This window comes from Pseudonaja textilis, chromosome Z (genome assembly GCF_049901715.1).
Source record: "Pseudonaja textilis isolate UNSWEBS1 chromosome Z, rPseTex1.2, whole genome shotgun sequence".
NCBI classification, from domain to species: Eukaryota; Metazoa; Chordata; class Lepidosauria; order Squamata; family Elapidae; genus Pseudonaja; species Pseudonaja textilis.
Genome location: NC_142008.1, coordinates 131,472,125 through 131,544,213, shown reverse-complemented (window position 1 = coordinate 131,544,213; position 72,089 = coordinate 131,472,125). Strand labels below are relative to the sequence as shown.

At 39.9% G+C, this 72,089-nt stretch overlaps 3 protein-coding genes across 3 annotated transcripts; 1 reads left to right on the top strand and 2 right to left on the bottom strand.

The window, feature by feature from the left end:
* The first annotated feature begins 5,266 nt into the window (after positions 1 to 5,266).
* LOC148124410 (uncharacterized) lies at positions 5,267 to 12,714 on the top strand. Its single transcript, XM_087915513.1, has 4 exons — positions 5,267 to 5,461; positions 6,628 to 6,775; positions 8,893 to 9,249; positions 11,107 to 12,714. The coding sequence occupies exons 2-4, from the start codon at positions 6,664 to 6,666 to the stop codon at positions 11,973 to 11,975; spliced, it is 1,338 nt and encodes a 445-aa protein (XP_087771639.1). The 5' UTR covers positions 5,267 to 5,461; positions 6,628 to 6,663; the 3' UTR covers positions 11,976 to 12,714.
* A 21,274-nt stretch (positions 12,715 to 33,988) lies between these two features.
* Positions 33,989 to 60,512, bottom strand: SACK1E (scaffolding CK1 anchoring protein E). Its single transcript, XM_026712040.2, has 5 exons — positions 58,628 to 60,512; positions 57,411 to 57,578; positions 56,179 to 56,303; positions 41,243 to 41,855; positions 33,989 to 34,662 (listed from the first exon to the last, which is right to left on the bottom strand). Exons 1-5 carry the CDS (start codon positions 59,099 to 59,101, stop codon positions 34,423 to 34,425), a joined length of 1,620 nt encoding a protein of 539 aa, XP_026567825.1. The 5' UTR covers positions 59,102 to 60,512; the 3' UTR covers positions 33,989 to 34,422.
* LOC113443607 (sperm acrosome membrane-associated protein 4) lies at positions 51,113 to 51,484 on the bottom strand. Its single transcript, XM_026711952.1, has one exon. The coding sequence runs from the start codon at positions 51,482 to 51,484 to the stop codon at positions 51,113 to 51,115; it is 372 nt and encodes a 123-aa protein (XP_026567737.1).
* Positions 60,513 to 72,089: the final 11,577 nt, after the last annotated feature.

Here is a 72,089-nt window from a genome sequence, read left to right as displayed (position 1 = left end):
TACCCGAAGAAAAACTTCTTTTACCCAATTTGGGATAATTTGCCCAGATTTAGGAAGCCGTAGAAGCTGGTCTTCATATCTGCAATAAAGGCTGCTTTTATTTTATTTATGTACTTGTCTGTCTTATGGAAGATTGGAGGTAGATAGGAGTTTTATAGAGAATTATTGCAGTAACCAGAATACTGTCAGAGCAGTCCTCAACTTACTCTCTTACTTCTGGGAAGCTAGATTGAGGTGAACAAAATTCCCTGAAACAGGAATTTTTTCAACTTTGTGTTATGGATGCTTGTTAACAAAATATGGAAGATAGTGTTATCTGTTGAAGAAAATTACAGTACCGCTGATATTTCTCCCAGTGTAGGCAGTTCAGCCAATCAGAGCACAGAATCTCACTGAATGGCTGAACCGATTGGGAGTAAAAGAGTGGTGTCGAACCTTAGAAACAAATAGCATCTCCACCGGCCCTTGCAGCTTGGAATTATGGGATTTGCAGTCCAACCCTCTATAAAGATTCCCATTTCTTGAGGGACTGTCACAGAGAGAAGTGGGTCAACCTATTTTCCAAAATATCTGAAGGCCAGACAAGGAATAATGGATGGAAACTGATCAAGGAGAGATTCCACCTAGAAATAAGGATAAATTTTCTGACAATGAGAACAATTAACCATTGGAACAGCTTGCCTTCAGAAGTGGTGAGTGCTTCATCATTGGAAGCTTTCAAAAGGAGACTGGACAACCCTCTGTCAGAAATGGTGTAGGGCAGTGGTGGCTAACCTTTTGGGGCTTCTGTGCCAAAACTTGTGCATATGCTTGTGCGCGCACGCTCACTCACATGCCAGCACCCAGAAGGCAATGCACGCTGAGCCTCCTGCCGCCCGCACATGTGCACGAGACCCCCCATGCACACTGCACTTCTCTGCACATGCACATGTGTCTCTTGCGCCCCTGCACATGCACACCAGATACCTGACAATTAGCTATCAGGTGGGCCGTGCGCACAACACATGTTTAGTGGGACTCTTACGGGTGACCTCTTGCGTGACAGCTCTGTGTGCCACTTCCAGCGCACATGCCATAGGTTTCCCATCACGGGTGTAGGGTCTCTTTCTTGAGCAGGGGATAGACTAGATTACCTACAAGATGCCATAAGGCATGTAAAAAAAAGAGAGGCAGGGCTCCAATTGTGTGGTTGCTGCCACCATCTTGACTTTTTTGACCTCTTTTTGGATACCCATGGGTTGTACATCATTTGCACAATAATATTGCAGTGCCCTTGACACCACTTGCCTAATTGTTTCTTGAATGGACATTCATGGATGAATGTTTCATCCATAAAAATCTTCTGTACTTTTGTCTTGATTATTCTTTTGCTTTTAGCTTAGCAAATCACAAAATTGAGACTATGGTGGCACAGAGGTTAGAATACAGTACTGCAGGCTACTGCTACTGACTGCCAGCTGCTAGAAGTTCAACAGTTCAAGTCTCACTGGATCAAGGTTGTCTCAGCCTTCTATCCCTCTGAGGTCAGTAAAATGAGGACCCAGATTGTTGGGGGCAATAGGCTGACTCTGTAAATCGCTTAGAAAGTGCTGTAAAGCACTGTGAAGCTGTGTAGAATCTAAGTGCTATTGCTATTTATAAACCATAATATACAATTGCCAGATAATTATTTAACACTAAGCAAGTCACAGCTTAGCATAAGCCAATATAAGAAGAAAAAAAAGAACATAAGGCCCATATTTTGAATATACAAGAAATTAAATTAAATACTAGCTATCCATCCTTTGTGTTAACTCAGAAATAGGTCCAGTGAATGTCACTGTTATACATATTTTGGGGGTTTAGAGAATAGGCCAAATGATTGTCAGTACATTTACTTGTAACTAAGGAAAACATGCTTAGAAATTAGCTAAATATGCTAAAAGAAAGGCTGAGAGAAGTGTGTGAGAAGTCACAAGGTCTAAAACTAAAGCTGTTTACTAAGATCTATGAATGTTTTCATCATTAAAGCAGAATGCTTAAAATATGGTGTGCAGAATGCTTAAAATATGGTGTGCTACCTTACTATAGCACACATCAATCATTTATTTAACGTATCAATAAAAAAAGCATGGATAGCCAAGAATTTTTTTTTTTTAAGCATCAGTTTCACTTGAGGCACAAACAACTAGGCTCAAGTGACCATGTTCAGGATACATTATTCAAAGACTTAATTCCAGAGGTGGTATTCAGCAAGTTCTGACCCGTTCTGGAGAACTGGTGGCGGAAATTTTGAGTAGTTTGGAGAACCAGCAAATACCGCCTCTGACTGGAGATTTTAAGTATCCTTCCCCTGACATGCCCACCAAGCCACGCCCACAGAACCGGTAGTAAGAAAATTTGAATCCCACCACTGCTTAACTCCCTGGAAGAATCCATAAGGCTGGGAAAAATGGAAGGAAAGAGAAGAAAAGGATCTCTACAACAAGGTGCAGCTACTCAGGGCTCAGAATGGGACAACTCGCCACAGCAGGACAATTTAACAATTCAATTGAATTATTTAAAATATTTAGTTTTAATTTTTGTCATCCACCCATTTCATTTTATCCCTCCTTTCTTTAATGATTCTATTCCGCTATTTCTTTGATATTAGTGAAACTCTTGTTGTGCAACGAGTTGTCCCACCACAAGTTGGCTGTGGTGAGTTGGCCATTGGAAGACCTGAAAGACCAGCTTGGAAGCAGACCAGTTTGGAGAAGGCCCTGGGGGCACATAATCAATAAGCATTAGAAATGTGAGTTTATTGGGGTAGTCTCTGCTCTCTGCCACCAGCACGAAGCTATGTTGGGCTGCCGCTTAGAAGACAAAGATCATGTCCACCCTCAGCAGTAAAAATTCACTGGGAGATACTGGACCATCCGCAATCCTTATCTCCACTCAAGCACTCTTACAAGGCAGTTTGAGCACCCCTGGAGAGAAGGTGGCGATGGGACTTTCTTCCCATTCTTCCTGATTTAGGATTGAAGGGAGATACCTCTCCTCACACACACCCCAAACATATAATGCAGGTAGGTACAACCGTTCATTTAGTGGTAGTTTGAAGATGAATTGAAAAACAGAGACTTACAACCAGTCCTCACACTTACAACCACCACAGCATTCCCACAATTACACTGTCAGGTTCCAAGTAATGCAATCATCATAAAAAGAATTCAGAGGCATTGCATTGCAATTCCTCAAAGAATCATTTTATTTAATTGCACATCTTGGCACAAACTGGTGAAAGCCACTACTGAAAGTTTCCCAGGCTTCCACGTCACCATAGCTAGAACCTTCACATTTTCCCAAAACAATATGTCACATTGTTCAACCAGGAGATGAAATAGTTTCTTGGCAACTTCACTCCTTCTGCTGAGGAGCAGTTGGAATGCAGCTGACTCATTGCCCAGCTATGTTTTATTTTATTTTATTTATTTTATTTGTCAAGCAAGTATTAGATAACAGGCATAAATATGAGCATGGTTATGAATACATGAAATGGATACGAATAAAAAAGAAACAATGGGGCAGAGAAGGTAGGCACGTTGGTGCGCTTATGCAGACCCCTACAGACCTCTTAGGAAAGGGGTGAGGTCAATAGTAGACAGTCTAAGGTTAAAGTTTTTGGGGTTTGGGGAAGAAACCATAGAGTCAGGTAGAGTATTCCAGACATTGACCACTTTGTTGCTTTGTTGTTTTGGCTGGAGCTTCATCCACTTCAGTTCTCCTCCCCAGCCCCACCCAATTTCTCAAGTGTGTCAGGATTCTGGCAGTTACCCCAATTAAATCATTAGTCTTGAGCAAACTTCCCAAACTTCAAAGGATTTATTAGAAGTTAACATGTTGGCATGACCTGGATGTAGCTGATTCTGAGTTTCTATGCCTGTTTTAGAGTTACCAAAGTGTGTCATACTGAATTCATATGATTCCACCACTAATCTAAATTCAGGCTTGACATACATGATCAAAATTCAGGCACTTGGCAACCAACCCATACTTATGATGGTTACGGTGTCATTGATTGGTATTCTCAACCTTCCCAGCTGACTTCCGACAAGCAAAGTCAATGGGGGAAGCTGCATTCGTTTAACAACTGAAGTGATCCAGTTGTTAAGTTGTGAATTGAGTTGCTTAACCTTGGCAAAAGATGTCATAACATTGGGTATGACTCACTTAATAGCTGTCTTGCTTAGCAATATAAATTCTCTGCTCAACTGTGGTTGTAAGTCAATGATCACAGCCCTGGGGGTGGTGACCCTTTGAGAGTTGTATGCAATGAAATTTCATTTTAATGTATGCCAATTAGTGTAAATTCGAAGTGACAATAGTTCAGCCTTTCATGTTGCCTCTCTGAAAAGGACCATTTTCTCATCTGTCTTTGAAATAGCATCATGAAAATGTTACACTCTTTTTGATATAATGAATAATTAAAAAGTAATAAAGAATACAATTGACATTTTTATTAGTTGAATTATATTGCAAAAGTCAAAAAATGTACAGCGGAATCTTCTTATTATTTCACTAGAAACAGGAAATTACTTTCTCTTTAACAAACAGGAGGAAAGGAAAGAAAAAAGCAAGTCCACTTTTCTCTACATTTACAAAGAAAAGGTTTCCTTCAAGAAAAAAAACATAGTTAAATAGTGCTTCTTGTTTATTTATTTCAGAATTGCTTATTTGTTTTTGAAATGTTATATATTTACACTGCATCCTGAGGCTGCATCCAAATTTCGGCAGCTTTAATCAAAATAAATATAATTTTATTCTATCAGCTATTCACTGTTAATAAGTTTGTTTTTATCAGTAGTAAGCATTTTGTAAGTGGCGGCTAATAATATATTTCTTCTCATCTAGCTGTTCTGCCGCTTGTTTTCTTTGCCTGCTCCAATTTTAATTCATGTTTGTAACTGGATAACCTTTGATACCTCAGATGGACTGAAGTCCAAAAGCATGTCTGATAACAAAACTCTTATTTTTAAGATTTCACCTTTTTGTTGCTTTAGAACTGGGATCTTCAAACTTGACAGCTTTAAGACTTGTGACTTCAGTTAGCTCAGGAATTCTGGGGGTTGAAGTCCACAAATCTTAAACTTGCCAAGTTTGAAGACCCTTGCTTTAGAAATAAACAAGCCACCACATTATAACCCTAATTTCTTTGATTGTGCAATTTTATTACTGAACAAAAAGCACTGATGATTTTAAAACATTCAAATAAATTATTGCAAAACCAGAAAAATGCACAGCCTTTAGAGGGGAGTGTGGGAGTGGCAAAGAGAACAAGCAACTGCAACGCATTAATTGTATTCCCAGGTGGAACCTATTACAGCTTAATGGGAAGTGAAAGATATATAAATTGCTAGTTAAAGAACCGTGGAAGATAGAAATATTTTCATGGTGTTTGGGCTTAAGACATACCAGTGAAAGAGAAAAAAACAGCATTTTGGTGAGCTCAGATGACATTTTTGCTCTGAAATCCAGTTTTCTTCTTTCCAAAAGCTCTGTTCTTTTAAAAAAAATGAAGCTGTGATTTTGTTTATCTGAGTATTAATAAACTTGTTGTGTTTAATTCCAGGATTCTCAGATTATGCTAACTCTAACATGGTCTGTTTAAATTTTTGTTTTATAAATCATTCTGTAGGGCTCAGCAGACTATCCAAAGATTATAAACCTTGATAACCAGTAAACCATGGCTAAACAAGCTATGACTTAGTGTCTCTTGTTGGCTTAATTATATAGATTTCTCAATTGTGATTTAAGAAAGCTTTAAGACTGTGTGTTATTCTTACTCATGATTAATTTAAGTTTGGTATATTTGATTAACCGCTTTAATACATGGGACCATAAATTAACCACATCACCAAGTTTGACCAGTATACTACTGTAGGCTAAAAGCATGGTTGACTTTTTTATGATTTAACATGGTATGCTAAGAAGCTTAAGTGTTGATTTGTGAGGATGCTGTTCATCTAATATCTTGAACACTTCTTCCTGTAAAATGGATAAAGCTAGTGAACACCCTCCACTTCCCATCTGGTGTCCTTTAATTGGATTAAGTAAGCGCCCCCATCAATTCATGATTGGAAAAGTTAGTTTTGACTCAATGCAGGGATACTGAATTGGGACTGTTGGAACCTGAATTACCACAAGATGGCAGCAGAGTGTTTCTCAATCTTGTCAACTTTAAGATGTGTGGACTTCAATTCCCAGAACTCTCCAATTGACATGGCTGGATGGGGAATTCTGGGAATTGAAGTCTGCACATCTTAAAGTTGACAAGGTTTGGTAACACTAGCATACTCCAACTCTGTTTTATTCTAGTGGGGAGGGGTGTCTGGATTTGGTATGCCCTGTAAAGCACACGGTATCCGTAGAAAGCTTGATCCCATATTTGCATTTTCACACCCTCTGCAGAATTCACAGTCCTACCAGTCCCAGCAGAGTTGAATTCCCCATCTAGGCAGCTGGGATCACAGATTTAATTTTGGACCCCTGATTAAATAAACCGCCTTGAATTTCCTCAGGGATCCAAGAGAGCATGTGTCCTCTTTAAAAAGTTGTCATGGTGTATCGCTGATAGAACAAGAAGTGATTACAACTCTTCTAACGCAGCTCTGTACAGTTGTCAGCAAGTTGAAGGATCAAGGGATGGCTGATGAGATGGGAAGACAACCACAGATCTCAGTTCGTGGCAAGGAAAAACCTCAGATGGGCCAGGATGCTCCAACCAAATCTGACTCTTTAAAAAAACCCAAATCAGGTAAGCAGAATAAAGAGGTGGGTTTTGACTCAAAATCTCCCCATGAGTGGATGATAAAAGTTACCTGTGGGCTTACATACCAGGTGACAATGAAGAGAAACTCCCATCCTTGTGTAACCCATCCTTCTATTTCATCCTTGTTAATCTTCATTGTTTCATATTCCCTTTTTATAGTTGGCAGAGTTTAGCCTGCAATACGACCTTCTAACCACTGTATCTCCACAGCTCGTAAAATCTCCTGCTTGGCATTCTGCACAGATTCAGCCACTGAGGTTCCTGGCTTAGCCTCTTGTGTAAACCAAGTCAATGGTGGTATTCAAAGCAATGATAATTAAAAGAAACCGTGAGATAATAGAAAGTGTAAAGTTATGGCAGTCTTATTGGCTTAAAACCTTAAAATGTTTTGGGTTATCTTTATACTATTCAAAAGGCAGCTTGAATTTTCCAGAGAATGCATTGCTCTTCTGTGCTTGCCATTGACTGTCTGTTCCTCATTATGATGTCAACAATGAATTGTGAATTTGCAATGTAAAATGTGCCTTTTCATCCTTGTGCCATGAGATCACTTGCTGGTATAAAGGATGCTGAGTTTACACTGCAAAATTGCAATGCAGATTTTGCCACTTTGCCTCTTGCACTGTGCTGTTGCTTATTTCTCTTGCATTCTTCAATCTTCAGACATTACCTGAAGCCAGAATTGCTCTTCAGTGCATTTAGCAGTGGAGTGAAACTCAATATGACTTTAAACACCTTTCTCCTTCACTCCCACTTTATCTTTCTAACTAGCTGCAGTATGAGAAGGGTGGATTAGAGAGACAGGGTGATGTTTCATCTGGCACTGAATTGGCCATTTTTTTCCTTAAATGAGCTCCTGTCTTCTTAAATTAGATTTTCTGCTGAAGTTTCATTTTTTTAAAAATGCGTGCTATTTTTAATTTGTTGCAAGCTGCCTTGTAATGTGTCAGGACATAAATATGATAAATACCTGTAATATTGCTGCTTGGTGGTAAGGCAAAAAGGTGGTATTATTTTTCAAGGGTGTGTGTGTCGAATTAATGCCTTAATGTACAGGCTGAGAGCTCCCCCTGCTGGAAAATTAGAGATAGTCAGCAAGAACTGAGATAATTTAACTTGAAGGAACTTTTATCTCCATAACTGCTGGGAAATAGGATAGGGTGAAAGGAGATAGAGATCACAGATGCATAAGGAACAGGTAAATTCCTTGTTTCTTCTCCACTCTTGATCTAAAGTGCACCCTGCCTACTTAGATTACCTGGTTTTGCCTTTACTTTGTCAACAAATAAACTTAATTTCAAATTTTGTCAATGTTTTTTTGTCAACCTGACTCTGTGGTTTCTTCCCCAAACACTTTAACCTGTCTACGATTGACCTCACCCCCTTCCTAAGAGGCCTGTGCACCAATCGTGCCTACCGTCCCTGTCCTATTGTTTCTTTTTATTTTTCTTAAAAGTATCCATCTCATGTATTCGAAACTATGTTAATTCACATACCTATATCTTGTAAGCGATTGACAAATCAAATAAATACATAAATAAATAATGTATTCCCAAATTCATCCCCTGCGATGAAGTTTCCATCTACAAACTGCCCTAAAGAGAAGATACTAGCTGTATTAACCCATGTAAGGCTAAAGCTTAATTAACATATTGTACCTCCCATTGCATTCAGCCCTTGACCCAGTGTCTTCCAAATCCGAGTAGCTAGGTATAGAAACCACATCTCGTAACCAACATGTATCATTGCTGACAATGCTGTTTTGTGCAAAACCAAAAGTCCAGATCAGTGTTTCTCGATCTTGGCAACTGGAAGATGGATGGATTTCAACTCCCAGAATCCCCCAGACATGCTGGCTGGGGAATTCTGAGAGTTGAAGTCCACCTACCTTCTAGCTTCTAAGGGTGAGAAATACTGGTCTACAATCTAGATGTAAACCACAAAGTTAGTTTAAAATGCTATGCTGTGCAGCATAAGATAAGGCACTGACAAATGCATGTTGATCAGTATAACTTTTTGGCTAAATATGTTGCACATCTGGTCTTTTTGACACTATTCTTTGCCTGCATGAAATATAATGAATGGACTTCAATTCTCTCTAGGTCTCCCACAATCCTGGAATACACCACTCAGTTCCAACAATGCTTGTTCTATGCAGAAGAGGCTTAAAAAGTCACCTCAGGTAGTAGCAACATCTCACACCCCAGTCTTCTCATCAACCTATGTTGTCAAGGAAGGACCCAGGCTGACTCTTCCTTCCAGGGCCTGTCTCCCTGCTAGTCGAATTCCTTGTCATATCAGCAGGCTTCCTAACCCAGGTCGTTCTTCAGGAAGTCATATAAGACTGATGGGTGGCCAAGGAGAAAAGTCGGAGAAGGTCCAGAAGCATCAGAATCCACCCCTAGGAACTCCAGACTTATATATGAAACAAGCCGCCCTTATCAAGCATGGAAATGAGGGTAGGTTGCATCCTGTGTTTCAAGGGTGGACAACTGCTGAAGCCACTCTTTTCACGTTTACCACTCCAATTCTTGCTTCCTTAAACCATGAATTCTTCTGTCAACTCTTCATGGTTAGTCACCAAATTTTGATCTTTGAGGGCTTCAGAGAATAAAACCAGAGGGCTATTCAGCCTTGTTTATTTATTTTTAATCATTTAAACTTATTATTACAAATAACTCAGGGCAGTGAACATATCCAACACACCTAGCTTCCTCCTCATGTTTTCCCCACAACATCAATCCTGTGAGGTAAGTTTGGCTAATAGAGGAGGACTGGTCCAAAATCGCCCAATTGACTCTACGATGGAACTAGAACTCATGGTATCAGGCTTTCTAGCCTCGTGCCTTAACCACTAGCTCAAATTGGTCCTTTGAATATTGAGGTGAGCTTTACTTCAGGCAATTTAGAAAGCATCAACAGAAAGAAATACCTTTTGGGCATTCACTGCTTGTAAAACCCCATGTGTTATTCTACAGTTCTCATCATTCCTACTAAACCTGTCTATGTAGCAATGATGGAAGCTGTAATCCAACACTCATGTGTATGTTTACAAATGGTAAAGTAGCATGTTACCTAAGGGAGGAAAATGTTACCTGTAGTGCTGCCTTAATCAGCACAAGACCAAACGAAGAAATGCTATTGAAAGGCTAATGATCTTGAGCAGGGATTCTGAACCTTGGCAAGTTGAAGATGCGTGGATTTCAATTCCCAGGATAGCCCAGCCAGCATAACTGGGAATTGAAACCCGCACATCTTCAACTTGCCAAGGTTGAGAAACACTAATCTTGGCCAATTCCTAAAACCTCGATTTCTTGGCCAAGGTTGGTACATATGAAAAGGGAGGGGAAAGATAATTTCAAATCAATAAATATTTACACTACTCTTATATCAAGGGTGCTTCAGTTTTGGATCAAACCATAGATAGGGATGGGCAAAAATACTGCAATAATTCTACAGTTAGTTTAATTGCATGGATCAATTTTTTAAGTGCCCTTTCCATATGCAGGATGCAAAGCAATTGCTGCCTTATTCCCCCAAAAGGGCCCGGCTGTAGTATTTATTAAATTCAGCAATGAGAAGAGAATTATTTCCTCACTAGATGGAGAACTAGGCGTAATACTACTTCTGTAGAAATTAGATATGAAGAAGGCAACCAACTCTAGTGTGTGGAAGCCACAAAGTGTTATGACGTACAGGTAGTCCATGAGTTAAGACCACAATTGAGCCCAAAATATATGTTGCTAAGTGAAACATTTGTTAAGAGAGTTTGCCCCATTTTACGACCTTTCATGCCACAGTTGTTAAGTGAATCATTGCATTTGTTAAATAAGTACCTGTATTTTTTAGACTATAAGATGCACATGGGCCCATTTTTGGCCTGCAGAGTGGTTCCGGATGCCAAGGAGGGCAAAAACAGGACAAGTGGAGGCCAAAACCTTATTTTTTTCTTGTTTTCCTCCTCTAAACGTAGGTGCGTCTTATGGTCCAGTGCGTCTTATAGTCCGAAAAATATGGTAACACGGCTGTTAAGGGAATCTGGATTTCCCATTGATTTTGCTTGTCAGAAGATAGCAAAAGCCGATCACCTGAGCCCAGGAAAGTGCAGCCGTCATAAATATGAACCAGTTGCCAAGTATCTGAATTTTGACTGCAATAGTTGCAAGTGTGAAAAATGATAACTTTTGCAGTGCCATTTTAACTTTGATTTAACTTTCATTTAAAAAACAGTTGTAAATTGAGGACTCCCTGTATATGGTGAAATGTTGGATTAGCAGAATGAACAAGTAATGAAACTTTGTTTCTCCTCAATCAAGAGCTTCCACCATCTGTTCCTGGAAAAGAGACTTTGACCTCTGTCAACCATCCTTTGAAGACAGAAAAGACTTCTAGCACACTTATTCAAGGTAGCCTTAAGAGTAAGACCTTCAAGAATGGCCCCGCCTTGCTCTCCACTTACCACGTTCTGAATAAGCAACATGGAAGCAAGATACCTCCCGTCTCACCAAGTAGTGATATGAAGGCTCTCTATCCTCCTGATGACCTTGATCTTTCTCCTCCAGAATTTGTTTCTGATGAAGTTGTTATCTCTGAAATCCCCCCTTGCAAAAAACACATTTCGAAACTAGCCCTCGATTTCCCAGAGCTGAATGTTCAGATGGAGAGGATGCCAAGCAATTTGTCAAAAACTGGAGTAGTTCCACTTGTGTATCCCCATCTGTCCACCCTTCCTAAGCGTCCCATTCCATCTTCTCCCACTATTCTAGATTTTTCACCCAGAGTAGGCCAGAAGAAAGGCTCATCCGAGAAGAAATTAGAAATTTTCGGTTCAGTTTCTTCCACATTTTCTACTAAGGAATTTGCAGAAAATATAACAGGATCCCCACCAGGTCAAGATTCTTCCTCAAATCATAATGATATACCAGACACCAAAATACTAAGTCCGAATTATCCTCTTTCAGTGGTGAAGGAAATGGTCCTCTCTGTATTTCAAGATGTAAGCAAAGAGGATGAGTTACTTCTTTCTTCCAGCACCCAAATATGTACCAGTATTGAGTCATCTAATGCTTCTGCCTTAAGTTCAGAAGAAAAAGTACTGGAAAGAATGGAGGAGAAATTTGATTCTGGAAATGGGTGTGAAATAGATGAAGATACATCTAACGATAATTCATGTATTCTTTTATGAAGCTGTAGAACAGAGGTCTCCAAACTTGGCAACTTTAAGATTTGTGGACTTGAACTATGAAGCTATGCTGACTGAGGAATTCTAGGAATTGAAGTCCACAAGTCTTAAAGTTGTCAAGTTTGGGGACCCCTGCTGTAGAAAGACAGGGATGGTGATGAAGAATATCAACAAGATGGGAAGTCAGCCCAGATGAATCAAGGCAGCCCAAATTTAGGATGAAGGGCTAAAAGTTCAGGTTGAATCAGTTGATAGTTGATGGATCTTATTGGGGTTGGGGTTTGTTTTTTATTTTTCTTTTGTGAAAAATGAGATTAGTTTTCTCTTATGCATGGTATATAAATGTAGATACAGAACTGTGTCTCTACCATTTTCTTTGTTATTCAAAACAGAGGAAAAGCCCCTGAATTCTTTCACGGTGGCTTCTGAGTAAGCATACCTGACGTGATGTTTTTTAAATATGGAATATTACAATCCCCAGAAGCCACCAGAGATAATGAAGATTGCACTGCAACACATTTGGTGGAGGCAGGTGTGTGAGAGATTTTAATAAGGAAAGGAACATAGATTCTGAAAATAAGGTATGGAAAATAAAATTTTCTAGGACCTCCTTGGTCTATATTTAGAAATCTAGACAGGAGGTTTTACGTTACAATTAAATGAGTCATCTTTGGAATCCAATAGTCACATTTTTGTACAACTCAAAAGTTGCCTAAAAATAAACCTTCTCTTCCTTCCTGTTTATAGTGTTTTTCTCCTCTTTGGTTGTACTTTCCTCTCTATTCTCATCCCTAAAGAACATCCTTGCCACGATACACATTCTCTAGACTTTTCATAAATTCACGTAGCTGATAATGACTGGTTGCCAGTTTACAGGTGTGGGGATTGCTTGTTTTCCTTCCTGGGGAAAACAAAAACAACCATAAGTCTCATAAACCCACTTTTCACATTTTTGGACATGTATTATTTGGTTTTGCCATGATGTGCTGTAAAAATAATTTGGACAAAAGAAGCTACAGGTAGTTTTTAACTTACTACTGTAATTGAGCCCAGAATTATGGTTGTAAGTTGTGCCAGTCATTAAGTGAGTTATCACATGACCATGCTTGATTTTATGACCTTTTTGGGGGTGGTCATTAAGCAAACAACATAACTGTTAAGCAAAACTATTGTTCACAAAAACAAAAGCCTTTGTTTTTTGCCAGAAACTACCGTGTTTCTCATATAATAAGGCTGAGTCTTTTTTTTTTTTGAGCCCCGAAAAAATGGCTAGGCTGTCTTTTCGGGGTAACTTAATTCCCCCCCACTTGCATCTTCGGGCAGGTAGGTGGCGACGGCTTGGATATTGACCTCGGCGTTGGTGGGGCACTTTGTATCAGGGTCAACGCAGGCAGCACCATATCCGGGTGTGCAACAAAAGTACTTCCTAACAGCAAGCCCCCCGCCATTCCCCCATTTCGCATGTTTTAATATAGGCCTTAATTTGGGGGAGGAGCTTAATTTCATTTCATGCCTATAAAACATGCAGGGACTTCCTATTGGGGGAGGCCGTATTGTTGGAGAAACAGGGTATCAAGGTCACATCACTGGGTTCCTGACCACTCATGTGATGGTGGGGAAAAGAGGTGTGTTAACTTTGAATTTGGGTCCTAAGTGTCTTTTTTGCAACTTCTGCAAACATTCTGTAAGCAAGCGGTTGTAAGTGAAGGACTTACATCTGTCGAAACCCTGACAGACTGCTTATACTGAGCTTTGCATATAACCGATTGCATCTAAGAAATCTCCCTGAAATACAAATGAGAAATTCCTCTTACTGAATGCATCTGCAAAATCTCAAGCAATACTTGGTCTCAAGACCCCCTCTCCCGCTTTGGAGATGATTAGACTATTTTGTGGAAATAAAAAGTTTGAAATGTGGAAGTTGGGAGGAGCTGGCGCCGCAACAATACGGTTTGCAATCGAGCTCTTCGATTGCAGCCAATATCTTCGTTTCCGGCTGGTCCAAACGGACCTAAGCTGTCCTGTAGGGACGGCTATTGTGAAGAGCGTATCCTGTGGATTCCGGGGACACCGCAAAATCCCTGGATGACCCGGGAGAAGCTCTTTTTGCTGGCAGCGGAGAGGCAGCCCCCATGCTGCTGAAGTCGGGGCAGCTCCAGAAAGAACGGGTCTGAAAGAGAGTCTGTCGGTTGGGTGAGAAATCTTTTTTTTTAATTTTTCGAGGTTTGAAAGTTCACTCTGATTACTAGAAGAAACCTGTGTGATTTTTTTGACAAAACTGATTAAGCGGCGTTTTTTTCAAGGGAGACGTCAAAGCGAGGCTTTATTTGCATTTTTTTTTTCTTTGCTACCGGACTTCATTGTTACTTACTGGATAACTGGACTGTTCCTTTTTATATTTATATATATTTTATTCTCCCTTTGGATTTTTCATATTCTTTTTTTTTTTTAAGGCTAGAGGCTCCCTTTGGTTACTTTTTCTTTTTTTCTTCTTTTTTGCTTTTTATATATATCTATATACTTCCCGCGGGCTTTTTTATTTTATTTTAATTATGCTGTCCTGAGAGGAGGGGGGAAAGTGAGAACTAAGAAACTTTGTAACACTGCCAACTAGAGGCTTGGAAATATTTTACTTGAATTGGAGAGAGATGTGAAAGACTCCTTCTCAAGGACATTCCCTGATAAGATAGAGGAAGGAGCCCTGTAGAATATTATTACAGGTGCCTTTCTGGATTCTTGTCTATAATTAAATATCTATGGTTTAGCTTTGAAGCTTGTGGGAAAGAGAAGGGAGTCATAATTAGAGCCTTGGACAATTAAGCAGAGGGCAGTGTATTGTTTCCTACTTTCTTTTTCTAATTTTTTTTTTTTAGTTCCGCCACCCCCTCCACCAGCATTACCCGATATTTTTATTTTAGTAAGGTTTTTATTCTCAACCTTTATTTATTTGCAAGGGGAAGCCTTTGAATTTTTCATTTTGATTTTATTTTGATTTTTTTCCTTTCCTTTCCATTGGGACTTTTGCTTTTCTTTTTAATGTATATCAGTGGACTATCTTTTTTTTTTCTTTTCTCAATTGAGATTTTCTTGGCTGGATTAAGGTGTGGAATTTGAAGAAACTTATTTTTTTTTGTTCTTTTTTCTTTTTCTTCTTTTTGGCCTTAGTCTTGTTTATTAGTATTATTACTGGGTTTTTAACTATTATTATTTTTATTTTTTCTTGTGGATTACTTTATATTTGGATTAAGGTCAGGAAGAACTTGAAGAATTTTTTGTTATTTCATTTTTTCTTTTCCTTTTCTCTTTTTCTTTTTTCATTTTTTCCCCTTATTATTGGGTTTTTTATTATTGGCTTTTTTCATTTTGGATTATAATTGGCCGCTCTTTTTTTTTAAATTGGATTAAAATTTGAAAGAATTTGAAGAGCTGGAACCATCTAAAATGAGTAAGAAACTTATACCTTCGGTTGCCTCTGTGTCTACCTCTGCCTCCCCACCATCTGGACAGCGTTCAATTCAGGCAATGTTAAAGCAAGATAAAGAAAAAGAACAAGAAAGAGTAACTTTACAGATGATTATGCAAGGAATTCAAGATCTTAAGATAAAAACAGATACCATTGAACAAAGAACAGGGAGGACGGAGGAAAAAGTGGAAAATATTCAACAGATGATGGCAAAGTATGAGGAGAGACTTCAAAAAGTTGAAGAAGGGGGTAAACAAAGAGAGGAGAAGATTGGAAATATTGATAACAGACTAACAGTGATTGAACAAGAAGAAAGTGGGATGCTGAAGTGGGAGATGGATAGGTCAGAATTTTATCTTAGATTTCAAAATATAGAAGAAGAAAAAGGACAAGATTTGGCTGCGATAATGATAGGAATCTTGGCAGACGCTTTGGAAATAGCAGAAGAGAAGATGATGGATGGAATAGATGAGATATATCGAGTTTTTACAAGATATGCGATGACAAAAAAATCTGCCCAGAGAAGTCCATATTAGATTTACTAAAAAATCCATGAAGACACAAATTTTACAAGTGGCAAGAGAGAAGACATTGAAATATAAAGGTAAAGAAATTTTGGTCTTAAAACAAATACCTAGAAGAGTGAGAGAGATGAGAAGAGAATATCGATTCCTGACCAAAATGTTATTGAAAAAGGAGGTGACTTACAGATGGCTGATCCCAGAAGGATTGATGTTCACGTGGCAGGAACAGAAACACAGAATTGATTCAATTGAGAAAGCAGAATTGTTCTACGCAGAATTTTTTGGAGGGAGAGAAGAAGAGGCAGAAAAGGAGGTTTCATTAATTGAACCTCAAGAGGAACAAATGGAGATTGGAAAAGAAGAAGGTGCAGTAGGTGGACAGGTGGATATTAAAGAACAGCGTGAATCAAGACCCACGAGAGTGGTTAAATCTAAATATAAAATATAACCATGGAAGAGAAAAAACTGATTACAATAAATATAAATGGACTGAATTCAGCTGCTAAGAGAAGGAAGATTTTTCATAAATTAGGGAAATTAAAATTTGATATAATTTGCTTACAAGAAGTACACATTAAAAAGCAACATGAACAATTGTTAGTACAACCAAAACTAGGGAAATTGTTTACTTCTTTGACTCAATGTAAGAAAAGAGGGGTGGTTTTATATATTAAAGAGGCTATCCCAGCAAAACTGATCTACGCAGATGAAGATGGGAGAATATTAATGGTGGAAATAATGGACAACAATAGAAAGATACTTTTGACTGCAATTTATGCCCCGAATGATAAACAGGAAGAATTTTATAAAAAATTACATACCAAGATGGCTGGACTGGACTATGTTAATATAATTATGATGGGAGATTTCAATGGAGTCGTGGACAATAAACTCGATTATATTGCAACAACAGCAAAGTATAATAGAAAAATTCTTCCTAAATCTTTTTTTAAAATGATAGATGAATTAACTCTAAAAGACATATGGAGAGAAAGAAATGTTAAACTTAAGCAATATACTTTCTATTCAAATAGACATTTATCATGGTCCAGACTTGATATGATTTGGATCTCAACAGATTTAATATCTAGCGTTCAAGAAGTAAATATTGAAACAAGTACTTGGGCTGATCATAACCCATTGACAATTAAATGGAAGGGACAAAAAAAAAGATCGAGATACTATAATTGGAATTTTGTGATTTAATAGCAACCCCAGAAAAAGAAATGGAAGAAGAGAAAAGTACTAAATGAAATAATCTATCTGGATTGTTTGGTGACTTTGCATCTTTTGGGAAACTTTCTTTTCTTTGTTTAAAAACACTCGGGTGGTTGTTTTGGGAAAAATTTCTCCTCTTTATAATGGCACCACTTTTGGATGAATTTAAAACTGAATATTTAAAATATAAAAAGGAAGAACAAGACTGGAAAGATACCTTGGACATTCTTTTTCAATCTCTAGAAATGGCGGTGCATTCCTATGGAGAATTGATTGCGCAGCAGGATAATTGGGACAAAGAAGGAACCATTTTTGATGAACATGTGACCCTATTAGGGGAGAAGAAGGAGGAAGAGGAAAAGGAAAAAGGGATTCTAAAACCTAAAAAAACAACCAAAAAAGATAAAAATGAGTTGAAGGGTAGATATAAGGTTAGAAAACAACAAGAAGGGGGAAAGCACAAGGAGAAAAGGGAGGTGGAAAGGCAAAGGGGGAAAAAGGGTAAGGAAAAGAATAAGCAAGGGAGAAAGGAAGGGGTGAGAAGTCTCAATGATGGGAAGCAAGATCTGAAGACCACCACCCAAGCAATAGTTAAAGCCCTGACCCGTTTATTTGCCACCCATGGACTCCCTGACACGCTGGTGTCTGACAGTGGCCTGCAGTTCACATCATGTGAGTTCAGTATGTACGTGGCTAACTTGGGCATCAGACACATCCTTACAGCTCCCTTTCACCCCGCTAGCAACGGGATGGCTGAGAGAGCAGTCAGGTCAGCCAAGGAGGCACTCGCCAGGTTTGGCCAGGAAAACTGGCACTCTAAACTGTCTCGTTACCTTCTCAGCCAACATACGACGCCTTGCACCACTACTAACAAATCCCCTGCCGAACTGTTGATGGGGAGATGCCTTAGGACCACCCTGGACAGGTTACACCCCCACTACTGCCCAGACACCCCTTTAGGGTCTGACAGTCTGGTCAGAGACTTTGCCTTGCATGACCTGGTGTACGCCAGGAACTATGCGGGGGATCCTTTGTGGGTACCAGGTCAAGTCGTGTCAGTCACAGGTCCAAGATCCTACAGGGTCCTCCTGGAAGATGGACGCTTGTGGCGGAGACACGTGGACCAACTCAGAAGGCGGCGGAGAAGTGCGGACGATACCGACCCAACCCAATCTGCCAGCGCCAAAGTCTCCCTGCCGGTGCCAGACGGAAGCTCCCTGCGGGACCCGGTCTTCCCCGTCGATCAGGAGAGTTTGCTGGAGGACCCAAGTTTCCGGCTAGAGTCACCGAACAAACAGCTGAGCGAGCCAGTTTGCCAACCGGACCTAGCGACTCACCCAGGTCAGCCCGAACAGGGGGGAATCGCTGAACTCTCAGAACACTATGCCAGGTCAAGCCCATGCCCCAACGACCGTCGAGGCGCGTCGCGAGGGCCTGGACTTGACACCAGCCAACAGTTTACCCGGGCTGCGACGTTCTGGTCGCCAGCGCAGACAACCTACTTACCTACAGGACTACGCATGTTCCCAGCTGGGGGAAAGGAGTGTTATGTCTTTGGAACTGGTTGGAGTTCCCAACCAGGTTCGCTGTTTGAGCGGGAGCACCAGCCGCTCCCATTGGCTGGCTCCGTTTGACAGTCGGCTATAAAAGCCGGCTGTCGAGCAGAGCCAGCCCTGTTGTCGCCAGCTAGTCTGCTAGTTAGCAAGCAGACGCGACAACCCTTTATTCTCTGCAATAAAGCCTTGTTCGTTGTACGCTCTGGCTCTTGCCTCTTCCTTACCATCGCTCCACAACACTTTCCAACTCTGTTAATTTGTAAAATTCCTTGGAAAGTTTGATAGATCAGGAAGGACATGGAATGAAGCAGCAGGCTTTCTTCTGTAGGTTCCTCTGCAATCTTTTGGCTGGGTAATCTTACAGCCTAGATTTAGTGCTCTTTCAGAAGAGCGCTAGAGAAATAGCCTAAGTGGCAGTCCCTGGGATGGAGCTCTTAGACTCATGACTGCTGGCTGTCAGGCAAGTTGACAGATGGCTAAACCAGATACTATGAAATCTGCCTATACTCATCCTGCTTCTTCCTACCTGGCAACTGGCGGTGGTTTTTCTTTCCAAGAAATAATCTGCATCCAAAATACATCCTCCCCTTGGTAACACACGTCCATAAACTTTTACTTGATGAGGTAAATGTAAGTTACCACACCTTCTCTCACACATTTTGACATAGTGCTTAAATCCAACTTTAAAATAACAGTGGTCATGATTAGCATGTAGTGGTTAAGGAAGTATTTCTCAATCTGGACCATTTTAAGATCTGTGGACTTCAACTCCCAGGATTCCCCAGTCAGGATGCTGATTAGGGAATTCTTGGAATTGAAGTCCACACATCTTAAAGATGCCGGGGTTGAGAAACACTGGGAGAGCCACATTCTAATTCATCCTTAAGTATGGAAAGTCACAAACACTACACACTCTCCTGGCCCAGCTTGTCTCACAAGACTGTTGTTGTGAGAGAAAAAATAGGAGGAATGGGTATATCATCTTGAGCTGCTGAATAAAAGATGTATATAAACCTAAGAAAAAAGTTGTCTGAAAAGATCTGCATTTCTTCCTTTGTAATCAGCGTTTTATGAGAAAGAGAAAACAGCCACTCAGCAAATTTATTTTAGTATTCACACCTAATTCCTAAACTGGGGTTTGGGGTCAAGATTACAGTGGATGGGAAGTTGGTGGGAAACATGTGGTAGTAATTCAAATTATTACGAAAAGAATATAGATTACAAATCTCTGTAATCCAAGATGAGACAAAGCAATCTTTTGAGCATTAAATTTCCCGTGGAAATAGGTTTTGTGAATTAGATTCATATACTAGAACAAATAATGATTTTCTTTTAACCATAGTTTCTGTTTGTTGAATAATTCATAATTGCCTGGTTCCATGGAATACTAAATCAGAAAGAGATTTGTAGTATATCTTGGGGGATGGGGGCTTGTAAATTATTAATTGCAACTTTTATGGTTTGTTGCATAAACCATGGTTTATTTCTTAAAACACAGCTGACTAATACCAATGGCTTACTTCATAGCCTGCATTAAACTGAATCCCAACAAACTCCATTGCAATATAAAGCCATGCCACCAAATGAGGCAGGGGTGGGAATGTAAACTTTAAGAGAAAAATCCAACGGAGAAGCAATTTCTTTTATTTTAAGCTCCACCCTTACATCACACCTGCATACATATTCACTTATAAAAGGACAATTAGGAGCTCTTTCCCCTTACTTTTTTTTTTTTTTTTACATTATTCCTTTCCGTGATTTGACTTTGGTGGAGTTTGTTTCTTTTGGGGCCTAGTGGGAGGCTTTTTCCCTCCTGGGTAAACTGACTCCTTAAGGTCCCTGCATTTCCTGGAAAGGAAATTGGGGGTGCAGAAAGTATCGAAGAAAGGAGGTGCCTTGGTCTGGGCCTCACAGAAACAGCACCATGCAAAGGCAGCCTTTGTTAATTGTCTCCAGCAAAAAAAGGCCTTGTTGCAAGCGCCCAGCAGAAGCCTGGGAAAACTGTCCGGTGCATAAGAAAGCCCGTTCAAATTTATTGGTTTGTCCCTTGGAGAGGGAGTCTTCACTACTACCAAAAACCAGAAATTGCAACTCTTCCAACATTGGTGAGGAGAAAATACAATGGGAAGCTTACTTTTAAAAAAGAAAAGAAAGGAATGGACTCTAGTGAGCAGGTGGAAAGCAAGAACTCTTGTCTGCTAGTATGTGTTAGCCAATTTGGTTTAGTGGTTAAGGTGTTGGTCTAGAAACCAGGGGACAGTGAGCTCTAATCCCGCTTTAGGCATGAAAGCTGGCTGTGCCTTTGGGCCAGTTGCCATCACTTGGGCCACCATATTGTTGTATGTCACCATATAAGCATGTAAAGTAATAAAGGTAAGATACAAACCTAATGTTAGACACACATAGTTTAATTTCAGGGGGTGTACTGTATTCAGAACTATGCCATGGGAAGACTAGTTGGGCAAATTACGTTTGTTGGAAGAAATATCTATTTGGTTCAGTTCCAAGCTGGGAGAAAAATGCTGGAAACATGGTGGCTGATTGGAAAAGGTGGTTTAATGATGAACAGAATCACCAGCACTCCTGGCTGACCAATTGGTTTGAAGAGTACATGGATTTTAATAGTTTTTTTCATAGCATTTTGTAATTTAGAGGCTTGTGTATTTTGTTATTTGATTTTAATTAGTTTGTCTTATGGAAAGCCTGCAATGAGTCTAAAGTGCTGGCTTCCTTGGATATTTAATCTTGTTTAAGAATTGTAATTAATCCTAGATGCTGGTTTCCTTGGGGTTTTAATCCTGTCTTGAATTGATTACTAAATCTGCATTTTAAAAAAGTGGCCTCCTATTTTGGGGGCTATTGAGAAAGACTGCGTTTGTTTCCTGCCTCTAAAAAAACATGTTTCTCCATTTCTCATTTAGGGAAATATAATATTCTGCCTTTTTAATATTTCTCAAGATGTTTCATTCTTCTGGGGTGGCGTGCTAACTTTCTACAGGTTCTTCTTGGGATAAAACCAAAAGTGCAAACTCAACTTTTCTTTTGGGAATTGCTGAGCTGAGAAGTTCTCTGGGGTGGGAGTACCGCCTAGTGCTTTGCACCCCAGAGTGAGCAGTCAGTAGTTTTGTTTATTAAAAGAGGAGAGGAGATTAACCAGGATATCTAGGCTTTCTGCAAAACAGAGCTTGGAGTGATCAAGGTTGGAGCAAACGATGTAACTGCAAATGTTTGTTTAGAGGCGTGTGGTGAATTCCAGTGAGCCGGGGCAGATGGGGACATATCTATGAGGGAATCAGGTAATATGCTGAGGATGATAGGGAGATGAATGATGCTGATGATAGAGTTTTGCCCGTTCCTAAAAGGGCTATCAATTCCCAAATAATAATTTTATTAAAAACGAGATGGGCATGGTGCTTTACTGCCCCCCCCCCCATCCTATTTCCTTGCACTCCAATTTACCAGTAATCTCCCCTTCCCATCAATAGCTGGGCACAAATTCCAAACAGCATACAAATGTTAATTATTTGGCATTTTTATTTTCAACAAATACCTCTAGGGCTCAGGAGCATTCTTGGGAATTAGAAAGTGAGAAACTGACATCTTGCTTTGAAGAATGCCATTATTTGTTAGTAAAAACATGCTTTTTAAAAAATTTAAATATTAAAAGTTTTACAAAGAACATAAAAGCTAACACAAACTAATAAAGAGTAAAAGAAGCAAGGAAAGAAAGAAGAAGAAAAAAGCATAGAAAGAAAGAATAAAAATGAATAGAAGAAGCTTCCAGTTCTCCTTGCAGCAAATATAAGTACATTACAAATTTATCTTAGTTGGAGATAACAAAAACTAACTTATTTAAATTCAATATTTTTTCTAATCATTAGAACCACTAATAAACGCATTCTTTCCTCATTTCATGCACACACAAAAAATCTATAAGGGGTTTTCAGGCAGCCATAAAAGTAATGTATTTTTTCTCTGATCAAAAAAATTAAGTTAGGTATATCTGCATGTTCCATCATATTCAACAATCATTATTTATTCATTGTGGAGAAATTGTGTTGAATTTTTCCATTTTTAGCATATAATAATCCCACTGGTCATCTACAAAAATAAACTTCCATGACTTTCTTCTTGTTGTCTGTCCATTAGTCACAAAAGGAATGTTTTCAGATTCAGATATACTTTAATCCAGGGTTTTCCAACCTTGGTGACTTTAAGACTTGTGGACTTCAACTCCCAGAATTCCCTAGCCAGCCATGAGTTTCTGGGAGCTGAAATCCACAACTCTTGAAGTTGCCAAGATGGGACACCCCTGCTTTAATCTTTAACACTTTTGAATTCAAATAAATTTCTGTGATTTTTCTTTTCATTTAAGTGGGACAGGGAGGTTGGCAAATGTTGAGGCGGGCACTAGTGGGTGCACTGTTGCCCACAGATGCCATTTTGGAGGATTTAGAGTATTTGTAGTAGTTGAAATGGGACTGTAAATTGGCAGCTTGGGAGCATGGAATTTGCAGAGCAAGATTCTAAGGGATTGGGAATATGCCTGAAAAGCACAATCCTTCTCATTAATCTTGATTTCTGTATTTGATCCCCATAGATACGCCTGTTACTTCCAGGCACAGCTGCTCCACAACAGAGCGACCCCCCATACATCAATTCAAGAAGACTCTAACCAGTAGCAAAGGTTATAATCCCTTTGATTTTACCTCTGATGAACTAAACCCCGCCTGTGAATGGCTAAGAAACACCTCCTCAGTTGAAAAAGGTAAGTTCTGTCAAGAAACCAAGGAAGGGCGGGGGGGGGGGGGTTGGACTAGATGACCTACAAGGTCCCTTCCAACTCTGATTATCTGAAAGATCTGAATGATCATCAGTGTCTCAGAGTTTCAAGGATTTATGTTGACCAAGATGGGAGAACACGGAAATTGGGGTGTTCAGAGCTGGATTTGTGTGGATTAGGTAACAAAAGGCAGGATGCTGGTAATATTTTTATTGTTTGATAGTCTTGCTTTAATTATTAAATTTTAGAATTGTAAACTATTCAGTAGGTTGAGATGGGCAGTTGCAGAAATAAAATGAAAGAACTAATGAATGGAAGAAAATAGGCTATACCCCTTCACATGTATTCTTATACATGTTTAAAAGGTTAAGATAGCAGCCTCAATGCTTGATTGTCATGATCACCATCTTTTTCATTTTTTAAAAAAATATTAATTAAAATAAAAAGGCACAAATTAAGCCTCCCAAAGTCGCTTTATCAGTGAGATGGGCAGCATATAAATTTAATAAATAAAAATTTTAAAGAAAAGGGGAAGAAGGTTAACAAACAAACATGTACAAAGAAATATCATATTCATAGGCATATCAATAAATAAAAGCCATAATTTGCTACAGTCATCTATACTTAATTATATTAATTCTACAGATCAGTGAATAATTTGTCCACCAATATCAGGATTGTTTGAAATAAATATAATATTTTAGGTAGAACATTCATTTTGATTCTATTTATCCAGGCCATATCTATTCTGGACCATGATTTGTGTGGACTGGAGTAGAAAGTGAACTGTGATATTCCGGGGTTCCCCAGACCGAATCCCATTGAGCACATCTGGGACATCATGTCTCACTCCATCCACCAATGCCACATTGCACCACAGACTGTCCAGGAGTTGGGGGGTGCTTTAGTCCAAGTGTGGGAGGAGATCCCTCAGGAGACCATCTGCCACCTCATCAGGAGCATGGCCAGGTGTTGTAGGGAGGTCATACAGGCACGTGGAGGCCACACACACTACTGAGACTCATTTTGACTTGTTTGAAGGACATTACATCAAAGTTGGATCAGCCTGTAGTGTTTTTTTCCACTTTAATTTTGAGTGTAACTCCAAATCCAGACCTCCATAGGTTTCTAAATTTGATTTCCATTGATAATTTTTGTGTGAGTTTGTTGTCAGCACATTCAACTATGTAATGAACAAAGTATTTAATAAGAATATTTCATTCATTCAGATCTAGGATGTCTTATTTTTATGTTCCCTTTATTTTTTTGAGCAATGTATAATACTACCCCTCTTTTTTTTCTTCTGCCAGTGTTGCATACATTTTCCCCAACTTTTTGTTTCGTAAGTACCCTTTATCTCTGTTCTTTATATGAACCCCTTGAATATCTGCGTTTTGTTTTTCTAGCTTAAAGAAAATCCTTTTCTCTTAGCTGGATCGTTTAACCCATTAATATTTATAGATATCAAATTAACTCCTTTATTCATTCCTTTCTTACTTCTATCCTTCAATATTTTTACCCGTCGTTTTACTTCTCGTCCTCCTATTTCTTCTCTTCCCAATGTCTCCTCATCTCCTCCCCTCTCCCTCTCCTTCTCCCTCCCCCTGCTTCTGGGTTGTAGCTCTTCTTGACTCGGAGTTTCATGCTCGTCTCTGCTGCTCAGTTCTTCCTCCATTCTTGCTATTTGATCGAAGAATTCTTGAGCTTTGGTTAGGTTATCTATTCTCATCCCTTTTTCCTTCCATATTGTTAGTATACCCTCTGGGGTAATCCATCTGAAAGATATATTTTTTGTTTAAATAATTCATGAGAAATCGATAGTCTTTCCTTTGTTCGCAAATTCTTCCCAGCACCTGTTTTAGAACAATCAATTCTCTATCTTTGTATTTTATTCCTTCATCTCTCGTAACTCTATAAATTATATCCTTCATCGCCTCCTTGCAAATCTAATATGCACTTCTCTGGGGAGTCTATGCTGTCTCGCGTAGCTCGTGTATACTCTGTATATGTCATCCAGCTCATTCACCATCTCATCCCTATCTCTGTTCACAAGCTCTGCCAACATCTCCACCATTACCAACACTAAATTCTCTCCCCTCTCATCCTCCACATTCTGGAATCTAAGATAATAGGAGGCCTTGTCCATCTCAAGCTGAGTCAGGGTCTCATTGATCTCTTTATTCTGCTCCTTAATTGTTTGTTCCATGCCTTCTAATTTCTTTTCCATTCAATTGGCTTGTTCTTCAATCACTTTAATCTTCTCTTCATTTATTTTAATTAATTCTTGAATCGGGCCTATCTTTCCATCTAAATTTTTGACTTCACTTCTCATTTCCCCTAGCTCATTTTTTAGTTTTTTTTTTAAATTTCTCTTTCTGCTTTGCTTTCCGTATGGTTTTTGGACGTTGATTCCTGCAATGTCAATATCATACTTTGAATAGTTAATAGAGTAGTTTGGACTGATTGTGTATTGGTTTGAGCTGTAGATTTTTCTGGCTCCAACATCCCTTTGATCGTTTTTTGGGTCGATGTTGCTGTGGGAGTGGACGGTGTTACTGCTGGTGTCAGTTTTCTTCCTACTTTAGTAATGGTGATAGATGTGCTGGTCATATATTTAATAATTCTTTGTTGTTTCTCCACTATCCTAGCTATATTCTCCCAAATCATATTGCGTACTACCATCAATTTTATCTATATTTTACAGTTCGGTTTTCTCAATTCTCTAAAATTTTCTATTACTATTTATCTGCTTAATTTAATTCCTTAGCACCATTAGGTGAGGAGATTCTTATCAGTTAATTAGTTATGTTTTCAAACTTTCTAGCCCACTTTATTCATTATTACCTGATTGTTCACTTCACATTCTGTTAATATTATATCTAATATTAATAAATTCAATAAATCATCAACTCTTAGATCATCTAGCAGGTCAAAAATCATTCAACTATGTTTAAGTATATAACAGTGCTACAACCCCAATTACTTCTTTAAATTAATTACAATATTTCAATTAATATTACCTTAAATATCTAGGAATTTAAATTCTAATTAATATTTTTACATATACATATATATATATATATATATATATATATATATATATATATATATGTAAAAATATTAATTAGAATTTAAATTCCTAGATATTTAAGGTAATATTAATATATATATATATATATATATATATATATATATATATATATATATATATATATATATATATATATATATATATATATATATATATTTGTTTTCTGAGGTTCTCGCGGGTATTTGTATGTGGATCTTTGGTTGTTCAGGTTTTTTTACTGCGGAGAAAACCCGAACAACAAAGATCCACATATATATATATATATATATGTGATCTTTGGTTGTTCGGTTTTCTCCGTGTAAGATTCAAGTATCTAGGCAACGCTTTCGATGAAGTCTCATTCATCATCTTCAGGCTTCTGTCTCCGGCTCTGTGCTTCTCAGAGTAATGTGAGATTGCAGCTGCTTCCTCCTTTTAACTGCCAGTGGGGTGGGACTTGATTCAGTGGGGGCTTGGCTGTGTTCTGATTGGGTGGGGTGTGTTCTCATTGGTAGGGGGTTTGGCTGTGTTCTGATTGGTTGGGGGTTAGCCGTGTTCTGATTGGTTGGAGGCGTGTTCTGTTCAGGTGGGGGCTTGGTTGTGCTCAGGTTAGTCTTAGTTGCTGGGGGATTTGAGCTGGTGAGTTGTGATCTTGCTGTTTGGCTTCTAGTTCGTGGTCCTGCTGCATCTTCATAGTGGGTGTCGGTTTGCTTCATGTATGGCTCGGAGGGGTTTAAAGTGGGTAGTGATGCAGCTGCAGTGAAGCTTCTGGTCCAGGGTCGTGTCTCATCTTCTGGGTGGGTGGGAGTCTGTTTTCTACATGGAAGTGTGGTGGTGGCATCTTGTGTGGCTCTCATGGGTGTGGGTCTGGTGTCCTTCTTCATGTTAGGTACTCGTCTGTTCAGTACATGTGATGTCTGTGCAGTATCTTACTAATTTTGTCTGTAGTACCTCTTATGTAGGGCAGGACAGCTGTTCCATAGGTCTGTTCATCTTCTGGGTCTCTATTATGTCTCAGTGTGTTTTTGTGGATCAAGCCGGTGATTTTGCTTTTGTGGAAGCCGTTGGCTGTCAGTACCTTAGTCAGGGTGCATAGTTCAGTCTTAATGTGTGTCTTGTCTGCCAGGCGTTTGGTTCTAATTAGTGTTTTAGCCACGGAGTTTATCTGTGCTGGGTGGTGGTGGAATTGGGCATTGAGATAGCGGTTAGTGTGTGTTTTCTTCTGGTATACATTGTATCCTAGTGTGCCATCTGTTTTTTTGTAGATTAGTACATCTAGGAATGGTAGTTGTTTGTTTGTTTCTGTTTCCATGGTGAACTTGATTTTGGGGTGTGTGCTGTTTAGGTGTGTTAGGAAATTGTTTAGTTTTCTTTTCCATAGGGCCAAATCACAAATGTGTCATTGATGTATCTTAACCATAGTTTGGGTTTGTGAATGGCATTGGCCAGGGCTCTGGATTTGAATTCTTCCATGAACAGGTTTGCAATGACGGGTGACAGTGGTGATCCCATAGGGGCTCCTTTAATTTGTTTGTATCTTTGTCCTTTGTATATGAAATATGTGTTGGTTAAGCAGTGTTCTGTTAGTTCCATGAGGTGTTTAGCTGGTTGGTATTTATTTTTGATGATTTCAAGGGTCTCTTTTATCGGGACTTGAGTGAATAGTGAAACCACGTCAAAACTTACAACAAAGCTGAATGCCATATATATATATATATATATATGTGTGTGTGTGTGTGTGTGTGTGTGTGTGTATGTATATGTATATGTATATGTATGTATGTGTATATATATTTCAATAATTCACAGTATTTAATATAAGGAGGGTAGGAGAGAGAGAGAGGGAAAGAACAATTAATTATCTCATCTTTATATAAATCAATATATTAAAGTCATTAATCTATAGTCAATCAAATATGTGTAATGAGTAAAAGAGAAACATATAAAGATATAAAATATACTCCGAAGGGATTAAATATTACCTACTTAAGTTAATACCTATTTCCAAATAACCAATCAATCTTGTTTTCTTATTAATTAAATATATACTTTAAGTAAATAGAAAGTGAGATTATACCGTTCCGATCACTTTTGTGGGGAAAAAGAAAAAAGAAAAAAAAAGAGAGCAAAATAAACACTCAGTGAAGAGAGGATTTACAATCTCCTTTTTTCCTAATGTTTCCTTAATAATCCAATTGTATCCAGAAATAGGTTCAAGTCTTAATTCTCAGTTCTCAATTCTCAGTTCGGTCTGGTACCTCTGCCGGTTCACTCAGCTCTCCCTGTCACAATGTCTGCCCCCACGAAATGCACTGTCACTCCTCTGATCATTTACAAAGGTCTCAAAGTTTCACAGTTCTTCTCCGCTGTAGAATATTCGCCATGATATATTCTGTGACTAGAAATACAAAACTTTCTTCACTCTTCTTTTTTTTCCTTTCCACTTCCTTTTTAAAAACAATTTTCCACTTTATCCGGAGCTATGGGTAAACAGCTCAATCTTCCACTTTCCCCCTTTCGCTCCGGCACTTTACAGACATGTCAATTACCTTTTGATTTATCCGTTAGTTATAATCCAACACTGATTCCTTTGGACCTCTTTCCCAGACTCCAAATGTGATCTCTCTCCGCTTCCTTCTCAAAGTTATTTCGTCGCGTCTTTGGGCCAGCTTAGCTGGCTGGCTTCTTTTGCCCTATGCTTCAGGCTCCCTTCTTCACCTCCGGGATTGCACTTCCCGTTTGGCTCCAAGAGTTCTTCCTCACTTGAGTGATCCCACCAGGATCTAACTTCACCTTGAACGGCTGCCCATGAGCAAAAACTCTGATGTAGGAGAACAGATCAAGATTCTCCTACCTCGCCATGCCGCAATATCACTGGAAATCCCTCAAACAGTTTTTAAAGCTGTTTTCTTCCCTTGCCAATATCACTCTTTTGTGTCTAGATGGTACAGACACCATTGCATTGCTGAAAGATATTCTGACCCCATTCCCTTTGGGTCTGCGATTGAACAAGCTAGAGGCCATGATGTGGGATAAATATAAGATCCAATTGTCTAAACTAAGCCTGGACCAAGGTTTCAGGAACAGCCTTGAGTTGTTGGAAGCATTGCCTGAGATCATCCTCATATTCCGCAAGAAGCCTGTCCGATGCCTTGTACAGCTGAATCCAGGTTAGTCTCTATATATTTAGCTGGGATCTTTAGGCTTTTTATTCAAGGATTTTATGTCTCATTTGAGATTATAATTCCCCAGTTAGAAGTTCAGATAACATCTCAATTAGATATTGAGGTCATTTTAAATAATTTAACCCCAGTTTAATATTAGTCTTTGCCAATCTATCTCCTTCCAGATTTGTGGGACAAACTCTCTAATTTTAGGTAGTGGTGCTCCATATCATGGCAAAGTACCACCATGGTAAAGGAAGAAACATGGCTGGTGTAATAAACTTCAGGTCACACATTATGATGTAAAAAGTCTTAGGCTGGGTAATTCCTGTCAGTTCTCCATTAAGTTGGCGAGTGATCCAACCAGATTTAGTGAAGCAGGAAAATTGGACTTATTCTGGAGCCTTTGACTATCTAATTATTTATCTCCCTTGCCTCTTTTGTAGATGGTGACGAAGTTTCATACCGATTATCTCATCGGGGAAGTTGCATCCAGAAAGAAACGGTGACATTGCAAGATCCCCGAAAGTGTTCATCATAAAAAGAATTTTGCTCAAATCTTAGATTTAATCTCACAGTGAAGGTGGTTTAATCTCAAATTGAAAGTGGTTTAATTTCAAGGTGAAGTTACTCTTGAAAATGAATCCAACCTATAGAGGGCACAATATCCTTATTTTTGTAAGGTCTTGTAAAAAAATGCAATGTTAACCTAACATTCTGATGTTTGGTGTTAATAGCTAAATGAGATTGTATTAAAAGAAGCTTCGGAAATTAGTTCCTCAGACCGGAGCAGGCTAAATGTCTATTTGATTAGAATGAGGCATAAGAGATATCATGAATTATTCAAACCTTTATAACATTAGCATTTCTTTTGTGCTGCTTAAGAAGGGGCACCTGGCATGTGTTCACCTACAGGGTTCTTGGAAAAGAGTAATAAAAAATGTATTCTGCATTACATAGCATCCTTTTTATGAATGTATGTGTGTTGGTAAATCAATCAATCAATGAATGGATATGTGCAGGTGAGACAGCATGACTGGTGGTGCCAAGGACAATGCCCATAAGCATATTGATGTCTCCAGCTTTAAAACCTATGGAAAGTGAAGTATTTACATTCATTGCAGCTTTTCTTCCAGGGAGCAATAGAAGGCAAATTAGAATGTAATGAGAGATTGCAGAATGATCTTCAGTAGATGGCCAAGTGGTCTAATTTCCATTCCATTCTAGGCTGCTAAAGTGAATCTGTCTGAAAAACACTACAAACGTAATTCTTGTATTCAAAGTAACCCCTGATCTGAGCATGCATGCAAAGGCTATTTCTTCATCTAAAAGATGGTTGACAGACAGGGTTTAAGCAGAAAGAAAAGTAGCTTGAAATTTGAGGCCTGTGTTGTAGAAATACCAACAAGAAAAGGCCCTCTTTGTTGGACTTTCTCTGCAAGGATTACAGACTCTTGGGATGAGTTTTAGTAAGCATGAATCTATTTCCTAAAATTGCTGTGTGATATAATCACATTCTCTTTCTTTGCACTTAGAATCTCCATTGTGTATTTTCCAGTTATTTTAAAACACTAGTCAGTCAGGAACACTGGAGTTTTCTTAATAGAATATAAAATATAATAGATTTGTATCAAACTTCCAATTTAATTACCTCGTTCTTTTGCTCCCTCATTCTCTTTTTAGTTGGATTCAAATACTTATTAATCTGTTTTCCATCTTCATTGAGTCAATGAACAAAATAGTAAAGGAGGTTTTATTGATCCATAAAGAAAGGCATCTAAAATATCTTAACTAACATAAACCCTGCATTAGGGCTAATCAGATGTTGCAAAATGATTAACATACATTTGAAGTATTAACCAAAAGCCAACATGGATTTGTCAAAAATAGATTATGCCAGACTAATCTTATTGCATTCTTTGACAAAGTGACAAAATTAGTGGTCCAAAGGAATGCTGTGGATATAATTTACTTGGACTTCAGTAAGGGATTTGATAAAGTAGACCATAGCTTACTACTTGATAAAATAGAAATGTGGGTTAGACAGCATCACCACCAGATGGATTTGTAACTTGCTGACCAACTGCATGTACTCAATGTGTAGTACTCAATGGAACTGCATCTACATGGAGGGAAGCGTGCAGTGGGATACTGTTAAAGCTCTGTTTTAGGCCCAGTACTCTTCAACATCTTCATCAATGATTTGAGGGAATAGATGGGGAACTCATCAAATTTGCAGATGACACAAACTAGCAGGAATAGCCTACACTCCAGAAGATAGGCTTAAGATTCAAAAGGATCTTGACAGACTTGGGCGCTATCTAACTAAATGAAATTCAATGGTGAAAAAAGTAAGGTTCTACATTTAGTCAAGAAAAACAAAATGCTTTTGATTTGTGGTATCTTGCTCAATAGTAGTTGCTGTGAAAAGGATCTTGGAGTCCTAGTGGACAATCATTTAAATATGAGCCAGCAGTGTGCTGCAGCTGCCAAAAATGCCAACACAATTCTAGGCGGCATAAACAGAGCAATAGAATGAAGATCACATGAAGAATTAATACCATTTTATAATGCCTTGGTAAAGCCACACTTGGAATACTGCATCCAGTGTGAAAAAGGTGTTGAGGCTCTAGAAAGAGTGCAGAGAAGAGCAACAAAGATAATTAGGGGACTGGAGGCTAAAACAAAAAGAACGGTTGCTGGAACTGGGTATGTCCAGTCTGAGGAAAGAAAGTTCTAGGGGAGACATGGTAGCAGTGTTCCAATATCTCATGGGTTGCCACAAAGAAAAGGAAGTCAATCTATTCTCCAAAGCACCTGAGGGTAGGACAAAAAGCAATGGGTGGAGACTAATCAAGGAGAGAAGCAACTTAGAACTAAGGAGAAATTTTCTGACAGGGAGAACAATTAATCAATGGAACGACTTGCCTCCAGAAGTTGTGAATGCTCCAACACTGGAGATTTTTAAGAAGAGATTGGATAATCATTTGTCTCAAATGGCATAGGGTTTCCTGCCTAAACAAGGGGTTGGACTAGAACACCTCTAAGGTTCCTTCCAATCCTGTTATTCTATTCAAGTGTTTCATTCTTGTGCAAAGAAGGGATGAGGTTAAAAACAAATGTAATCTTGTCTCTAGATCTATGTATTATCTCAGAATTATAGAGAGTCCATTAAGGACAACCAAGCAGCAATTCTTTGCTCAGGGAAAAAAAATCCAAAATTAAAACATCCCCGACAAGAGGTTATCAAGTTCCCCTTGAATAGGGGTTCATTGTTGTATTTCACATTCTGTTAGGGTGTTTTCCTAGCAATTAAATTGGAATTTGCCTTCTTGTAACTGAAGGCACATCCCACACTTTGAAGAGGCAAAAAACAGATTGTGAGTTTCCTCAGACATTGTCACATTCCTCCTCACTCACAACCATCTCTTCTCTAAGCTAAATGTATTCAGGTAACTCAATCTGATGCTTCCCAGAACAATCTCTGTAGTTATCCTATTGTTTTGCCTTAGCATTTTTTGGGGCTAGAATTTAAGATGATCACATCAACTGTGGTTTTGAAATGGAAGGTCATGCCACTCCCATAAGACATTGGACTGTGGTACAATTAAGTCTTCCCTGCAAACACATCAAGGGAAGCTGGAAACTTATGAGATGCTCAAGGATTGGGATTTGGGAGCAGGGCTGAAGAGTTGCAGAGAACCTGAAAGCTTTGTTCCAGGGGGATCTGCAAGGTATGGTCAAAGGGTCAAGATGGCAGACTCAATGATGCAATCAAAGCTCTGCCCATGTTGTGTTGTGGCTGCCATCTTGACTTTGTTGACCATAAACAGGGAACTCTCCTGCTTTGCTCCCTGTATATACTCTATAATAGTGTTCGATGGACTTTAAAGCAGATTGCAAGGGGACTAGGAGGTCTTTCTCTTCCATTTCCATTAAATATTTATGGAAAGATATGTTTTTCTTCTATTTATTGGTTTTACCCAGAATCACTGGTTTTTTTTTCTCTTTTTATCCCATTTGTGTCCTGAGATTTATAAAACGCGCTCCATCACTCCTCTCCAAATACATTCCCCCAGAAACCAGTGAAGTTCAACATACTGACTCTGATCCCTTAAATCTCATTCTACTTTCTGCCTGCTTTCAATTAAATCCCATACCTTGATAGGAGAAGAGAGTTTAAAATACAATCTAAGGTAGATAAAGCAACTTCCTCTTATTAATTCCAAACACAGGAATGCATGTGAAACTTCTGTTTTTATTAATGTGTAGAGGGGAAAGGTGGCTTAATATTGATTCAGGGTGTTTCAGCAGCTTCACCCCAAATGGTTGAATGAGATGATAATCCTTCTGAGATGCATGCTGATTTCTACATCTTCCTGCCCCATTAAAAAAATTGTTCAGCTTGCTTGTTTGGCTATACAAACATTTGTCATTGTATAAACAGGAAGCAAGTTTGGGGCTTAATTTTGCAATGGCATCATAGGAAAGGTCATTAGATGAAAAAAAAAATCTGTAGCAGAATGTGTCAGGAATTCCATCTTGTAATCAAGCTTTCATTCTTCCTTTCAGTTGAAGTAATCATATCTAATGCTTTCAGTTGCATTTGGGTTAACCTCAGATATCTCTCCCCACTCTCCACCTCCAATTGCCTCAGAACTTCAAAAATAGTTCAAAATCTTGGCTGATGCCCATGCTGAGGATTTGGCAGATGTCCCCAAGTCCTGGCTAGACCTGTATTGGGAGGCTTATGGTAAAGTTGTCCTTGTAGTCTTCCTAGGGGCATGTAACCAGGGGTCGGATTCATGCGCCCATGGACCATGTAAAAAGGCATTCTTGCTTCTTCTGGGACATGGCCAGATTCTCGATGTTTCATCAATTCCTTTGCTGGTGTAGCTTGATAGCCCCATTTCTATGAAAAAGAAAAGAAACAACATAATCAGATTTAAAACCAATGTTTGGGTCTATGCCTATAACAATGTTCCTCAACCTTGGCAAATTTAAAATGTGTGGACTTCAACTCCCAGAATCCTCCAGTTGGGGGAATTCTGGGAGTTGAAGTCCACACATCTTAAATTTGCCAAGGCTAAGGAACAGTATCATAGGCCTCTTTGGGTTTTCATAACACACTATTGTATAATTGCCTAAATTGTGCTGAAGTAAAACATGCAGGTAATCCTCAACTTATAAACACAATTGGGACCAGAATTTTGGTTTCTAAACAAGGTGGTTGTTAAATGAATTGCACCTAATCTTATGACCTTTTTTGTCATGGCTGTTAAGTGCATCATTGCAGTTGTTAAGTGAACTATGTAGTTGTTAAGTGAATCCAGATTCCCCCATTGACTTTGCTTGTCAGAAGTCAACTGGGAAAGTTCCAAATGGTGTTTGTGTCATCCTAGGATGCGGCAACTGTCTTAAATATATGCTAGTTCCCAAGTGCCCAAATTTTGAGCATGTGATCATGCGGATGCAACAATGGTCATAGGTGTGAGTACAAGTTGTAGTTACTTTTTCCAGTGTCGTAATTTTGAACGGTCACTAAATGACTGGTTGTAAGTCAAAGATTACCTGTAGGTGCCTGAGTCTGTTTATCATACTAACTTTAACTAAGTTAACATTAAACATATGTGAATCAAATTTAGACAAACACTGAAATTCTCATTATTGTCAGAAGCCAGGCCAATGAAAAATAGCATGGATGCTTCTATGTTCTTCCCTGTAACTATTACCACTAAAAACGTAATGATCAACTCTTAGATTCTAATGGTTATCTATTCATTATTCTAACATATTATTTAGGTTTGTTATTCGCAGCCCACTGACCATAGCTACTGCGAAGCATTGTCATCAAACACTGTTAATAGCTGACAGAACAGCAGCTCCTCAACATGTGCAAAGTATATCTTAGCAACTTGCTTTTACAGATCTGGTGGGGTTACAGAGCTGGGTTTCCAGATCAGCCCGAGGAAGCAGAGAATCTGTCTTCCCATCTTCACTCATTACTGCTGCATTATGGCACAAAGGGATACAAAACTCCTCACCTGTTGAATGCTGCCTACCACACAACCTTCAAAGTACAGGGGGAAGTGGCAACCCTAGGTTTTGTCATACTCTGGTTTTCCTGGTTCAATCTGGGTGTAGCCTTGATCAATATTGACCAAAGGTGCTATGCTGTCTATATCTATTGGTTGAAGGTGGAGGCTGGAGAAAGGCAATATTACTTAGATATCGTTTTTTTCTGTAGGCACTTCTCAGAATTGAACCTTCAGAGTGGTTTCTGGAGCAATTAGGGTACCCTAATTAACAAAGGCACTCCATTGTGAAGTTTGAATACCACCATTTGGCTTTTTGTAGTTATGAAAGCAAAATTCTTCAACCTCAGCAACTTTAAGATGGGTGGATGTCAATTCCCAGAATTCCCCAGCCAGCCATGCCATCTTGTAAGACAATACATGAGCCCAGCTAGGGTCCTATATAAAAGATATACCAGACCATATCCCCACGACCCTGGGCATCCTTCTAATCTGTGGAGTTCAATTCCCAGAATTCTTTCTGTGGCCATGATGGCTGAGAAATTATGTGAAATTAAATCCCCACTTATGGAGGGTCTAGGACAACTCGCTACAGTACATGACAAACTACTCCTAAAACTAAAATCTTACGGTATCTCTGGACACCTGCATAACTGGATAGAAGCATTCCTGTCAAACAGACAACAAATGGTCAAAATTGGGAGCGTCCTATCAAATTCTGTACCTGTCAACAGTGGTGTCCCCCAAGGCAGTGTTTTAGGACCAACTCTTTTCATACTCTACATAAATGACCTCTGTGATCATATCAATACTGCTACCCTTCAAAAAGACCTTGACATGTATCAGAATGGTCAAACAAATAGCAACTTCAAATCTCAACAAATAAATGCTCTGTCCTACGTATTGGCAAAAAATAAATAAATCAGAAAATAAAATACAGGCTGAATAGTCAAGACCTTGCTGATGATCCAAACTCTGTCAAGGATCTTGAGTACTCATCTCTAATGACCTAAGTGCTAGAGCCCACTGTAACTACATAGCCAAAAAGGCATTAAGAGTTGTTAACCTAATTCTACATAGCTTTTTCTCTGGTAATATCACACTACTAACTAGAGCATACAAAACATTTGCTAGACCAATGCTCGAATACAACTCATCAGTCTGGAACCCACATTACGTATCTGATATTAATACAGTTGAGAAAGTCCAGAAATATTTCACGAGAAGAGTTCTCCACTCCTCTACTCATTGCAGAATATCTTATGCCACCAGACTCGAAATTCTAGAACTAGAAAACCTAAAACTACCCTGCCTTTGGTCCGATCTAAGTATAGTATATAAAATCATACACTGCAATATCCTACCAGTCAATGAATACTTCAGCTTCAACCATAACAACACTAGAACAAACAATAGAAACAAACTCAAGGTTAATCGCACCAAACTTGATTGCAGGAAATATGATTTCAGCAACAGAGTGGTCAATGTCTGGAATACTCTTCCTGTCTCTGTGGTTTTTTCCCCAAACCCCCAAAACTTTAACCTTAGACTGTCTACTATTGACCTCACCCCTTTCCTAAGAGGTCTGTAGGGGGTGTGCATAAGTGCACCAACGTGCCTACCATCCCTGTCCTATTGTTTCTTTTATATATTTTTTATTTTTCTTATATGTATCCATGTATTCATAACTATGTTTTTACTTATACCTATTATCTTGTAAGCAATTGACAAATAAAAATAAATAAAATAAAATAAATAAAAATAAACTTGTCAAGGCCTTCTTGCCATAGTCTTTTCACCGTGACCAACCTGTCTCAACCATCATGCTACAGTCACCTCGCTGTAGCCAATTTGCCCTGGATAATTCCATGTGAGATAATGCAATAAATGTTATCCACCACTGTTTCTTCGACATTATTTCCATTGAAAAAAATGGAAATAATGTCGAAGAAACAGTCGTGGATAACATTTATTGCACCGAGTTATCCCATGTGGAATTGTCCCACAGTGAATTGTTCCACGGCAAGAGGGCTGTGGCGAGATGGCGAAGGTGGATTGGCTCTGACAAAATGGCTGCAGGGAGATGGCTGTGGCAAGATGGCTGTGGCAAATTGCTGTGGTGAGTTGTCCCATTCCAAATTCTGGATTCTGTCTAGCCTAAGAAAAGCTAGTGTATAATAAAGCATCCCCCAAACCCACCCATGAGGTAATTGTCCTGCCCCTCAAATAATGGCAAAAGAAGACAATGACCCATAGAAGTATAGAGTATTATTAAAACAACTTTGTTATACATTGTCTATCTCAGGGGTGTCAAACTCAATTTCATCAGGGTTGTATTTGACTCAGGGGGCGGTGGAGGGGTGTCACCAGGGTGGGCGTGGCCAGCATGTCACTCGTGTTGGGGTGCCTGTGGTGGCCCAAGCACTCTGCCAGTGAAAATGGGCTCCTGAGTTCCATTTTTGGCTGCGACGGCCTTCCTGCAACCCTCTGCCAGCAAAAACAGATCTCGGGGGAGGGGGAACGCATGGCCCTCACAGGCTCCAGGGCAAGTTTCCAGGGCAGCCCCATGGGCCGTATCTAAGTACCCCATGGGCCAAATCCAGCCTTGAGTTTGACACCCCTGGTCTAGCTGTTCAAAGCACTCTTTGTATAAAACACTGTTATCCCTGCTGTATTATAGTTCGGCTAGTAGCCGGAAAAGGTCTTTCTCCAATTTTGTCTCTCCAGGCATCCTAGATTAGAACATTTCAGACTTTTTCAATCTGTAAAACCTGTTAAAAGTTTCCCAAAACTCCAATCAAGGCAAAAGTTTAGTGATCCAAAATGATCTCTCTTCCTTTCGTTTTAGAATTCAGTTCAAAAACCCAAAACTATTCATTGAGAAATACCCCTCTATAGAGGGATAATATTCAGTTACAACAACATAATATGTAGGTATTGGATTTTGAATACGTAAACATGATCCACTGATGCTAAATATTTATCCTCATCTGAGGCCTGTGCTTACAGGAAAGATGCCAAATTCTGTGCTTCTAAAATAAGAATACCTAATCACTTGCCAGTTTTAAATAATTAACTTAGCTTGATTAGGAGGTAAGAACATAAATGGGAAGGGGGAGGTAGTTAGCGGGGATGTCTAGCTGCATGAAAATATCTCAGGTTGGCCCGATTCACACAACATACGAGGCTAAAATGTGGTTGGCCCAGAAACCATCTACACCCAGCCAGTTCATTAAAAGATGGTTAAGGAGATCATGGCTTAGTATGTGGGGTAAACATAGCCACTAAGAAATCAATATCCCCATCTCTTTCTTTCCATATGTTTTAAGGTAATAATACTGTTTAAAATTCACCAATCATATTTGGTACCTTTAATTCATGTCTTTAAAGTGGGGGAATATAGTCCTGGTATGTGTGGAAGATTTGGGAGCGATGTGGGGAGTGATAATTTGGTTTTCACAATAATCGGAACTCCTGACAATGCAACACCCCTAAATTTGATTTTTGCAGCAGCTGGAATGCCTCAAGAAGCACCGAATGTTGGTGCGACCACAGATGGAATTTACAAACAGCCAAGCCTTTTCTTCTATACACATCCAGAATTCATGGGGAAAGCAAAACCAGAAAACATAATTACTGCTCTTTTCAGGGTCTTCCATTTGACCTTCTGAACAAACCAGGATTAGGCAGCACTGAAATTATTGGTTCCTATGGAAACCTAAATTACAAGAGATATTTGGATTCCTGGGGAGTCGAGAGTTTAAACTGCGAAGGAGAGGGGAATACGCAGAAAATCAAGTGTGCTTTATGGAAAAAAGAGTGGGGGAGGAAGGCATAAGCCATATTTTTCTCTGGAAACTGATTCATGCATCATTTTATGAACAACATGATAACGACACTACAATCACATTTGCCACGTAATTTGAAGAACATGGATCTGTGTCAACCAGAATAACTGAACTGGAAAGAACCTTGGAGACTCTATACGACTCTGGTCAAATGGTTGTCCAATCTCTTCTCAAAAACCTCCAGTGATGGAGCCACCACAACTTCTGGAGACAGCCTTTTCCATCGGTTAATTGTTCTCACTGATAGGAAATTTATCCTTAGTTCTAAGTTGCTTCTCTCCCTGATTAGTTTCTATCCATTGCTCCTTGTTCTGCCCTCAGGTGCTTTGGAGAATAGATTGACCCCCTCTTCTTAGATATTGGAAGACTGCTATCATGTCATCACTAGTCCTTTTCACTAGACTAGACATACCAAATTCCTGCAACTGTTCTTAATATGTTTTAGGCTCCAGGCCCCTAATCATCTCCGTTGCTCTTCTCTGCACTTTTTCCAGAGTCTCAACATCTTTTTTATAATGTGATGACCAAGACAGTGGCTACATTCACTTATCTAAGCTATGGTTATAAAACATAATGCAGTGTATATATAACATGTTAAAGCCATGATTTCCAATCTGCAATGGATAGGTTTGCACAGTATTTATGACTGTATGGAATGGTGGCTTGACAGCTTGGGAGCCCCCCGAGTGATACAAGTGAAGCCAACAGGGGTGAAAAGAATACAATCCCGTTTCTTTCCACCTTTTCAGAGTGTAAAGTGCCACCCGCTTCTGTTTTTATTCTTTCCCTCTTGAGTGAAATCAGGGTGAGCCATTGATGCTGTCATTGTTTTTGAATTGGCAGAAGTGAAAATGATAACAACTTGTCTTCCAACTGCTTTGGTGAGGATTGTGAAGTGGAAATGGGGCCAGGGGACAATTTGGTTTATTTACTCAGAGGTCCCAAAGTCCAGTGTCCACGATCTGGATGATCATGGTTGTCCCAAAAGTGCTTTTTGAAAAGCGACTGGGCTTCTTTGTTTTTTTTTCTTGACAGCATCTCACTTCTCATTCAAAAAGCTTTCACAGGTCTCACTCAGACTGAAGAAGATATTTGGATGAGAATATCTTTTTCAAGAAAAACCCCCAAAAAAGTCCAGTTGCCTTTTGAAAAGCATCTTTGGGAAACAGTATGGTAACTAAATCAAATTATCCCCTTGCCCTATTTCCACTGTAAAAAGCACTGTGAAGTGGTATATAAGTCTAAGTGCTCTTGCTCTTGCTATTTAAGGTGGGTGACTTCAACTCCTATAATCCTGGGAATTGAAGTCCATCCATCTTAAGGTGGCCAAGTATTGCTGTACTCTGATGAAACCAGTATTTCTCAAACTCGACAATTTTAAGACCTGTGGATTTTGGTTCCCAGAATTGAGGTCCACGTGTCTTTGTAGCCTGCAATACTGCATTCTAACCACTGCGCCACCGTAGCTCTTAAAGTAGCTCAGGTTGAGAGACATTGAATTACAAACTTGGTTGACAGGGCACAGGGTTGAATGCAGTTGCCTCATTGCAGGCTAGAGTATTTGGCAAACACATTTGTAGCCTTAGGAAGAAAAATCAGCACTACTTACTTTAGCTTCCTCAGCAGAGTCTATGCCGTTTCGTCCCCAGCCTATTGTGCCAGACCCAGAAAGCTGGGTCAAACAGCTGAGGTCCCATAAGGACTTACTAGGGCGAGCCCCGGTAGTCTTGGCAGTGGAGAGTCGGTTTCGTTGGACGTTCCTGTAGATATCGCTAAGAGCACTAGGTCCATCAGGAGGTCCCTGCTGGCCCCCTCCAGAATAATCCACACCCCGCCATGCTGCAAGTTGATTTCGGAGAGATGGTTTGGGAGCAGAGGGAGGCAACATGGGATCTTCAGCAGTAGCTGGCGAAGCTAACACAAGTTCCCACGCACCAGACTGGCTCTTGGCCACAGGTTGGGGGGCCACCGAGCGTCGCTCTGCAATTCGATTGGACAGCTGCACCCCATTCAACACACTGACGTATGGAGTCACATCTGGCCCATTGGTGCTAGGTAGAGGTGCCGCAGAAGCAACCTCGAGGTGAGGGGTCGTCTCTAGAGGTGGCAGGGGGCAGGAAGCTGCGTACAGAGTGCGAAATTCATGGTCAAACACTTTGATCACTTCTCCCGTAAGGCGAGTGACCAGGTGGCGGTTCAAACGAGCATCAGTCCAGGTGAAGCTGTTGGGGAAAAAAGGTAATTTTTGACTGTGCATTTTAGCCACTTCAGTTTCGAACTTTCTCATGGAAATACAAGAATAGCTAAACAATTGCTAAACAAATGGTTGTAAGTAGAAAACTAGCTGCATCTAGACTGATTTTGCCCTATCAAAATCATTGCTGTCCAAAGAGATAATAGATAAATATAGAGATGGAAAAGGCATACATGAAAAAAAATATAATTAAGAGAGCATGACAGGAAATTTATCAAATTATGCATGGCACCTCATAAGCTGATTCTTTTTCTCCAGTCACATCAGAGCACTCACTGGAATGATTAAGCAATGGATTTAAGACGAGACAAAGAAATTTTGTGCATGCAAGAAATTCCTTTGTAGGATGTATGCCATCATTTGTGGTAATACTGCAGTATTTTTGATTAAGATTGATGGGGTTTTGTCTTCAAGGGCTTAGAACTCCCCTCAGTTTTAATATTGAAAGTAAATTTCTATGACCAAAATAGACTTAGCTCTTTTTCACCTAGCTCTGGTCAACCACTCATTGAATTTCAGTAAAATAGAACACAGATCTGACAGATTGAAGTTAGTACATTCCTATACTAGATGGCTTTTAAATACAATCTTACAAATTCAGCACAATTAAATGAAGCCTCCATGGTCTCTGGCAGTATACCTGTCCTTTGGCATGACCTGCAATACATCTGACCTAAAACTAATGGGCATTAGTCTTTTTTTAAAAAAAACATGCTTTTTAAAGTTGGCATCCTCCAGCCATTAATTCTCCTTAGCAATTTTTGATGGAATGCTTTTAATTTTGATTTTGAAATCTTAAGATTTGACAGACTTATAAACCACTTCAGGATTCTTTGCAATAAGCAAGAATATAAAAAATACTTCTAATAAATAAACTATAAATAAATAAACCTTTCAACCCCAGTTGCTTGGAGACAACAATCTGGTTACTGTGCTGCCATGCTGGGAAATGTTCACAAAGCATGATATTTGCCACTGTGGGAAACAGGATCTGGCAAAGTTCATCTTGCATTCTCTGAGAGGGATAGGTCAAGCAAACATACTGACATAGTCCTATCATTTTACTGTTAATCTGTTTACAATCAAGGTTCTCTGCTTAAGCTTAAGTGTATTGTGTGAACGCATCCATTCAGTTATGTTGAAAAAGGATGCATTCATCCATTTCTTGGTTTGCCCTGTACAGTAACTACAAATTGAAGTACAAACCATCCAGAAAAACAAACAAACCAGGATAACAGCAGTGCAAATGCAACTCAAAATTTTTAAGTGGCCCAGTTAATCAAGTCAGTATTAGCAGAAAGCAGTTGGGACTGCTGAATTGTAGGGTGGATTAAGTCAGATTCAATTTGTAGAATCGGATGAAGTTTAGACTTAAGAGACAAGCTTGTCCCACCTTTCATCCCAAGACAAAACCCACAAGGAAAGATGTTTCTGTAGCCATATTATAAAGCCACATCTGACCAAACCGTAACAATCTTAGTCTACCACAGGAGCACCTATTACCGCATGAAGGACGGAGTGTCACTGTCAGCCATCTCTGACCATTAAAACAATTTTTCCCAATGTTCGGTCAAAATCTATTATTTGACTTCTATTTATTGCTTATAAATAATAGCCTTAATCATGAGGGTCAATGGAGATTAGCTTTGAAGGCCATCTGCTGAGGGACTAGTGGATTTCTTTGTGAAATTGTTAGACCACTGTGAGAACCGACTGCTGGAATAGATGGCAAAGCGTCCAATCCAATAAGGCCCTGCTTGTACTCTTTCACTCTTAATCCTGATCTCCACAATGACAAAAAATGGACTGTGGGTTTACTAGGGGCAATTTGGCTTTTTGACCCAGTGATGTATCGCTAAATCACCAACTGTTGATCTGGTGAGATCGGGAGCAGCCATCTTGGTTAATATCACATTCACATTTTCAGATGATTGCAACTTTCGCCCCCCTCCAAACATTTTAGGAAAAGAGAGGAAACAAGGACAAAATTCACACAGATATATAGGGACAAAAGAGCGGAGAGTCTGTTTTACCTAAAAAAGGAAAGACAAAACAAATCTGAGCTGCCACACTGGGAAAATCTTCATTTTATGGGGTTACTTTAGCTTTCTATCTCTGCCAGAAACTCAGAGACAGGACTAATTTCTTCTAAGTTAGATTACAAAGGAAAAAAGAGATGAGTCACTCAGTAACTAATCTTGCATATTTTAGAAGGGGTTGCTCTCAGTCTTAACTCAGAAACAAATGGGCTACTATGTCGAGATGAAATTCAAGGGTATCTGCAGAAAGATGTTTTTTTAAAAATCATGACAAGCAAACCCTTATCCTAAAGCACTATTTTGACTTTTTTTTTTTTTACCGTCACTGCAGACACCCCAGCTGACATCTTAGGTCTTCGACTTGATAAGTGTGATGTGAACATTTCATTTTCTGAGGTGGTCCTTCAGATACTTGAAAACAGCTGATGTGGCCCCTGCTGTTGTTTAATCTTCAGCTCTCTGGGCTAAACATAACCTATTCTGAGTATTTCGTTTCTGTCCGTTGAGCATTTCTTTTGACACAGATACATTTAGTTAGAGGAAGTGTTTTTTAAAGGAAATTTCTCAAGATGTAATAGACAGATAGCAATCCCGTTTTGCTAGTTTTCGTACAGATTTCCCATGTCTAAGCCCTAGTGCCATAACGTTCCCTCTTTAACCAAGATGTAAGAAGAAATAAAAAGCCTTTGGCATCTCTTGGTTGCAGTTTAAAAATCACCATAATGTTTTATTCACATTGCGAAAGCCTAAAGCATGCAGAAAAGAACTTTAGCACTACAAAGGCCTACATTTAGACCAAAGATTTAGTGAGAAATTCCTGTTTCAGCAATAACAGGAAATAATGAGCTGAATGTGCAGATATAAAATAAGGTTTATTTCAGAGGAAGTAACAATCATATAGGCAGAATTCCAAGGGAAGGCATGGCTAATTGCACATTCACTACTCAAACTGAATTTTGTATTTCAGAACAAAATTTCTTCTAGAAAGAGAATGGGTTTGACTTCCTGATTAGATCTTGTTAGGAGAACTTTGATATTTCCACAAAAATACAATAATATCATTTTAAAGTGTTTTGGCTCCCCGCAAAGATTCTCACTGGTGTTGTCTCAATCATATTATACAATGTTTTCTCTGCCCGGCTGTGATAAAAAAAAAAATCTAGATTCCCAAAATTTGAGAGGAACAAGAGACATCGTAGTTTAGATAGTTTGTGTGGGAGAAAATGGGTGAAAACAGCTCTTCCTTAATAGTTTCCCAGATTATTTTATTTATATCCTTTTATTATTTTTATAAATAACTCTAGGTAGTGAATATATCTAATTTGTCTTCCTCCTTTACAACAACTCTGACATGAGTTGGGCTGAGATAGAGTGACTGGCCTAAAGTCACCCAACTAACTTTAATGCTTAAGGAAAAACTAGAACTAGTCTCCTGGTTTCTAGCCTTAATCACAAGACCAAACTAGTTGTATGTTTTATGTAATTATGTTTTAGTGTGTAAGCAGTCTGCTTCAGTTTGACAAGATTTCTGTCTTTAGGTGAGGAACAATAAAGGAAATGGCTCTCAGAATCTCGACGTGGTTTTCTTTTTTTGGAGCCCAACAGTGGCCATGAGAAGGACTTTATAAAATGGCAACAGGTCTTTACTCCTTTCCCCACCCATTTCCTCAATTTTGCCACAATCATTTCATCAGCATCGAAAAAAGAAGCCAAAATGCCAATGAATGGGGTACATAGCAGAGCCAGTCCTATCTCAAGATAGGGGGAAGAACAGCAGGGTGTTAGGAAAAGGAACGCACAAAGGGCATTTCCCCAGCAGTGAGAATTGACCTCTCTGTGACTCCAGAGGAAACACTGCAAATGTATCTTCTGGAGCAAAACCCGAGTCGAAAATTAATTGACTAAAGCTGCAGAAGTGTTTACAGATCAGAAGATGATTCATGGCCTTCCAGACCAGTCAAACGTGGCTGATTTGTGCAATCAAGGTGAAGTAATCGTGGGGGAGCTTGTTGAAGGCTATTGTACAACTCTGTGAAACCACCTATAGAACCATCTCTCTGATACCATATGGGTCTATATATGGGCAAATTCTTTTTGCCTCCCATCCATAAGGCAGCTGAAATGGTGGCATCTGTCTCCCTTTCTATGGGTAATCCTAACGAAATTAAAATGTCCCTTCCTTTAATGGACTGTCATCATGATTAAATATCTTCATTATTCTTAAAAAAAATATATAAAAAAAAACCTTCCCCTGAATTAGATCACACAGAACCACATTTTGAATTGAGGAAGTAGGAGATCATTTTTCTACATGCTCAAGCAGGACTAGAAAGCTTTCAAGTTCTCTTTCAACTCTATGATTCTAAGATTCTACGATCCAGGTGTAGGCTGCTAGGGGTTCACAGGGGTTCAGGAGAGCCCCTAGCTAAGATTCTGCATAGATTGGAGACCGCCCAAATCCCACTCCTGGCTGGCCCCGCCCACCCCTCCCCTCCCAGGAGTCCCACACAGCCCATTTTGTATGCAGGTAAGTGCAGGGCATGTACAGAGGCTCAGGGAAGGTGAAAAATGGGCCTCCCGGAAGTTTGGGAAGGCCAGAAATGGGCCCATTTTCGGATTCCAGAGACCCTCCTGAGCCCAGGGAGACTGTTTTCGCCCTCCCAGAGACTCAATGAAAGCCTCCGGAGCCTGGGGAGGGCAAAAACACCCCCCCACCATGGTGCAGGAGGCTGACTAGGCTACGACCACCATGGCCACACCCAGAGGTGGGATTCAATTTTTTTAACAACCAGTTCTGTGGAAGTGGCTTAGTTGGTGGACATGGCTTGATGGTCATGTTATTGGCTGGGCATGGACAACTCAACATCACTCACATCGAAGCACGCATCTCCTCGCCTGGCCTCTCGTGACTGTGGGGATGCTGCAATAGTTGTAAATGTGAAAAATGGTCATAAGTCACTTTTTTCAGTGCCATTGTAACTTTGAATGGTCACTCCACACAAGCAAACTACCAGCAAAGGAGGGGGAAAAAAAACTCCAGAGACGTTCCTGAGATAGGAAGTCTAGTCCTGCCAAGAATGTGATAAGGGTTAATGGAGAGGCAGTTTCTGTAAGCAACACCAGAATGTTTCCTTCCTGCCTTCCTTACAGGATTAGCCCAGTAATTTCTTCTAACAACCGGTTCTCCGAACTGCTTAGAATGTTAACAACCGGTTCTAGCGAATAGGTGCCCACCCCTGGCCACCCATCCAGCAACTGGGCAGAGAACCCTTAGCTAAAATTTTTGAAGCCCACCCCTGCTATGGTCCCATATTTAGTTATTAGTGTATCCAGATGAAAAGATCCAGGAAACAGTGATGAAAAGACAGGAAGTCATTGCGACTAAGAATTGAAAGACTAAGTGGAGAATAAACAATTTAAGACAAATATCCTATATTCCACAGCTTCCTATTATTTATATTTAAAGCAATTCGAATTATGCACAATTCCCACTCCAAATTCCTAACCTGATGTTTCTAAGATGGAACATTTTCCTTTTATCAAAATGAAAACAACTTAATCAGAACCTCACCAAAGTCAGAGTCTTCATACAAGAATCCTTTTCAAACAGTGACCACAGTATGATTGACTTTTGTCTCAATTTACGCCCTCACAAAGAGGATCATAACGATGGATCCCCAAAATACAACTTCAAAACAGCCAACTATGATCTCATAAATGCCGACCTATCATCTCTAGATTGGCATATTCTGTTCTCTAGCTGTAATACTACAGAAGACCATTATAATGCGTTCTTGCTTGAACTTGAGTCATCAAACTATATGTACCATTATTAATCCCCCCCAAAAAAACAAATTATCCATAACAAAAAGGAAACTTCAATTTTAAAAAATCGCTATGGTGTAAAAACAAAACTAGCTAAGTAGAAAACTTTAAAAACTGATACAACACCTTATTATTACAGATAAAGGCAGAATGCAACAAATTGCCATTGCAAGCAAGAGGAAAACCTCCTATATACAAAATCCACCCATGCCTTCTACAATTTTGTAAACACCAAATTTAAAGACTCAAGTACCATCCCACCCCTAAAAGGACCAAATGGGAAAGACTGCAGTGATGAAGCTGTTAAGGCCAACCTCTTCAACACATTCTTCAGTTCAGTCTTTGTAAACAGCAATGGCTCATATCCCACATTTCCTAGTCATACCAGAACTAACTGTAATGATCTACTAAATATTGACTTTACAGAAGATAACGTAAAGGCTCTACGTAACCTAAAACCATCCCTATCTTTTGGCCCTGATGGATTATGTGCATACTTCTTAAACAAGCTCTCCTCTGCCATAGCAGAACCCCTAAGCATTATATATGAGATATCATTCAGAACCAACTCCTTACCAAACCTATGGTCCTTAGCTACGGTCATCCTTACCTTCAAAAAAGGTGACTCCAGCCTGGTTGAAAATTACAGACCAATCTCACTGTGTTGCATCATGTGCAAAGTTATGAAATCAATCATTAACCAATACATCACCCTTCACTTAGAGTCAAACAACCTACTCTTCAAAAAACAATTTGGTTTTAGGAAAAAAATTATCCTGCAGTCTACAACTCCTACACTGCAAAAACATATGGACTACTCTGCTCTTGATTATGTGTCTGAATAGTCAAACAATTGGTAACTCCAAATCTCGACCAACAAATACTCTGTCCTTCACATTGGTAAAAAAAATCAGTACACCAAATACAAGTTGGTGGATATGACCCTCACTCTGTCAAGGACCTTGAAGTACTCATATCAAATGATCTAAGTGCCAGAGCTCACTGTAACAGCATTGCCAAAAAGGCATTAAGAGTTGCAACTCTAATCTTATGAAACTTCTCCTCCGGAAATATTGAATTGCTAACTAAGGCATACAAAACCTTTGCTAGACCAATACTTGAATGCAGCTCATCTGTCTGGAATCCACACTGTATATTGGACATTAATACAACTGAGCGAGTCCAGAAGTATTTCACAAGAAGAGTACTTCTCTGCTCACAACAGAATACCCTATGTCACCAGACTTGAAATGTTGGGCTTGGACAACCATGAACTTAGTTGGACTTAAGCATAGCGTACAAAATTATCTGCCACAATGTCCTACCAGTCAATGATTACTTCAGCTTCAACCACAACAATACAAGAGCACACAACAGATACAAACTCAATGTAAACTGCTCCAAACTTGATTGCAGAAAGTATGACTTCAGCAGCAGAGTGGTCAGTGCCTGGAATGCACTACCTGACTCTGTTGTTACATTCTCTAACCCTCCACTCCTTTAACCTTAAACTATCCATTATTGACTTCACCCCATTCCTAAGAGGTCTGTAAGGGGTGTGTATAAGTGCATAATTGTGCCTACTGTCCCTGTCCTATTGTCCCCCTTTATTTGTACCTATTTCCTGTATCCTTACTCATATTTATACTTATACCTATTATTTTGCAAGCGATTGACAAATCAAATAAATAAATAAATAAAATAAAGTTCAAGCCTTTAACCTGAATCTGAAAGAGGAGTAAATGCACAAACTGACTGACCACAGGAGAAATTCCTGGCCCAAATTTGAAGAAGCAGAGCATTGGGATTATTGCAAGCTGGTCTGCATGATTCACTGCCATCAAAAAGCAACGAGGAGAAATTGTGCCTGAACTTGGGAGACAGGAGGGTGGCAGTGTTCCACACAGCAATCTGCTACAACCACCACAGGGAACAAAATGTGATGTGTTAATGGACTCAAAGGACTTGGCGGTAAACATAGAATCTACATATTCTGAATGAATTGTGTTGTTGTCAGAGTATTCCTGGGTTTTCTTTTAGTGTCTTGAATGTGCTGTTTCCATCAGTACAGCAAACCCACCTATAAACATAAATCACCCTAGGTAATAGAACAATCGACTAGCGGAATGGCTTGCCTTCAGAAGTTGTGATGCTCCATCACTGGAGGTTTTTAAGAAGAAATTGGACAACCCACTGATCTGAAATGGTATAGGGCAGGGGTGTCAAACTGGATTTCAATGTGAGCTGGCCAGTGGCGGGGGTGGTGGTGGCCTCTTGCAACACCTTGCTGTCAAAAATGGGATGTGGGGACCTCGCATGGCCCCTTGCCCCTTTTTCGGCCCAGACCGCCTCCTACAGCATCCTACAAACCAAAATGGGGACACCCCGGAAACAACGAGGGACCGGGCCGTGGTGCCTCTGCCAGTGAAAATGGTGTTCGGGAGGGCCTCGTGCAACTCTACCGAGCTCTGTTTTCTCTGGCAGAGGGTTGCAGGAGGCCGCCACAGCTGGAAGCAGAGCTCGGGAGCCCGTTTTCACTGGCAGAAGCTCAGGACCCCATAAGTACCCCTGACACAAGTGACGTTGAGCTAGCCACGCCCATCCTGGCCCCCCAAAATCAAACACAATCCTGATGCGGCCCTCAATGAAATTGAGTTTGACATCCCTGGTTCAGAGGCCAAGTTAGGAATGAAGAGCAAGGATAGAGATCCACAGCTTTTCCTTTCTCCTCCTTCTCCTCCTCCTCGCTCACCATCTGACCATAGCATTGCTACCAAAAACTACAACTGAAAAAAAAAAGCTGTGACATAAATGCAATTACAGGCAGTCCTTGACTTATGACCAATCATTACCTACCATTCAAAGTTACAAAACGCCCCCCCCCAAAAAAAAACGTATTTACGACTCAGTTCTGGAGTTCTGATGGCAGCAAGTTATGGGACAGCCTTTTGGGCATTTGGCAGCCAGCTTGCATTTACGACCATTTGCATTGTGCCACAATTACATGACACAATGTATGTTGTTTTGGGCAAAAATCAGTATTTCCCTCCAGTTTTCAGCCAAAATATTTCCTTAGCGAACAATAATGACCGTGGCACTTGCTTAATGACTGAAGATTCATTTAATAATCATGTTGATTCACTTAATGATGGCCGTAAAAAAAGGGGGCGAAATCAAGTCGATCACATGAAGACTGCTTTACAACCATCATGACTTAACGATTGTAATGGACAGGCTCCATTAAGGTTGTAAGTGGAGGACTACCTTTATCCTTCACCTAATGCCAGGATACATCACAGACACAAAGATTTAACATTCCAAAAATATCCCAATTATTTTATTGCTCGAAACTTTTTTTAAATCAGAGGAAGCCCGTCAGGAGGCTGATGAGGGCAAACTGAAAGAAAAGGGAAGGCCCCCTCAGGGACGGAGCCCTGTTGCACAGGTTTCCCTTACAGCAGTTGGTCACCAAGCTGTAGGTGACGCCCATGTAGGCAACAGGTTGCTCTTTGCCACAGTTGATGGAGCGGGTACACCCCTTGTTCAGGATGTCTGAAACCCCCAAGGCAACTCCTTCACCCACAAAGCAGTCTTCGTCTTCGGCGCAGCTCATCCTGAGGCCAGGACATATTGTGGAGGAAGTAATTTCGCAAAAGATACAGTCCTTGGAGACAGTGGAAGGCAGCAAGCAAACCAAGATGCATACCAGGCTAAATTGCAAAGAGCACTTCATCGCAACTCAGGGGAGATGGCGCTTCAGCAGTGTGGACTCTTTATTGCTTAAGAGTGGTTACCAGCTAATTTCCTTTTTGTAATGCTGGCATCCCCACGAGCTTGCTAAAGGTTGTGGCTTCAGAGACTTCAGAAGTAGTTCAACTTTTCCAGCTTTCAATCAAAATGTCCAGAGGAAAAATATTTGATTGATGGTATTATGTTTCTGTTCTGCTTTTTACAGCTTCTCTTCATACGGCTTCAACAGGAGATTGCAGTAACTCATCTCTAATATTCTGAGTTGCTTATATCTGGGAAGTCTGCCCAGCATATAATGGCAACTAATCAACAGAAGATATTTGGCTTTAGAAATAAACCAGGATGCCTTGATCTGCACTTCTCAAAGAGCAAGAGTAGTATTTTTATTTATTAGGGGGGAACTAGACTTATGCACTCTCTAGTTCCAGAAATTCAAAGTAAATTTCCACTTTGCTCCTTGGCTAACCTCCAGCAGTGATTTATAAAACCCACCAGATACAGAAGAAAATTTTGGACTGGTACAGGAACTTCCCAGGCACTTAATGTCAACTGGTCTTTCTTGAGGTTGATTTTTTATTTAAAGCTACAGAACCGGATCCCAGCTTTTGGCTCTACACTCTCACTATTATATTACACAGTGTTCAGCCTTGCTACTCTAACCCGCTGGAAAAGTAGAATGAATCTCCAGCAACTGCCTCCTAGAATCTGATAACCGCTTAAGCAATGACATCACAATGGGTGCCAAAAGCTACAGTATTTAGAGGCCTGGGTATAAGGCTACACGGTGACGTCACAGAGGAGTGATGTCAAATTACATGATATCATATAAGAAAGGAGCAGCACAACATATACTAGTATTCCCATAGGCAAAAGATTGGATGGAATTTCCTGGTGGGTGGAAGATGAAAAGGAGAGTCAACAGACAATTTCTGAATGCTTAGAAATGGTAGTATTTGAGATCTCAAGAAGAAGAATGGACAGGAAATTGGGAAGTGAAGCTGGGTTCCCTGAATCAAAGAAATGACTGACCAGAGGGTTACTTGGACTAATCTCATAATGGATTTCAATAGATCATGATCCATTTAGCACAGAGCTCTCTCCAATTCTGCCACCCATATTCACTCATCAACCACGAATGAAGGCAAATATATGTGTCCCAGGATAATGATATGAGATCGATTTTGGATCATTCACCAGGACCAGAGATTTACTCTTCTGATTGTAAGAACACAAGTGAGCAGTCAGACGAGGAGACCCAAACTCATCACATTGCAATGAATAAGGACACTCATTTAACTTTGCAATTACTAAGATCGTTGGCCATGCAGGTACAAAGATAGGCAGGGAAATGATTGAAGGTCCCTTTTCAGTTAAGAGGAGTGCTGATTTACCATCAGCTTATAAGGTGCTTAGGAGCCAAGGGCTTGGCAGCACAAGGAAACGACAGTCAATTGCCAGCCATCAACACACCCATCAGCCAATAGAAAGGCACCACATAAACACAACTCAAAGAACAACCCCAAGCACTTACTTCTCTAGAGAGAAGTTCCCTGAAGATGGGCTCCAATATGAGCCCGAAAACTCGGAAGCGTAAATCTGTAGTTCTGGTGACCAACCCAGATTTGATCTTGTGTCACTCATCAACCATCTAATTTCTGCTGCGGACAACTAAAAAGCGAACCAGGAAAGACCTCACCAGTTCCATCAAACTTTCCTTCCTCCAGGACTTGTATGACTCCCCAATGAGGGAGGCTTTCGATTAAAACAGCAGAGCTTTGAGCTCACATATGGGTTCTCATTCCCCCCCCCCTTTTTTTGGCATACCCAGAGGCACCTAATGTGTGTAAGGCAGGCTGAAATGGAAGACAGGCGGCGTTCTCTCGAATACCATGCTGTCAAAAGCATAACTTCCTGTATTTCTTATCCATTACGCATCTCATTAAAGCCAGAGAGATTCTTGCCTTTTGGGAAAGTGACAAAATAATCTGTCACTCAACTTGGCAGACTTCACTGTGAGTAGTTATGGAGAACAGGCAGATCAGTAGCAGAGCTTCCAGCGTAGAAACAGAATGAGAGACAGTCACTCCACTGGGTATGTGTGTGTGCGCACACAACAGTTCATACCTAATTCAAGGTTTTGGAAGCTCAAGAACAAGACATGCTCAGAAGGAGAAGCAAAACCCAAAGTCAAATCAAACCATCCCCTTAGGTAGAACTGACCCACCTGCGCAGTTCTTCTAGAAAAAGAACATTGGAACCATTGAAGAAGAGGCAGCTCGATCCTGCTTGCTAATTTTTGAATGTCCTGTTATTTATTACAAGTCCCTTTTCCATTAGCAAGCAACCGAATTAGTGTTTTTTTAACCCTGGTAACCTTAATTTTGGAAACTGACGTCTACACATCTTAAGACTCATAGAATAACAGAGTTGGAAGGGACCTTGGAAGTCATATAGTCCAACCCCCTGCTCGAGTAGGAGAGTCTATTCCAAATATTAAGCTCTACAGGTTGAAAAATATTTATCTATACAGACACTCAACTGTGTGATAATGAGTTAATGATAATGAGTTTTTTATCACTTCAATGTGGACTGAGTGATATTATGAAGATGCTTGAAATCACTAGGAGAGAGGTGGCCATTATTGGATCCTTGGTAATCATGTTACCTCAGTTCTTAAATTTCATGAATTATCCTGAACCTTCTCCATTCACCTGTACTTTCTGTAGTATCTTTGGAATGTTAGGTCCTAGTGGGTTGTTTCTCCTTACAGATTGACATGGGTAAAGAACTTCTGTTTGAAACCTTCATTCAAGCATCCTAGAGCTGTTCAGCATTTATGGTGTCCACTAATTTCCCCCCATAACTAATACTTGATTACAACATCTTGATGTTCCACAACCTCCTGCAAGGTCATCCAGCAGCCCCTAACCATGGTGCAAGATGCCCTGATATTGCTCTGGTCTCTTCCCCAGAACTCAGCTGAGAGAACTAAAGGTCACCCTCAATTCTCGCAGTTTCAAAGTAATGGCTTTCCTCTTCTTAATTTTTACCATGCGCACAATTTAGGATATTTCATCAATGATGTGGTGGCTAATACAATTAGACCTGGGATCTATTATTGATCACTTGTAGCTACTGTGGGCATGCTTTCTCCAGTCAAAGAGCATTGCTTTGTATGAGCTTTTGGCTTGGGGGTGTAGGAAAGAATGGGCACCTGACTTCTGCAAAAGGATCTGTCTTTTTTAATATCTATCTGTTTTTGCCTTGCATTAAAAAGATAAGGACAGCCACACATGCTCATCTCCTTCCTGAAGCAGGATGGGGCCTCAGCCATTGGATGATGCAATTTAGGCTGGAATATTTTTCTGATGATGCAGGCAGTAGGGAAAAGCATGTTAACATGAGCATATGGCTGGTCCATTTCTTTAGGTGTTTCCTGGCCCACTCACGGACGCTGGGGTGTATCAAGATAGTTCTATGGTGCTCTCAATGTTATCTCCCTGTGTCCAAAAACCTAGCATCTCAAAATCATAGTGGGAAGAAATATGGTAAGTGTATTTATACACGAGAAATGTAGGCAAATCCAATCATATATGTTTTTATAAAACTAAGATTCCACTCAGAATGGAAAACTGGTGTCCCTTTATTTGAGCCAATGTTTTTAGAGAAAGGCTGGTGAGCCTCTGCACCCTTCAGATGTGGCTGAATTCTAACTCCCATGACTTCAGAAACCTAACATATCTAGAGGGATACAGTCCCTTTACCCCTATTCCAATAAACCTTGGTGTACCATTCTGATATTATCTATCTCCAAACACAGTGCCATCCGGACAATCCCTTCACTGGGTTGATCCTAGGAGTTTGGATGAGGAAAATATAACCAAAGGCTGAGCAAAAGTGATGAAGATTGAAGAGGGTGGTTAGTTATGTCTTTGGCTAATATATGTTCTGCCCCAAGTGTCTTGTGTTATTTTCCATTATATCATAATTTATCATCCCATACCACGAAGAGCATCAATTTCCCCTTTGGTTTCATGGCCATAACCATCTTCATGGCAGCCAGCAGAATTTAAAATCATCTCATGCGTATCTGAGCCTGGAAGCAATTTGATCCAAGGAGATTCCCAGAGTTATCTGCATGGATCAACCAACCCAAGGAATCCTCTTTTGGAAAATGTAACCATTCAGCACGAACACCCCATTAGAGCAGAACTCCTTTTGAATTATCATTTTCTTCTATCACACACTATTCCTCACCAATTCCTACAACCAGTCTCTGTTTTGAGCTGTAAATATCTCAATTTGCATTTCTAGTGTCTTGTAATTAATCCCCTATAATTTGCTTTTCGATGAAGCAGTAAACTTACTTAGGTTTTTGAGAAACTTTGGAAAGTTACCAAATTAAGCTGCCTGTTAATTGAGAGTCACATACCTTCCCAAGAAAGAAGAATATTACACAGAGCTTAATGAGTGATCGGATTAATGCGGAGAAAAGCTTCACTTGCTGATTTCAAATACTCTTAAGGGCATAAGGCTGTTCTTGATCAAAAGCTGACATCCTCAGAGAGGCAGTTTGCAGATCTTGCAGCCATAAACTATTTATGATTTTGCCACTTTCTGGATCAGGATCCACAACAACTTCACTTATTGCACAGAAAAGCAAGGAAGAGCTCTTACCTATAGCTGCCGGTGATTGCAATTCGTCCATCAACCAGCAGAAATTTCTCCTTCAGGGTTCCTGTGACCTGTTTTTGGTTTCTGCTTTGGAATGTACAGCCACTAAGAATTCTGACTCGCAGGTTCTATGCAAGAGAACAGTACAAAAAGGCCTGTTTTATATATATATATATATATATATGAGCAGAGTTGGTCAGTGACATTTCTTCTAGATCAATTCTAGGTCATTGGTTTTTTTATATATATAAAAAAACCAATGACCTAGAATTGATCTAGAAGAAATGTCACTGACCAACTCTGCTCATCTAGAAAACAGTATCTTCTGAAAAGCTGCTCCAACTGACTGATTCACTATCAAAACACTGTACAAAGGTCACAATTAAAGATTTTGAAGACCTAGCACATGTACCCCCAAAGGGAGCGTTTTACCTCATATTGTTTTGCTTGAAAAAAAATGGTACCTTTAAAAAAAAATCAGTTATATTTTTCTATTGGCTGAGATACAAGAAAAGACCCATATTGTATGCACCACATATGTACAATTAAAATATGCAAATCATATTTATTTATTCTATTTGCATGTCCATCTTTTTTCAAGGTACTCAAGACTTTATTTATTTGGCTTATATGTGACTCCATTCTCAAGGATTCTGATTGGCTTATGACTAGTAAAACAAAATATATCATTCTCTCTTAATGTGAGACCCCTAGTAAGCCCTTCATACTAGATCTCACTGGGTGGGCAGATTTAACAATCTTGCTGTGGTCCCTTCATCTTTTTATTAGCACTATAACTTGATAAGGTAGTTTTAGCAATGGCTATCTAGTCAATTTTGTAGCCAAGCCAGGAATTGGATTGTCATCCAGTATGCTAGAGATTATTTTGAAAAAATACAAATTAACAAGCTTTGCAAATCCAATGAGAATAGAACAACTTTACATTTAAGATTAAAGGTAGTTACAGCTAGGAATTTGATGGTGATATAAATCCATTCTCAACTCCCCTACCTGTTTTGACCAGAGACCCTTCAATGTTTCAAACTATTTGCTCAGTAAAATTAATTCTAAAGATTCCGTTGACAAAATCTTGACCCTACATTCCGTCATTAATGTATGTGTATTGGGGGAGAGGGCATTTAAAAGCAAACCATATATTTAATTGAACTGATTCCATGCTGAGATTCTGCTTTCCAGGGAGTGCTGCTTAGAAACTGAAGTGTTCCTCTATTCACCTCTGTGTGATGGACATTAAGGCAAGTTTTCTCAGCCATGGAGAGGAAGGAGTGAAGATGCTGCTGACTGAGTATAAGATAAACTGGTATCCGCTGCCTGATTGCTGCATCGTACAGATCTAAGAGAATATCAGGATCTGTGAAAATGTCCATGACTATAGCAATCACCTAGAAAAGAAACAGTTTGCTTGTGAGACCAGCAAAGGGTTTGCAACCTTGATTTCCAAATTAAAATCTCCTTAAAATAACAGTAAAGTGGACCCGAATCCAGCTTGCAGAATTATATGACTCAAGAGTGGCCACATCAGGACATTGATAGAGGAGGTTTTAAAGAAGTCAATACTTTTGATTCAAACATCTTGATTTGTTTTTGCCAACACCTGTGGTACACGTACTTCTTTGCCAACACTCGTGGTACACGTACTTCACTTGATTTATATTTTATTGTGTGGGCTCAGAAATTTTTGGCTTTTGGCTTTGATTTCAACTTAAGAGAATATCCTTTTTCTAACTGACCCACAGGTGCCTTTTCAAAAGGCAAATGGACTTTGTTTTTCCAGAATTGAAAAAGCTTCTTGGATGAGAAGTAAAAAGTCTTCACAGAAAAACAAGGAAGTCCAGTTGCTGTTTGAAAAAGCAGGTTTGGGACAACCATAACCTGGATGACTGAGAATCTCCACAGACATTTTTGTAACTGACTTTCCTGGATAAGGTACAACCGTTATAGGCAGGTTCTATTATAGTCATAACTCAAGGACTATCTGTATATTATGGTTGTATCTTTTACTAGCTAGACTAATATATTAAATATAGTTTTAATTAATCAGAAGCCACCTCTAGTTATCAGACCAGTACATTTAAACATGCTAATATTTATACTTTTCAAAAGTGGAATTGGCAGACGTTATGTACTATCATGGTGTATTACCAAATATGATGTACAACAGTTTCTTCAAACAAAAACATACTTATGCTTCTAAACTATTATTTTACAGATATGCTGACTTACATTGCACATGGAAATTGACAATGCATTGCCTTTTTGAAAGGGAAGACAATTTAACGAAGATTTTTCTGTGGCAATAATATTGAAATATCTCCGTTTTGGGAATATGCTAGTTTCTGTGGAATAGCTTTGTTAAAACTCTCCACATATTTTCTCACTCTTTTTTTCCATCTTAAAGAGGAAAATGCCCAGTGCTACCTTTCCTTCATACCTTGCGGGCTTGTTGGATACAGCTGCGTACCAATTCCTTAATATGTGGTGCTCCTTCTCCTGGTGGGTGGGTATAGACCTCCGCTCGGGTAATTCCTTTCCAAGCCCCATTGTCTGGCCACCCTAGTTCCAGTTCTGGGGGTGGATCATCTGAATGCTGAGGCCAGTAGCTGAGACTAGATCCCTCTGTTCCAAAGCTGTAAGTCCCTGCTCCGCCTGAAGGGGGAGCTTGTAATTCTTCTGCTGTTGCTGCAGTCTTTAATTCCTGCAATTCACCCTCCGACAGAAAGGGGCGTAGCTTTTCACGGGAGAGGCACTGATTGAAAGCTTCCTCACCATTGGCAAGTAGAGCTTCAAGGGCCAACCGCTGTCGTTCACAATAATAAAATTCAGGATTTGATTCAGTTTCTTTACTGTATGGCTCTTCGCTCTCCACGCAGTGGATCTGGGATCCAGCCATGGTCTTTGACAACATAACATACAATTTTAAAGTGTCTATAGGATACCCCTCTTATTTTAGCAAGTTCCAGTCCTTTCTGCCAGTATTTGTGATGCTGGACAGGAGCAGCTCTTCCTGGTCTAGCCTTGAAATCTTAGAAAATTAATGTAAACAATTCCTTTAACAATTCCTTCCTTGTTCCTAATATTTTTCTAAACTCGTGAGAGGAAAACAGATTTCTCAAGTGCTTATTAATATTCTTTTACATTAGTAACAACAGCCTTGATTATATTAGTGTTCTATCTTTTAATCCTCCACCCTGATTCAAAAGATGTTAGATGGCCATCTGACCAGAAGAATACAGACTAGGCTGGTTAGCAATTAATCAAACAACAGAGAAATAGCTGTTTTTTTCCCACCTGAACAGGCTTCGTTTGGTGGAAAACAAAAGTAGAAGGAACAAAATAGGAAAAAGGAAGTTGAAGAGGGTAGAGGACCTTAGGTCCTATTTTATCCTATCAAGATCAAACAGTGTACTCTTTTAATCTCAAATCTCAATTCCAGTACCAGAGTAGAGAGAATTAACTGCTTAAACCCTTATTTTAATAATGACCTAGAGCACATGTTTTAATCTAGTCTATAAAGGTATCTAGGTGTGTTCCCACCTCCTATGGTGAAGGCAAGTGCTCTAAAACATGAAATAAATCCTGCATTAAAGACAAATCATCTGTAGTAGAAGCAAATGACAAAACCACAATATCTTCTTACACGTTAATTTAGATGTACAATTTGGCTGGGGCACTTCCTAAACAATTCTGTAGAAATCCAGAGTGTTTTCCCCGTAATCCCTTCTTTTGCAATTTCTATTCCTTCTCACTGATGGCTATGATGGAGGAATTCATTTAAACCCTGGATTTGGCTACACAAATCTCAAGTTACTGATCTCCTTCTAGATAGCTAACATCTGAAGGCTTCTGATGAGATTATGACATTGAAAGAGCTGGTTGAGCCAGTCTGTGTTTGTACATATGTAAAAAAAAATCATATATCTCCACAAAGTCCAAACATTCTTCCTAATAGTTTATCCTGAGTAGTAGTCCCGGTTTACTTTTTTTCAGGTGTTTTCACACTTGCAGTAAATAGCTCATTTACATTCGTGAAAACATATCAAAAAGCAAAAAAAAAAAAACTCAAAAAAAATTTTTTTTTCTGGACCCAAATGGGGCTAGATAAGAGTCAGAAATTACCTGCAACCAACCACCACCACCAACAAAAAATCTACACTCATTAATTACCGGGATATTTGTTATACTATGTGGTTGAATGAACAATTGAGAAATATATCTGGATTATTGTGTTTTCTTTCCTGAAGCAAATAAACAATGTTCAGTTCTTAGCTAAAGCAAATTTCTGAATTTTACATGCTTTCTTGAGTCATGTGAAACTCAGAAATCAGTCAGCAAACAGTGTTCCAATTTCAGATTATGGGAATTTGTTATATATTTGTCTTGACAGGTTAATCCACAATCTTTCCTTCTTTTAACTGATTAACAACGAGGGGTTGGCCCCATGTATCCAATCAAATTTCACACCTGTAACATCTGGACTGTCGGTATCGAAGTTTCTTCTTCAACTAGTTTTTAATTCTCTTGTTGTTTGGATGTTAAGATGGTTTCAAGAAAGCTGGTCTGATGTTCTTTCCCACTGTTATATAATCCCAGTCTAATGGTTGGGGGAGATGTTACATTTCTTCATTTATATACAAACAGAAGAAAAAAATCTCAGCAAGCAAAAACCACCAGTTTGTAGGATAGCCTCACACAGCTGCAAATATATTTACTTGAAAAAGCATCCGTTCTTCAGGTCACATCTCCTATGGTGTTCAGGAAGAGAAAATGGTTCAGTAAGATTTTTTCATTTTGGTATATTCTTAAGGGGAGTGCACAAAATAGTACTTTGCAAGAGGGATGGACCAACTGTGGCACCCCAGATATTGCTAGAATACAGTTCTCATTATATTCTCTGCCCATGCTGGCTGGAGACAATGGGAACTGAAATTCAGTATCTGGAGAGCCAAATATTACATATTTTTCAAGGTTGTGATTATCTTGAGAAATGGTCATTTTTCCTCAGTTCTTTTCTAACTGCAGCAAGTCAGGTAGAGGTAAGATTTTGGCCTATTCTGTTTGTTCTTACCTCACCTTTTATTATGACTGTAAATTTGAAGGCTTTGCAAAACTAGGGGAGAAAGGTTTGGTGATAAAAGCCATGGTCCCAGTTTCTCCTGGAAGGCCAGGAACACGCTATGGGAATTAGAAATAAGCCTATCTTTCCCCACATTTTTAGTCATGCTTTTCCAGGAATACCCTTACACCCCATTCTTTTAAAATGTCCTGTCCCTCTAAAAGGGCAGTTTGACCTAGTAGTTAACACACCAGGTTAAAAACCCAGAAGGCAGGCAGCGTCTAATCTGGCTTTAGGCCTGAATAATGTCTGGGTGACTTTTGACTTACCACCACAATTGAGCCCCAAAATTAATATTGCTAATATTGAAATATTTGTTAAGTAAAGTTGCCCCATTTAATGACTTCTCTTGCCACAATTATTAAGTGAATCATTGTAGTTGTTAAGTTAGTAACATGGATGTTAAATGAGTCTAATTTCCCTATTGGCTTTGTTTGTAGGAAGGTCCCAAAAAGGAGATCACATAACCACGACACTGCAATTGTCATAAATGTGAGTCAGTTGCCAAGCATCTGAATTTTCATCATGTGACCATGGGGATGCTACAACCAACATAAGTATGAAAAACAATCCTAAGTCACTTTTTAAAATGCTGTTGTAACTTTGAACGGCCACTAAATAAACTATTATAAATTGATAACTATTTGTAGTTACTTCTCTCTCTCTCTCTCTCTCTCTCTCTCTCTCTCTCTCTCCAACCATCCTCCCAGGGTTGTTGTTATAGTGGGAAAAAAAACAGGAGGAAAAAATATTAAATGTTTGACGCCTTGGGTTGTTTATAAAAACAATAAAGGCGTTTGCGTAAAAATGAATTAAAAATGGGGTATAATGGACAAATCTTACTCGTTCTCTGGGGGAATGTTTTCCTCCTCTTAAATGTGCAAAAACTCTTTCCGTGAAAGTGGAAAAACTGTGACAATTGATCCATACAAACCTCAATTAAGATGGCCAGATAAAAGCAGAAGTTACAGCCCCGTCTGTTGTTTGTAAAGTCACTAGCTGGAAGCCCTTTGTATAAATTCCTCCTGGGCACCATCTCCTTTACAACTAGCCAAATTTTACCTCAACTGTGCCCTCCAGACATCCCCTCCCTCTCCCACATCTACTACTTGCAGCTCCGTTATCAAAAGTGGAGGGAGAGGTGAGGGGCAGGTAGGAACGGCCAGCTTCTCACCACCTCCGCTGCCTGCTTCTTATTCATCTTCGCAAGCCCTGCTGAACGCTGCGTGTTTCATTTCCCCCAGTTCAGGAAGCCTAGCGACCCCTTGGAAAACCCGTCCTGACTCCGAAGCCCTACCTTTGAAGTCGTTTCTTTGGCTCAGGAGGAAGTTTGGGAGACCTGCTCTTCCCACCCACCTCCCCGTTGCGCTGCAGAACGCACACTCCACTCTGGTACTTTTGCAAACATACCTTCCTTCTTAAGAGTTCCGGGTATGAATCCTCTTTCGTTTCACCTGTTCCCCCGTTGCTTCAAACGAGAGGGGAGACTGGTGAACCCAGAGGCTGGGTTGGAAGGTTTGGGTCTCTCGGTTTCTCTGTCCTCCCCAATTAAAGTTTGGCGTGTTGGGAGAACTACTCCTTCCTTTGTGCCTGTAACCAGGCACTCCGCAGTCCATGCAACGCACTGATCCAGGAAGTCCAGGGCTTGCCTACAAATGCAGAGCACCTGTTTTGGAAGCCTGGCGGCCAAGGAAAATTAGAGGCATCACCCTCCCTTAAGAGCAAATAACCTAACCTGCGGAGAACTGTAATTAATGAGACAAACCACAAAGCAAGCAAGGCTGGAGGAGGGAGGGGAAGAAAAAGGGAGGCTGGAGTACTTGACCTCTTCTTTTAACAAGAGGGGAGGGGAGGGGCTATTCCTGTTCTTCCATCTTTACTGGGGCGGGGGTGCAAAGGGCAAAGGAAACCTGATACAGGAGTTCTATGTCAGGTTGTGTTATCTAAGTAGGCTTCCCTTTGTGGGTGCAGAATGTCAGTAGGTATTTCTTTCACAACTGTGACCTTCAGCCCTCCTGAACCCCCTCGAGATAAAAGAGAAGCGGCATCTTCCAGAAATTCAAAAACCACATAGGAAAAGGCGCTCCTTCCCTCAGAGAACAGAGGACTGTATGATTGCCAGATGGAAAGCAGGTGTAAGTTCTCCAAGGCAAGGGTCTCCAACCTTGGCCACTTGAAGCCTGGAGGACTTCAACTCCCAGAGTTCCCCAGCCAGCTTTGCTTGAAGCCTGACTTCAACTCCCAGAGTTGGCTGAGGAATTCTGGGAATTGAAGTCAGGCTTCAAGTGGCCAAGGTTGGAGACTCCTGCTCCAAGGGGTCTCCAACCATGGCAACTTTAAGACTTGTGGACTTCAACTCCCAGAATTCTGGGAGTTGGTCCACAAGTCTTAAAGTTGCCAAGGTTAGAGACCCTGCTCCAAAGTACCTCTTGGCTATGGCTTCTACAAGTTAGTTCTCAACTTACAACAGTTCATTTAGTGACCATTTGAGGTTACAACGGCACTGAAAAAAGTGACTTGCAGCCATTTCAGCATCCCTGTGGCCATGTGATCCAAAGTGCTCAGATGCTTGGCAAGCGAGTCATATTTATGGTGGTTGCAGCGTCACGCATCATGCGAACCCCTGTTGCGACCTTCTGACAAGCAAAAACCAATGGGGGAAGCCAGATTCACTTAACAACTGCAGAGATCAAAGTAACCGCTGTGGCAAGAAACATCGTCACCTGGGGCCAATTTCTCGTAACAACTGTCTCACTTAGCATCAGAAATTTTGGACTCAATTGTGGCCATAAGTCGATGGCTACCTGTGATGTCATTCATTAATATATCTCATTCTCTCAATTAATTTCATTGCATTTGGGTGTAGATCACATGCACAGGTATTTTTTCAAAATACAATCATTTGTTTAGTGATTGTTCAAAATCACAACTACATTGAAAAATCGACATGACTGGTCCTTGTGCTTATTATGACTGTCACACCATTCCCACAGTCATGTGATCAAAATTTGGGGCTTGGAAATTGGCATGTTTTTATGATGGTTGCAGTGTCTTAGAGTCATGTGATTCCATTTATGACCTTCCCAGCAGGCTTCCAACAAGCAAAGGTGATGGGAGAAGCCAGAGTCATTTAACAACATGATTCACTTAAGAACTGCAATGATTTGCTTAATGACCATGGCAAAAAAAAGGTTATAAAATTAGGTATAAATCACTTAACAATTGCTTTGCTAAGCAACAGAAATTCTGGTCCCAGTTGTGATTGTAAGTTGAAGACAATCTGTGCTGTCCAGCCAGTTATAGTTAATGGGAATTGGTATTCCCGTTAGGAAATGGGAGCTGTTCCCAAGTAGTTAAGGTATCCTGGGAAATATAGTTCATGTCATGTGGCCACAACTGTAATCCTGATTGGTCACTGAATTGACCCTTGGTGGGTTGGGGGGAGGTTTCTTCACTCTTGCTCGGACCCTAGCTTTGTGCTAGCACTTCTCCTTTGGCTCTACTACTATAGGATGAAATAGGGGAAAGATTACTATCATTTTACACTATGATTACAACTATGCAAAGAATTGGACATTAGATACATCTCAACATAACTGTCAGTTACCTTGAGGATACCTAATATAATCCAATAAAAGAAACTTTTTATGGAAGAATTTGTAGAGTTATCTATCTATCTTTATATTCAACAATTCAATCAAAGAACAGAATACAATCAGTAATGTTGGAAGTAGACCTTGGGTGACACAGAGTCCCAGATAACCTCAACCAGGGATAGATAGGTGATTCTAAAGACCAGCTACTATCCCTGAATGGACATGGAGATATCCAATTTTTGAGTTGACTTTCCTACATGAATTAACTGCTTACAGGAAAGATAGAACCTGAAACTAATGGCTGAACCAGTATTTCTCAATATTAACAGTTTAAGATATTTGGATTTCAACACCCTAAATTCTCTAGTCACCATGTTTGCTGGGGAATTCTGGGAGTTGAAATCCAGACATTTTAAAATTGCCAAGGTTGAGAAATACTGGCCTGAATTTATCTATTTTATTTGTTTGTTTGTCAAACATGTACAAGATAACAAGTATAGGCATGAGCATAAACAAGAACAAAGGAAGTAAATACAGATAAATGGGGACAGTAAGACAGGGACGGTAGGCACACTGGTTCACTTATGCACGCCCCCTTTAAGGACCTCTTAGGAATGCGGTGAGGTCCACAGTAGACAGTTCGAGATTGAAGCTGTGAGGGGTTGAGGCTGTAACAATGAAGTCAGGTAGGGCATTCCAGGTGTTGACCACTCTCTGTTGCTGAAGTCGTATTTTCTGCCATCAAGTTTGTATCGGTTTACCTTGAGTTTGTATTGATTGTTTGCCTGTGTGTTATTGTGATAATACTATTATATATAATATCATTGTGAAGCTGAAGAAGTCATTGACAGGCAAGATGTTACAGGAGACAATTTTGTGAACTATGCTTAGATTGGACTGCAGCTGGCACAGTTCTAGATTGTCCAGGCCCAAAATTTCAAGCCTGGATATATAGGGAATTCTATTATGAGTGGAGGAGTGGAGTACTTTTCTTGAGAAATACTTCTGAACCTGCTCAATTGTGTTAATGTCCGATATACAGTGCGGATTCCAGGTGGACGAGCTGTTTTCAAGAATTGATCTGGCAAAGGTTTTGTATGCCCTAAAAAATTCAATGTTGCTGGTGAAGAAGCTTCGCAAAATAAGGCTAGCAACTCTTAAAGCCTTGTTGGCAATGCTGTTACAGTGAACTCTAGGTTTTAGATCATTTGAGATAAATACCCCTAGATCTTTGACAGAGTGAGGGTAGTCAACGAGATCATTTCCTCCTAACTTGCATTTGGTGTTCTGATTTGTTTTGCCAATGTGTAGGATGGAGCATTTGTTAGTTGAGATTTGGAATTGCCAATTGCGCGACCATTCTGAGTGTGAGTTTTAAGACATTGCCTTGGGGGACACCACTATTAACTGGCACTGGATTTGATAGGGCCTTCCTTATTTTGACCATTTGTTGCCAGTTCGACAGGAACATGGCTATCCACTTGTACAGGGGTCCGGAGATATTGTAAGAACTAAGTTTCAGCAGTAGTTTGTCATGCACCACTGAATTAAGGGCTTTGCAGAAGCCTAGTAAAGTGTGTCTATTGTTTTTTCCTGGTCTAGATGGGTGGTCCAAATGTTTCTGCTGTGTAGGAGTTGCAGATTACAGGACAATTTTTTCCTGAAACCAAACTTTTTGTTAGAAAGCAGATTGTTTGTTTCTAAGTGTTGTGTGATAGATTGGTTTATAATTGATTCCATGACTTTACAGGCGATTCAACATAGTGAGACTGGTCTGTAATTTTCTACTAGACTCGGGTCTCCCCTTCTAAAACTAGGTTAATGACCATAAGTTGGGTAGGGAGCTGGTTCTGAAAGATACCTCATAGATTGTGCTTAGAGGTTCTGCTAGGGCAGTGGCAGGCTTTTTCAAAAATTAGGCACATAATCCACAGGGATGGCTTTAGGTTATGTAGTGCTGTTTCAATGTTAACTGCTGCAAAGTCAATATGTAGCAAGTCGCTACAATTTGTTGTGGTGCGACTAGGAAATGGGCGGCAGCAGCTATTGCTGTTCACAAAGACTGAACTGAAGAACGTATTAAAGAGGTTGGCATTTACAGCTTCATCGTTACATTCTTCCCCGTTAGGCCCTTTTAGGGGTGGGATAGATTTTGAGTCTTTAAGTTTGGCATTAACAAAATTATAAAAGGCTTGGGAAGAGTTCGAGTTAACAGCTCTTCCTCCTGTTTGCAATGGTGATTGGTACATTTGGCCTTTATCTGGCAACATAGGGTTTTGTAGAGGTTTTTAAAGTTAGCCAGTTTTGTTTGCTTACCAAATAATTTTTTTCTTGGATTGCAGTTTTCTTATTGATATGGGTAGTTTGTTTTTATTTTTGGCTTTAGGGATAATTTTTGGTATGTCTAGATTAATGACTCTATTGACTTAGAGCAGTGGCCCCCAACCTTTTTTGTGCCGCGGCCCGGTACCGGCATCACAAAATGATCCAGGGCTCGGTACCGGCATCAGCACGCATGACAAGGCAAGGCGAGCTGAGCGACCGGCCAGCCAGCTGTACCCTGCTTCTCCCCGCCACCTTCAACTCCTCCTTTGTACCTTTGTTGATGGGCTTCGCTTCAGGATGGCTTTGGGACGGTTGCTCGGCTCGCCTTGCCTAGGGTGCTGAAAGAATCCTCGCACCTTAGTTTCGTTGAAGCCCCCCCCCCTTCGATGAAACTAAGGCGTGAGGATTCCTTCAGGACCCAAACACCGCTTTCCAACCGGAAAAGCTCACCCGGAAGCACTTTCTCGTCAAACAAGATGGCGGTGCCCAGCAAACCGGCGGCCCGGTAGGAAATGTTCCATGGACCGGTACCAGTCCGCGGCCCAGTGGTTGGGGACCCCTGACTTAAAGCAAAAAAAATATAATGATCTTCTTTACAACTTGTGAACAGGAAGTGAACAGGAAGTGCCAGTCAAGAGATGTGAGATGGGCAGCTATGAGGTCATAGTTGGCTTTTTTATAGTTATAATTTGGAGTCCCATCATTATGATTTGCAAGGACACAAGTTGAGACAAAAATCAATCATACTGTGATCACTGTTGGAAAAATGTTCTTTAACTTGTAGGCCATAAATTGAGTTTAGACTATTGCAGAAAATGAGATCTAAGCAATTATTGAACCTAGTGTTGTTTGTTACCAACTGCTCCACCCCCAAAGTTGTAACAGCATTGTACAGGGTTGCATGTATACGTTCGGTTGCACATTTGTTTAAGGTCCATTTAATAAGATGCAGATTGAGGTTACCAAGAAAGATAAGAGGGTGCGGGCAGGAAGCTGCCCATGTTAGTAGTGCAGTTAGCTTGTTCCTATGACCAAAGTCAAAATCAGGGGCTCTGTAACCTGGCAAGAAACAAAGTGTGGTATTTAAGGCAGTTCGCAGACAATGGTCTCAGGAAGAGCAAGCTCCTGAACAACGTTAATTGTTTAGAGACCTACGGACTTCTTATAAAAGACAGCAATACCACCCCCTCTATGATTATTGTGGTCAGACCGGAAAATGTGATAGTCACTTACTGTAATAATGGAGTCTGGAAAGGATACATTCAACCATGTCTCGCAGACAAAAATAAGGTTGAATAGGGCCACATTTAGAAGCAGGAGGAATTCAGGCATTTTGTTTGCGAGGCTTCTTGCATTTAGTAGTTTGCATTTTAGACCTGGAGGGGTGGACCTGGAGGAAGTTGGGGGCATGCATGCCTAGTTTTGGTTGTTGGGGGGTCAGCTGTCAGGACATGGGCCACTGGTCCTGTGTTTGATACAGTTGGCGCGGTAGTCTATATACAAGTCAGCCTCTCCTTGGTGCTGGTGTTGTTTGAGCTCTGAGTGGAGCTTGTGGTCACTGGCATGTTGGAGTATGGACAGGTCGGGCCATGAACGAAGTTTCCTGTGGTTTGTGCAGCTTCTAGCGAGTGTGTTTATTGTGGAAATAAATTGGTGTTTGCTGGATTCTCTCTTGCAAATGACTCTGCAGAAGCGTGGGGCCACCGAGCTGTCACTGTTTTTGAGTTGTTTTGTTGAGAAGGTACTCTTTGCTAAAGTCCTAAACTCTTGAACAGAAATGGGGAGCTGAAAGTCTTAATATTGTTAGAGACCATTAGTCCACAAATGAGTCATCATCCCAAAAACTATCTAGCTTTTCTTTTTCTTAAAGGATAAACAGGTGCAAACTAAATGCCTTCCCTCACTATAAAAGGGCAGACAGGGGTGGGATTCAAATTCTTTAACAACCGGTTCTGTGGGCGTGGCTTAGTTGGTGGGCGTGGCTTGGTGGTCATGTTATTGGCTGGGCCAACTCAATATCACTCACATCGAGGCGCGCATCTCCTCGCCTGGCCTCTCATAACTGTGGGCAAGCTGCAACAGTTTTAAGCGTGAAAAATGGTCATAAGTCACTTTTTTTCAGTGCCATTGTAACTTTGAATGGTCACTCCACACAAGCAAAGTACCAGCAAAGGAGGGAAAAAACTCCAGAGAAGATCCTGAGACAAGAAGTCTAGTCCTGCCAAGAATGTAATAAGGGTTAACGGAGAGGCAGTTTCTGTAAGCAACACCAGAATGTTTCCTTCCTGCCTTCCTTACAGGATTAGACCAGTAATTTCTTCTAACAATCGGTTCTTTGAATTGCTTAGAATGTTAACAACCAGTTCTAGCGAATAGGTGCAAACTGGTAGAATCCCACCCATGTATGCAGATGGGGTATTGGAGAGTTTGATCTAAAAAAAAAATCTGTTTTGAAAGTTGCAAAAGAGCAATTAGGATAACAGGGTTATGCAGATCCAACGTAGCTTCCCTGGTTCCTTTCCCAAGTTTCTTTGTCTATTTTATTTTTTGGCCACATTTGGCAATCAGATTTTAAAAAAAGATCTTATGTTCTGAATATCCTTGTGCCTCCTCTTCCCACCTCCCACCCATCCTTTTTCCTCCACATGGTCTTTGATGAAAAGAAAACCCTGTTGGTTGGCTGCCATGCTCATCCAGTGTGATTGCTGATACAATTCTGCAATGGCTGTGAAAAATGTACAGCAGTTGAAATCAGACAAATTGCAAGGATCTGCTTGAACTCTGGGGAGTGAATCATTGTTCCCCATTCAGGAGAAAAATCTGTTCACTTGGCATTATTCCACATTGAAGAAATTAAGGCCTGACCCCAGCAATCTACATCTATAGCTTCAGGAGGTAGATAATTGTCTAGCTCATTTGCTTACCCTTTTCCTTTCTTCAGAAATAATTGTTCATTGTATTATTGGTGCTACAAATAACAAACTCAATTGGCAAACTAGAAAAAGCAAAACGTGAGCTTTTACTAAATAGCAGATGTAGCTTCAGTATATATTCAAATGTATATTCTTTTCACATTTGATGAAATCCAAACTTGGTTGTTAAGAAAAATCACACACTATAATAATATCATTTTTTCATATCGCGAGTCTCACTTACTTTGGCTATGTCATGCGGTGGAATTCACTGGAGAAAAGCAATTGTGTTTGGAAGAATTAGCAGTAAAAGGAAACCAGACCATCAAAGAACATAGTAGCTGGACATCATCAAAGTTGGCACCAGCCAGAGCATAGAAAAACTTAAAGATATAGTGCAAGATTGGAAGATGTAGAGAGACCTGGCCCATGGAATTGCCAAGAATTGGAATATGACTGAATTGATATCATCATCGTCTGAATTCTTTGTTTTTCTAGCAGAGATTGTTCTCAGGTTAACTGGAGCTCTTCATTATAAGAGATGATGGTTCAGGGTTGAAGCAACAGACCCTACTTCATCCTCTCAAACCAGATAATTTATAAACCAGGACTCTCCAACTATAGAAGTCCTAAGTGGCGAATCAACACATCTGAAGTAATTGGGTGCACAAAATGAATGCTATCTTAGATGTGGTATCGGGCCCAAGGAACCAAGAACCATATACAGAGTGACTTCTGAGTGGCTTCTTTATTGTGTTTACCTACGAACAGAAACCTCGCCAGATTAAAACAACTATCTGCATAACTATTAGATAGACTGTGTGAGTTACTAGGGAAGGTCTGTCCACCTTAGTTCTTTTCCTGCTTACCAAAGATTCAAAACTTTGCTGTCTCTTTGCTCTTTAGAAAAGGGGCCCTCACTCCTGCGATCAGAGTTGGTTCCTTGAATCTAACATCACGTGTAAGATGGCAATCACTTTGTGGAGTACATTCTACAACATTATGGCCAATATGAACCCAAGGGGAAACTAAACATTAGGTTTGTTTTTCCTCTATCATTGCGCATGTTGGCTCTGGTAGGTCAGGTCAGGAAACAGACACCCCTGGGATCTCAAGATTCCAATTTAAGAAGATAGTAATAACATTTTAAATGATGTCAACAACCTTCACTGCTTTCTTTGAAGGACAACATGGAGCTATTCTCAGTCTCCTTCTCAGTTCTTCTGCTTTCTTGCAAATGATAAATGGTTTTATCTCTCCAATTTTGTGCTCGAGGCCAGAGCTAAATTTCCCTATAGTGTAGGATCATGGAGAATTAGTTTTGTTCTAATGAAACTGTAGCTCCCTTGCCAGCCAGCAGAATAATCTGACTGCTGGAACTTCCACTCAACATTCCCTAAGTAAGATACGGCTCTTGGTCATTTACAAAGTTAGATTACAAAGTTCGGATGGAAACTGAACCAAGACTGCAACTAGCATAGATTATTGTGCTCTAGCAGTCTCAGTTTATCTATATATATAAAAGCTACTCACGCATCATCACAAAATAACCACTCACACATCATCACAAAATCTCCAGAATCGTAAAGCCTACAGACTTGAAATTTGGCACCTATGTTCCTCTTGGCTTCTAGGTACTCACTAAGAAAGAATTTTTCAAAATGACCATCAGAACATTAGTATTTTGTATATTACTATTATTAACACACTCTGATGCTAAGAAGTTCTATTCCCCCTCCCTACCTGAAAAGAGATCTGTTCCAAATGCAAAACACAAGCAGAGGAGAGGAGTTTTGGTTTCAGTTTTAGTTTCACAGCAGCAACCAGCTTTAGTACAGAACAATTGAGCTACGCCACGCCCAGGCTCCTTGCTGTCTCCTTCTTGCTCACACAGCAAATACTATTTCAGTTTCCAAACAGCCCTCAACTCACTCACACACTGACAGG

Coding starts and splice junctions, on each gene's coding strand:
- LOC148124410 (XM_087915513.1), top strand. CDS start 6,664: ATGGCTGATGAGATGGGAAGACAACCACAGATCTCAGTTCGTGGCAAG. Junction 6,776..8,892: donor TTTAAAAAAACCCAAATCAG/GTAAGCAGAATA, acceptor AATTCTCTCTAG/GTCTCCCACAATCCTGGAAT. Junction 9,250..11,106: donor TATCAAGCATGGAAATGAGG/GTAGGTTGCATC, acceptor TCCTCAATCAAG/AGCTTCCACCATCTGTTCCT.
- LOC113443607 (XM_026711952.1), bottom strand. CDS start 51,484: ATGAAGTGCTCTTTGCAATTTAGCCTGGTATGCATCTTGGTTTGCTTG.
- SACK1E (XM_026712040.2), bottom strand. CDS start 59,101: ATGTTGTCAAAGACCATGGCTGGATCCCAGATCCACTGCGTGGAGAGC. Junction 57,579..58,627: donor GTATCCAACAAGCCCGCAAG/GTATGAAGGAAA, acceptor TTTCTTTTCTAG/GTGATTGCTATAGTCATGGA. Junction 41,856..56,178: donor GCAATCACCGGCAGCTATAG/GTAAGAGCTCTT, acceptor TTTCCCCAACAG/CTTCACCTGGACTGATGCTC.